Consider the following 69,420-nt stretch of genomic DNA (forward strand, 5'->3'; position numbering starts at 1 on the left):
AAATAGTTATCTCAACAAGTATACAATATCATCAAGAGCATAATTGCACATTGCATCAAAATCACCAACCACAACACTAGCTCACAAGTAGCATAAGGGAGTACACAAGATATATAGGAGAAGCTCATCTAGTGCAACATGATACAAAATGCAATATGATACAAAATGCATGGAAACTAAGCTAAAATGATACAGATGAACAACGTGCCATACCCAAATGTGAACTAAGGTAAAGCATGACATGATGTTCATATGTATCATCCACCACAATATATCACAAAAGATGGCATGATAAGATATACATTAAGAACTCAAAGCTATCATGAAGAAGTGGCTATCCTACCATGTTTTGTACAAAAATGATACAAGTATAATACAAGAGAAACTCCAAAAACCCAACTCAGAAAGGAAAGCAAACACCCAACTCCCCCCGCAAACGAGCAAAAGTGGCTTGATCCAGGGGTTTGGTGAAAATGTCCGCGAGTTGGTTTTGGGTAGCAACATAGCCAAGGTCAATATCCCCTTTCTCAACATGATCTCTCAGAAAATGATATCTCACATCAATGTGTTTAGTTTTTGAGTGGAGAACGGGGTTCTTGGCTACACTAATGGCACTCGTGCTGTCACAAAGAAGAGGTACACGAGTAAAATCCAAACCAAAGTCTCTCAAAGTGGAAATTATCCAAAGCAGCTGAGAACAACAGCTAGCAGCAGCAACATACTCAGCTTCGATGGTAGACTGAGCAACACTAGATTGTTTGCGAGAAGACCAAGAGACCAAAGACGAACCGAGAAACTGGCAAGTACCCAAGGTAGACTTGCGATCCAAGCGACACCCAGCAAAGTCCGCATCGGAATATCCCCGGAGCGTGAGTGTCGAGGAGGCAGAATACCACAAACCGAACTCAGGGGTAAAGCGGAGATACCTCATGATCCTCTTCACTGCATGATGGTGAGATGTCCTTGGTGAAGCCTGAAAACGAGCGCACAGACACACGGCGAAGTGTATGTCCGGCCTCATCGCCGTCAGGTACAAGAGGGAGCCGATCATACTTCTGTACTCCTTCTGGTCCACCGGTTCGCCATCTTCATCCGCATCTAGTGTCGTCGTCGTCCCCATGGGTGTGGAGAGTGGCTTAGCATCAGCCATGTCAAACTTCCTCAACACGTCCTTCGTGTACTTCCCTTGGTGCACGAAGGTTCCTTCCTTGCTTTGCTTGATCTGTAGTCCGAGGAAGAAGGTCAACTCACCCATCATCGACATCTCGAACTCCCTGCTCATGTCATCTGCAAACTTGGCAACCAAAGCATGAGAAGAACCACCAAAGATAATATCATTCACGTATATCTGAATAATTAATAAGTCATTGCCTTGCCTGAGAAGAAAGAGTGTTTTATCAACTGATCCCATTTCAAACCCATTCCCAAGCAAAAAGGATTTCAATCTAGCATACCATGCTCGGGGTGCTTGTTTTAGGCTATAGAGAGCTTTCTGGAGTTTGAAAACATGATCAGGATATTTAGGACTCTCAAAACTAGGGGGTTGTTTCACATACACTTCCTCCTCTATGAAACCATTTAGGAAGGCACTTTTCACATCCATTTGGAAGATCTCAAAACTTTTAGCCACAGACAAGGCTAGAAGGATTCTAATCGCTTCTAAACGAGCAATAGGGGCAAAGGTTTCCTCATAATCTATCCTCTCTTTTTGGCTAAAACCTTGGGCAACCAATCTTGCTTTGTTTCTCACAATCAACCCATCCTCACCTTGTTTGTTTTTGAAAACCCATTTTGTTCCTATAGGATGGCAATTTGGAGGTGGTTCAACTAAAACCCAAACCCTGTTTCGCTCAAAGTTCTCCAACTCCTCATGCATGGCATTAACCCAATTTGAATCAGATAAAGCATGTCCAATATCTCGAGGTTCGAAGGAGGCAACAAATGCAGAATGTGCAAAGTGTGAAATCTGCCTAGAGCTGTGCCTAGTGGTGCGTTCATGTAAGTTACCGATCATCTGTTGTGGAGGATGACGACGCTGAATGTGCCATGGAGCCTCTCGCTCTGAAGTCGCCTCCCCCTCAACAGCAGCTGGATCACTCTGATCTTCTTCTTCTTCATCCTGTAGTGGCACTGGTTGATGGCTTGGAGTAGTGGAAGTAGAGGTAGGGCCATCAACTCTCGTAGTCGAAGTAGAAGGTACAGGTGCAACAGCTGGAGCTCGGTCAATCTCATCATCCTCTTCCTCACCACCATCTACACGCTCTTCCCCTTCCTCAAATATGATTTGCCCCATTTCATGTTCACCTGCAACTTCAAAAACAGGAGTTGTGCAAGGCATAGTTTCATTGAATGTAATCTCACAAGTTTCCACAATCCGGTTAGTTTCAAGGTTAAGCACACGATAAGCATGACTATGAGAAGCATAACCAAGAAAAATCCCATTCGTAGAACGAGACTCAAATTTATCCAAATTTCCTTGCTTGAGAATGAAACACTTGCAGCCAAACACCCTCAGGTGACTCACTTTGGGGGAACGTCGATGCATCAGCTCATAGGAAGTTTTCTTCAGGAAAGCTCGCAAAAAGATTCGATTGGACACATAGCAAGCAGTGTTGACGGCTTCAGCCCAATATTTTCTAGGAGTCCTATGCTCATCAAGCATCGTCCTAGCCATTTCACAAAGGGTCCGATTCTTCCGTTCAACAACACCATTCTGAAAAGGGACATAAGGCGATGAAAACTGGTGTTTAAGACCAAGATCATTGCAAAAGATTTTAAAACGAGCGTTCTTGAATTCTGTACCATTGTCACTGCGGATAGCTCTCATGGCATCTTTTGGTCGCTCGTTTCTCAACCTTAAGATCAAATCTCGAACAAAAGGAAATGCCTCATCCTTAGATTCCATGAAGAAACCCCATGAATACCTCGAAAAATCATCAACGATCACAAGCACATACCACTTCCCACCAACTGAGCAAACACGAGCTGGACCAACAGTGTCCATATGTAACAGCTCGCATGGATGCTCAGTCATCACCTGATTCACAGGTGGATGAGAAGCGGCAACCATTTTCCCATGTCGACAGGGAGCACAAACAAGATCTTTCTCAAACTTTAATTTGGGCAAACCACGAATAAGGTCCAAAGTACTCAAGCGGGAAAGCAAATCAAAGCTCAAATGACCCAATCTCCTATGCCACTTCCAAAGCTCAGAAGATGAGCCAGCCACTAAACACTGAGAGAGACCAAATGACTTGGAAAAATCAACTCGAAACACTTAACACTCGGGGACGATCATACACACAAGATCGCCTCGAGAGTCTAAAATCCTTGAGATCCCTTGTTTAAAACGGACCTCAAAACCATCATCAAGCAGTTGCAACACAGAGAGCAAATTGAAACCAAGAGAATCAACAAGAGCAACTCGCTTGAGCATGAAATTCGCACTCACCTTGATAACACCTTCAGACAACACTTTACCTTTGATATTATCCTCGAAAGTGATGTACTCCTTGGTCATCACTGGGGTGAGGCTGGAGAACCATCTGTGATCACCGGTCATGTGTCGAGAGCAACCAGAATCAATAAGCCACGTGTTCTCCAGGACTCTGACCTGCTCAAACAAAGGGAGACCAAGGATGAGCAAATGACTCAACACTGGGGTTAGAAAAATTGGAATACCAGTGTCGAACCATTTGCTCAAGAGTGGGGTTAGCAAAATCAACCATCTCTCATCTCACAGGAGGACTACGGCCAATGCTAGGGGGAAAACGTGGTCCGTTGTAGCTCCGAGACTCAAAGCCACAGCCATGCTGTCCTGAGCCATATTGATCATGGCGAGGAGGATGGCTGCAAAAACACGCGAAGGAGCAAAACGCACACAATCCACACGACGAGGTGGAGGAGCTGCTCTAGGCGCATGTACACCATGAGAATGGTGGTACATGTCCCTATTGCCCCACTCACGCTCACGCCTCCTCAAAGCCTTCTTCTTGCGAAAGCAAAACTCCTCAAGGTGACCCCATCTCTTGCAATACTCAGTGGAATCTAGCAAGCTGTTTTGGCTGAGAATTCACTCTAGGTTGTGGCTTGTCTTGGAATTTTGGTGGAGGTTTCTTGAGAGCAATTTTCAGAAGTGTGTCAAGCTTGTTTTTGAGATGGTTTGGCTTTTCCACCCAAATGACTTTCTTGGATGCTTTGGGTGGTGTCTCAATGAAAAATCCATCTCTCACACACTCAGACAAGTTTTGCTCACAAGCTAGATTGGGTTGCTCTCTATTTTTAGTGGGTGACTCTCGAGGGGTGTAGTCAATTGGTGGCTCACACTGATTGTAGCTTGGTTTCTTTCTCTCACCACTGTTTTGACCTACCTTCTCACACAACCCATCAAAGAACTTGTGCAACCCATTAAAATAACAACCCTTCATAACCGACCCAAGCCCAAAACCATCAGCCCTTTTGAACTCCTGAATTATTATGCCTAGCTGAGGTTCCCTACTTGACACCCAACTAAGAATAGTGCGCAAGTAGGAGTTTTCATCCTTAACATGTTGCAAATTAAGCTTGAGTTCAGGATAAATAGTGCATTCAGAAAGTTTAGAACTAGCAATGAACTCAGACTTCTCTAAAGCACTAAGCTTAGCACATGCATCATCCAACTGAACTTGCAAAGCAGGGCAAGACTTACATGCACCAAGCAAAACAGGCCTAGTCTTGACCTCATCTAAAGCAACCCTAGTCAAATCCAATTCATCTACCAACAAAGCATGCTGAGATTGTAAAGATGCATGACTATCCATATGAACACCACATTCATCACACTCAACAAGATCAGAAACAATAGGAGTAGATTTAAGCATATCTATCTCAATCAAAGCACTTTCTAACTTAGCCTTAAGCTCAACTCGCTCTTTAGCAACCTTCTTAAGCAGTTTATCTTGATTGATTAGGCAATTATTAAGTTCTTCTACTTCTAGAGTAAGTTATTCAGGAGTAGGCTTTACCTCAGTTTCTGTGTCGGAGTCACTTTCCTTGTCATCCTTCTTGGAGTTGAGAGCCATGACACAGTACCCATCGCGGTTCTTGCCAGAGTAGAAGCAGAGGCCATTGAAGTTCTTGCTGTCCTTCTTCTTTGCCTTGCGGTCATCATCCTCCTCGCTTGAGCTTGAGTCGGTGTGGTCATCGGTGTCGGAGTCGACGTCGCTGAGGGAGGCGATGAAGGCACGCGCTTTGGCCTTCTTGCGATACTCCTTCTTCTCGCGGTCGGTGTACTTCTTCTTCTTATTGGTGCCGTCCTGGTTCTTGTGCTTGTTGTAGTCGTACTTGCTCTTGGATTTGTTCTTGTCAGGGCAGTCGGCGGCGAAGTGTCCTTGCTTCCCACAATCGAAGCAGTTGTTGTTGTTCCTTCGCTTGTTCTTGCGATTGTCGTTGAAGTGCATGAATCGCCTCGTGATCAAGGCGAGCTCATCATCATCAAGAACCTCCAGCTGCTCCTTTGAAATAGAAACCAAAGAAGACAAGGCAAACGACATAGAAGGAAAGTTACTCAAAGACTTAGGTTGTCCAGAGCCTGACATGAGAGCCATACTATTTGGATCAGTAGGGCCTCCTTGTTTTGCTTGGAGCCTTTTGTCAACTTCCGTGGATTTCAACTTGGCAAAGAGTTCATCAATGGAAAGTGTTTCATAATTGGATGACTCGATGATAGCATCAACCTTCGTACCCCACACTTCGTGATCCAAGGCATGCAGGAGCTTTAAAGCTCTATCATAATCAGTGTAGGATAAGACGGTGATATTTGCTTTCATCTTGTTCACAATAGCCAAGAAACGCTGAAACAAAGCATCGGCAGACTCACCAGGCAAATGAACAAAGTTTTCATACTCACGCCTATAAGTCTCAAAGAGTCTAGCCTTTACCTGACCGTTTCCCTCATGGAAACTCTGAAGTCGAGACCAAATCTCATGAGCAAGAGATAGATCTTCGACTCGATCAAACTCAGCACGACTCAGACTCGCAAATAGAATATCAACCGCCTTGCTGTTGGCGTGATACTTCTCCCTATCATCCGAAGTCACACGAGTAGTAGGAATCACATAAGTCACATCCTGAGTGATTTCCCAAACCCCTGCTCCTCTACTATTTAGATGGGCTCTCAATCGAGTTTTCCAATACCGATAGTCAGAGCCATCAAAGTAGGGTGCGGCGGTCGAGGAAGAACGCTCAGAGGTCGCCATAATAGGTTTCGAAACCGATTAGGGTATGGAGAAACCTTAACCGGCTCTGAAGGACCGAAAGAGCGACCAGAGGGGGGTGAATGAGAGCCTATAAAAATTCTCAACGAGAACAAGGCCTATGTCCCAAACGCAACCCCAAAGCACACCGTGCGTTTAATCGTCAAGATGACGCAAGTCAACTCGTGACAAGCTCACCCTAGGAACGATAAGAGACGCACAAGACATAGCGGAAGCAAGATATGAATTGACTCCAACAAGTTTTCTCAACACCCGGTTAACCAAGATTACTACTAGCTAATTATCTAACTAAGCATGCATAATCAAAGATTAATTTAAGTGCTAGGCATGACTAGCAAAGAGTGATAAAAAAAACTAACGCAAGTAGCACTGATTAGCAAGAGACACTAGAGATTAAAATGCTAAACAAAATAACAAAGATTCATTAGCAATGGCATGAATCAACTAACGACCCAACAGGAGGTGCTCACTGTGCTGGACGTTCGCATGGTCTACTGGTGGATTTTTTCTTGCGGTCTGGTGCTCCTGGTGACCTGCGCTGGCCCACTTGGCCTGGTGGCCGGCCTGAGCAGCAAGCAGGCTTGAACTTGGTCGCGTGCTGCTGCCACCTGGCCCGGGCCTGCTTGGCATACGCTGGGCCTCAAGCACCTGAGCACAGCTGGGCCACCTTTCACACGCGAGCTGGACCGCTGACCAGGCTGCTCGCTCCACGCACGTGAGCGCCTACTGCCTGCCCCTTCCCGGTGGAACGATTCCTACGAATGAACAGAGACGAACAGAACAAGAACACAAGAAGAACAAGAAGAGCAGCCAAGACTTCAAATCAGAAGATTTCCTCCCATACTTCACAGATCAAGATGAAACTTGAGACAAGGATGCAATACCCCAAGGGCAAATAGATCTATAAAGCAAATCCTGAAAAACTCAAGTATACATCACTAATCTTGGAGAAAACCGAAACCCTAACTCAAAAACACGATTTGGAAGAAATTCGAAATCCAAGCCGGATCCGTGAGAGATTTAGAAGGGGATCATATCAAAGATGCTCTCCAAGGTCTTAGCAACATTTCCCTTCAACCAATCTCACGAGATTCGGGCTCAAACGTGATGAACGAAAATTCCCCAAAAATAGTTCCGAAAATGGGGAAAAAGAAAAACACTCGGGAATCAAAGATTTAGCACAATTTGAGATAACAAATAAAGCTAAATCACGAGAACATCTTCTATAGGACTAGCCTCCTCCCTTCATCCACCCACTAAAGATGAAGAAATCAAGAGAAAAGAGTAATCACTCTCTAATCTCCCTCTCTCCTCTCACTTTAAGCACATGACTAGCCTCTAACCCAAAAGATAATGAGTTGCTAAGCAAAGAGATACTGAAATAACCATCCCTCCATCCATATTTATAGTCCAGGATGAAAGACTATACTACCCCTACAGCTACAACTAAGATAACTACCCACGCAGGGGCGTTTTGGTCCAAGTTTTTATCCACGCATCGGACGGACACGCGGCCTTCACGACTTTGCTTCGCCTGGACGTAAGCTTCGCGATGACGTCACGTGCCCTCCTTCTCGAAGCTCCGGCCGCACCGGGCTCGCTCCCGGTTTTGAGGCCCAAATCGGGAAACCTGCCTACGCGGTGGTTTAGAGGCCCAAACCATCCAAACCGTCCATCTTTGCTTGGCCACCACGCGACCTCCTCGATGTCGACGCGTGTCCAGCCTCCGCCAAGCCTCCCGCTTGACTCGACCGACGCCGTCTCCATCCTATCATGCCCTCTTGCCATTCCGTGCACCATGTGGACCGCCCGTGACTTCGCCCGGACTCCTCGGGTCCATCGGTCCAAGTCTACTCGCGTTCATCCTTCACCGCCCTTGGTCCATCGGCACGAACCTTTCGCTTGACCTTCACCGCACGCCGTCGACCGTCACGTCGCATCCTACACCTGCACATCACAAGCTAAGAGCAACATCAAACCACCACAACGTTGTCAATCACTCATCATCCAAGGGTGACCATCATTGGTCCTCACTGGATAAGTAGTCCCTCCCTCTATCCATAAATATATTATACGTTTAGAACAAGCTAATTAAGTTGAAAATCAATAGAAAACTGAACGAGAACAAAAAAAAGCCTAACAAAATATTATTCCAGCACTATGCACCGCGAAATCACAAATAAGCCCAACAATCATAGAAAACTGAATGAGAACAAAAAAAGAAAGACGGTCGCAACCGAACGGAGATAGCATTGTTCATTGAGACATCACAAAATCACAAAAAAAAACGGTCGTCAGCCAAGAGGCAGAACAACCAATTCATTAATGGACCGACGAGAGTCAACACGAATAAGCCCAACTAGTACCCTCGCAGCTCGACCTGTTCGCTTCAGTTTATCAGCCGGCTTATCAGCCACCGAACAGTATTTTTCTCTCACAACAAATCAGCCATTTTAGCTTTTCAGCCGGTTTATAAGTCTAGCCGAGAAGAACAAACAACGGAGAGACGATGGCAAGTCCATGGGCAGATGGACCCGTCTCTGGGCAACACACTGCCTGCCTAGCCCTAGCCCAGTCAACTATGCAGGTCCAACCGAACAGGACTGGGAGCAATGGCCTCCGCGGCACGGTGTTGCCACTTTTTTTCGTGACCGTATTTCATTAGGAGAGAAGAAGCAAAGTTTACAATGGGTGGTTTGTCATCTAGATAGGATGACATGCCCTTTACCACTTAGCACTCACTTTGCTAGCGACACGGTGACCACCGAACAAAGATGAAAATGATCGGAGATAATAATTTTTTTCTCAGATTGAATACAGATACGAATAGCATCAATATATATCAAATAATGATATTCGTCCTATTCGTATATTAAATATCCAACTTTAAGTATCCAGATCCGGATACGGTAATATCTATTTGAGTATTTGAACCCCTTCGGTTCATCCCGCCAAATAACAGGGTCGCTATGGACTACAGTATTTTTGCCATTTGTGCTCTGCTGGGAGGACACACCATACTGTGCGAGTTCAGAAGCCTGTCTGGCCCCAATCATGCTTCCGTGTAGTACTAGGTCTTGTTTAGTTGCCAAAGTTGGGAGGTGCCAAATTATTGTTACAGCATTGTAGCACACTGTAGCGTTTCGTTTGTATTTGTGAATTATTGTCCAAACATTGACTAATTAGGCTCAAAAGATTCGTCTCGCAAAGTACAACAAAACTGTGCAATTAGTTTTTAATTTTGTCTACATTTAGTACTCCATGCATGCACCGCAAGTTTGATGTGATGGGGAATCTTCTTTTTGCATAGTGCCAAAGTTGGGAGTTGGGGGTGAAGTAAACAAGAGCCTAGTTTTTGCATTTTCAGCCTAAGCAATCAATGAAATAAGTCTCAGGGCGTGTTTATTTCTTTAGCACCTCCTAAAATTCCTGTCACATCGAATGTTTAGATACTAATTAGGAGTATTAAACATAGGCTAATTACAAAACCAATTGCACAGATGGAGACTAATTTGCGAGACGAATCTATTAAGCCTAATTAGTCCATGATTTGACAATATGATGCTACAGTAAACATGTGCTAATGGTGGATTAATTAGGTTTAATAGATTCGTCTCGTGAATTAGCCTCCATTAGTGTAACTAGTTTTATAATTAGCTCATATTTAGTCTTCCTAATTAGCCTCCGAATATTCGATGTGACATATATATTTTAGTCAAGATTAAAGATCCAAACACCCCCAATTACCAATTACGCAAGCTGCAGTTGCTCTGTGAGACTATTATGCGAAGCAGAGTCGCCGTAGTTTCTCTCAAACAAGAATCGTCTTTGATTACTGTGAGTGGTGCAATACTGCAACGAAAATCTTCCGACAGAGAACAGTTTCTGTGGTTTTGTCCCAGAATGACAGATGTGACTAGCGAAACCATGGAGAAGACACCTGGAGGAAGCGTCGGAGAACCAACGTCCAGAGCAGCCTTTATCAGAGGTTTCTCCGAGTCGTCCGCCCACGGTCTTCGTCTTCACCAGCCAATTTCGCCACGTCTTAACCTCCGACTGTCCCAAGCATCAAGTGAGAGGTCACGGATTCGCGACAGCCATGGCGATTCTCGGCGCATCACCGGCAGCAGCGCCGCCGTGGAGCTTGCTCTGCGCGCTCGGGGCCCTGGCGGCTCTGTGGTGTGCCTGGCGGGCTCTGGGGCGGTTCTGGCTCCGCCCGCACAGGCTGGGCCGCGCCCTGCGGGCGCAGGGCTTACCTGTCACGGACTACAGCTTCCCCTCCGGCGACATGAAGGAGTTCGTCCGGCTCGCCGCGGCGGCGCGCTCCCAGCCCATGCCGCCGGCGTCGCACGCCATCGCTCCCCGAGCTCTTTCCTTCGAGCACAGCATCACCAGGCAGCACGGTACTAGTCTACTAGACTACTAGCAGTACTTCTTGTTCCCCTTCACAATTAATTTGGTGATTGTTGTCTCGTTTCCCCGGATACATTCATGGGATCTCGCCCAAATGGCAGGTAATGTTGCCGTGACATGGTTCGGGCCCGAGCCGAGAGTGATCGTGAACGATCCTAAGCTGATGCGAGAGATCCTGGCGAACAAGCACGGCCAGTTCGGGAAGCAAAGGTCTTTTCTTTGGATTGAGAGGCTGCTGGCCAACGGCCTGACGGTCCACCAAGGCGAGAAGTGGGTCACACACCGGAGGATTATCAACCATGCCTTCCATCTCGAAAAGCTCAAGGTCACTTCCTCTACTTGTGACCTTATATTGGTTCATTGAATTTGCAATTCAGGCTTTGTTCGGAATTGTCCAACTCATGCAAAACTGAATTTCGTGTGAAATTCCTGAAGCTTGTATGTGCTTGACAACAGGGTTCATGTTCGATATGTTTGCACCGTCGTAACGGGGAATTGATTGTTTTTTTTGCTTTTTTTTTGCAGAGGATGTTGCCGGCTTTCGCTGCCTGTTCCAGTGAGCTGATACGCAGATGGGAGGACTCTGTCGGGTCTGATGGTATGCAGGAGATAGATGTGTGGCCGGAGTTCCAAAATCTCACAGGCGACGTCATCTCCCGCGCGGCGTTCGGGAGCAGCTTCAGTGAAGGGAGAAGGATCTTCCAGTTGCAATCGGAGCAGGCACAAAATGCTTCACAGATGGCAAGCAAGATGCATATCCCAGCTTACAGGTGAGATCGTATAAATATTTATCTAAAATTGTGGCGCTAATCGGCTGATTGTTTAGAAAATGGAATTAAACAAACATAACGTGGCCGTTCTTGTTACAGTTCCAGCAAAAGATTTACCAAAACCGATCATCGCTATAATAATAAGGAAACTGTCCTCAAGAAAATGTACCACAAATTGCACGGAATTATCAAAACAATTTTACACTGTAGCAAATCTGAAAATAACATCCCAGCAGCTGCTGAATGAAAAAAAGAAGAAGAATAAGAATTGGGGAAGTTCTTCATTTATCTAACATAAACCTCAACAGATCTCAAAGGAGAAGATGTTCAATGTGTTGATTTCTTTATGCAGGTTCCTACCAACAAGGCTAAACAAAAGGATGCAGGCAAACGCGCGTGAAGTCGAGGAACTTCTGAAAGGCATAATCAAAAAGAGGGAGCGGGCAATGAAGGAGGGTCTCAACAATGACGATCTACTAGGATTGCTACTAGAGTCCAACACTAAAGAAAGCCATGAAATCGGGAGCGCCAAGCCAATTATGACCACAGAGGACATAATCGGGGAGCTAAAGCTATTCTACTTCGCAGGACAGGAGACTACCGCAGTGCTGCTCACATGGACAATGGTGGTTCTGAGCATCCATCCTGAGTGGCAAGATCGCGCAAGGGAGGAGGTTCTTCGCATCTTTGGGAAGAACCAGCTGGACTCTGAGGGCATTAATCAGCTCAAAATTGTGAGTACAAAATTACCAAGACATGGTATATGTTGTGCGATATTCTCATTTTTGTCACCACCCTAAAACTCTCTACCTTTTTTCTGTTGCAGGTTACAATGATATTACATGAGGTTTTGAGGCTGTACCCACCTCTACTGATACTTGCTCGGGAGACGTATCTAGAAACAGAGCTTGGAGGTGTCAAGTATCCACCTGGTGTTACATTTGCACTTCCAATTGCGTGCATCCACCACAATCCAGAGGTTTGGGGAGAAGATGTTGATGAGTTCAGGCCAGAGAGGTTCAAGGAGGGTGTCTCCAAGGCATCCAAGGACGCGCCGGCATTCTTTCCATTCGGTTGGGGGCCCCGGATATGTGTCGGTCAGAACTTCGCCTTACTGGAGGCCAAGATGGGCTTGACCATGATCCTGCAACACTTCTCGTTCGAGCTCTCACCGTCGTACACGCATGCACCATGCGCAATCTCCTCTCTGCAGCCACAGTATGGGGCGCAGATTAAGCTCAAGAAACTCTAATGTTTTTACCATAATGACCAGCGAACCATGAACTTAGTTTTTAGGTGGTGATCTTGGAAGATGTTGTGTATATGCTTGTAGATTTATGATTGTAACCCAATAAGGTATTAAATAAAGTTTTATATATGATCAACGAACTTAAACAGCAACGGTAGTATGGTCGCTACCACATGTATACCCTCTAGGTGTGATTGCACACAGAAGCGCTATTGAAACGGCATAGTGGTTTAAAATAAGAAACAAGAATATGCACATTAGTTATGTTCAAGCTGGATTCAAATTTCTGAAGAAACAAATATGATTATCATGTTTATGAATTGATATGCCATGTTCATTCCGTAGTATGAAAATACTAAGAAGACTTTTGTATACTATAGCTCAAAACTATGATACATACAAAATATTGATGTAGGAATGTAGTGTTATATGCTGTTGAAATTTCACTAGTAGACAAATAAAGAAAAGGACTGCATGTACATTATCAAAACTAACCCAAAACAAAACGGCACACTACCACAAAATGGAAATTTCACGAGAGGTGTTATTTTCTTGAGAGAATAAACGACTCCCATGAAAATGTTTACTTTCGTGAAGGTGAGAGAAGAACTCTCAAAAAAATTTATATGGATCGTCATGAAGTTAGAAACATGATGTGACATGTAAAAGAACGGAGGGAGTATAGTAAGACAGTCCTATCTCGTTAAGTTGGTCTCTGTCTCTTGCCAAATCAACAACGTCGAAGCTTCAAAATTTTCCGCAATATAAACCAGAAACCACCAAAATCGAACATCACATCAATAGTGTAAATCAATGGAGAAAAATAAGAAAAGTCACCGTCGAATATTTGGCGGTAGATTTCTCTTCAACTCGTAGAACAATCAAGTGAAACTATTCTTCCGTGGACGCATCTGTCAGAGTTCTCTCGGCGATTCTGACGTGCATGTAAGGATTCTGCGTTTGGATACGAGATGCTAAACTTTAGCAGGGTCACATCGGATATTCGAATGCTAATTAGAAGGACTAAATATGAGCTAATTACAAAACTAATTGCACAGATGGAGTCTAATTCGCGAGACGAATCTATTAAGACTAATTAATCCATCATTAGCAAATGATTATTGTAGCACCACATTATCAAATCATGGACTAATTAGGCTTAATAGATTCGTCTCGCGAATTAGACTCCATCTGTGCAATTAGTTTTATAATTAGACTATATTTAATACTTCTAATTAGTATCAAACTTCGTTGTGACAGGTGCTAAAGTTTAACACGGTGTTCCCAAACACCCCTATGTGTATGCGTTGATTAAGTCAGACAAGCTGCCTGCTGCCAGATCGGCGCTATTTCCTAGCTGTGACAGATAGGAGGAAAATGAGCGTGATAGAGGGATGGTTCATTCTACCATCTGGCGCGTTCGCTTTACAGCCTCGCCGCAGTTGCGCGCGCACGGGCAACGCCAACGCCGGCCGGCTGCGCCGCTGGTTTGGTTTGGTTTGTGGAGCAGCAAGCAGCAAAGGAAGAGTTGGAGGACGGCCTGGTTGACCTTTCGATAGCGCGAGCTACCTGCCCCTGCGTTTAGGTGTGTGCCGGGTCCTAACAGCCAAGCCCACTCGGTCGGTCTCGTCGAGCACGAGCACGACAGCAACTCGACACGACTAGCGTACGCAGTGATTTTTGCGTCTTACCTTTTATTTTCATCCTGTCTCTGTTCCGCTTCACGGATAAGGGACTTGCGGACAGAAACTAGCGAACACAGCATTTCCTTGGAATCTACGTGCTGCTAGCCTTCCTATTCACTATATCCCTACAGAAGAAGATCTGAACCGAAATATGGCCTTGTTTACTTCCCAAGCTGGGAGTTACAAAATTAGCATTTTACCATAAATGCGACACTGTAGCGTTTCGTTTGTATTTGTGAATTATTGTCCAAATATTGACTAATTAGGCTCAAAAGATTCGTCTCGCAAAGTACAACAAAACTGTGCAATTAGTTTTTGATTTCGTCTACATTTAGTACTCCATGCATGTACCGCAAATTTGATGTGATGGGGAATCTTCTTTTTGCATAGTGTCAAAGTTGGAAGTTTGGAGGGAAGTAAAGGCTATGCTTACTCTTCCGCGCCATCTGGGAAACTACGGCGACCAAACGATCCAAACCCCCATGGGAGGCAGCTTCCTTGCTGGCTAAGCTAGCCAAGAAAAATCAAGGCCACCGCTGCAGGGAGCCTCCTACAAATTGAGGCCATTGCTGTTCGTTGTGATCAGAACGTGCACCCAACAACAGCTTCATTCAAATGAAAGCGATGGCGATCGACGCATTGCTGGAGTTGTTCTACGTTCTTGGAGCCCTGGTTGCTCTGTGGCTCACCTGGCGGTCGCTGGAGTGGGCATGGCTCAGCCCCCGGAGGCTGGGCCGAGCACTACGCGCGCAGGGCCTCCGCGGCACCGCCTACCGCTTCCCCTCCGGCGACCTGGCGGAGGAGGCGCGTCTCCTCGCTGCGGAACGGACCAAGCCGATGCCTCTGCTGTCGCACGGCATCAGCAGCCGTGTGGATCCACTGGTCTACAACACCGTCAAGGAACACGGTATGTGCGCTACAGAAACTGCCTGCAAAGTGGCGATTAATTCTGAGCCCGTTCATGGTTGGACTCGGTTAATTTGATTCCTTGCACACGGAACGAAATTACTTAAATGACAGGTAAGGTTTCGATGTTATGGGGCGGCCCAACACCGAGAGTGATCCTCAGTGACCCCAAGCTTGTCCGGGAAGTGCTGTCCAACAAGTTTGGGCACTTCAGGAAACCAAGGCTGCCCGCCAATTTTATCAAGATGATTGGCGACGGGCTGTCGAACCACGAGGGCCAGAAATGGGCCGTTCATCGGAAGATAATCAACCATGCTTTCCAACTCGAGAAGTTGAAGGTGATGACTGATTTTACTCTAAAAATTACCATCGAAAAGGAAAATCCTTTTTTAATCTAAAGTCCTTCAAATTACCATCCAGTAAATCGTCTCTATCAGTGAAGTGTTGCGTAATGGGTGCGTGGCTAACTGTTTAACGCTGCAGAGAATGTTGCCGGCGTTTACTGCCTGCACGAGTGAGCTGATCAAGAGATGGGAGGGTAAGATGGGGTCCAGCAAGGTGCGGGAGATAGATGTCTGGCCGGAGTTGCAGGACCTCACCGGCGACGCCATCTCACGTGCGGCGTTCGGCAGCAGCATAAGTGAAGGGAGAAGGATCTTCAGGATACAATCAGAGCAAGCTCAACTCGCAAGTCACATGACAAACCTCTACATCCCGGGTTACACGTGAGCATATTACTCACTCAGCTCAGCACATGAAATTAGTTCTATAAGAAAACTCAATAGTTGATTCCTAGATTCTTTTAAAAAAATTAACTTCCACAATTGCCTTTCGTCTCTTGCGGATTTTTGCTAAGGAATTTTCACTTGTTCAGCGGGCAGTTCAGCAAGCGCTTTTGTTTATCTAATTTTCTCCGCACCTCTGATGTTTTTGCCTATTTGTCTCTATACCTTCAGCTACCTACCTACCAAGGTCAATAGAAGGATTAAAGCAAATGCACGAGAGGTCGAAGGGCTCCTAAAAGGCATCATCACAAAGAAGGAGAGGGCCATGAAGAACGGCCATGCCAATGACGATGACCTACTAGTCATGCTAATGCAGTCCAACATTAAAGAGAGCAAAGATGGCGGAAGCTCCAAACCAATGATGACCGTGGACGACATCATGGGCGAGCTGAAACTCTTCTACTTCGCTGGGATGGAAACAACTTCGGTGCTGCTCACATGGGCATTAGTTGTGCTGAGCATGTATCCTGAGTGGCAAGACCGCGCGAGGGAGGAGGTCCTGCGTGTTTTTGGGAAGAGAGAACCAGATCTTGACGGCACACATCAACTGAAAGTTGTAAGTATTTTCTACTACTGCTGATCGTATGTATTGGCCACTAATTGCTCATCTTTTGCTCTTTATGTGGCAGGTGACCATGGTACTATATGAGGTTCTTAGGCTATATCCACCGATCACATTGCTAGAACGGGAAACATACAAGGAGATGGAACTGGGAGGGATCAAGTACCCACCTGGAGTAAAACTTTTGTTGCCAGTAGTGACCATTCATCACGACCCAGATATATGGGGAGAAGATGTCGATGAGTTCAAGCCGGAGAGGTTTGCGGAGGGTATCTCCAAGGCATCTAAGGAAGCACCCGCTTTCTTCCCCTTTGGCTGGGGGCCACGGATCTGTAGTGGCCAGAACTTTGCACTACTTGAGGCCAAGATAGCACTGAGCATGATCCTGCAACACTTCTCGTTTGGGCTTTCGCCGTCTTACACACATGCACCGTTCCCTGTCTCTACTCTACAGCCGGATCATGGGGCGCAGCTCATGCTCAAGAAGATTTAACCATTTTATTACTTGGCAGATGTCAGACCATTACTACTAGACAAATAGAGCAAAAGACAACTATACATGGGTGAAGAAAAATACTAGTAGGGGATGTAATAATATACTTTACATGAGTCAAGACCTCTAGGGAAACTGTTGTGATACTCCGAAATAACTATGGATTGTTTGAATGAATAATATTAAAAAATGTCTGATAACAATTATTATATTTGTTTTATTATTTTTAAAAATAGAATAAATAGCCGGTAAGTCTACCTATTAGATTATATGTGACATCACGTGACAAACGTCCATGTAACTCTGGCAACTTGGCGAAATACGTGAATGGTCGTGAAAACTTTAAAGCAACTTGCCGAGTTGACAAAATTTCAAATAACTCCGCCAATTAGATATAATTCGTAGTACGTGATAAACTTAAAACTATACCTGACAGGTCTAATTTACGCAACATATAACGATCACACGGTGGGATGTTCAATTTTACCATTTAAGGAATGGTAGCTGCATTATGCTTAACATATTATGGAGACACGTGACAGGTTCAAACTTTTCAGAAGGAAATTATACTCGCATTACATATTCTGATAGCGTGACATGTTTATTTTTTTTCCTCGGTCCTAACGTTCTGGACCAATGCTGCCTTCAAGTTTTTCTTAAACATGGACGACCCCAGTTCGATCCGGTAATAGATAGGGTCCATGGGAGCAAAACTCATAGAGAATTAGAGCTAGATCATCTGCAAATGCGGACATAAAAGGTGAGATGATGCAGTGATGCTTACTCAACAGGATTCAGGCTGCCCGCACCGGGAACGTTACCCGTTCTTCCAGTACCGTGGTAGCGTAAAATGTGCTGCACCGCGGTACTGGGAGCAAGCGGACCGGCGCCCTTCTGCTATTTCCAGCGGATTCCCAGGGCATACGCTACCCTCCGCCGCCAGCCCCAACCACCGCGCCCTCGCGCCTCTGCTTGGAACCGCCTCCTGCAGAGGGGGAGAGAGAGGGAGAGGGATAGGGAGAGGGGGAACCGCATCAGGGCCGGATCTCGTCATCGTCGCTGCTGCCGCCAAAGGGAGATGAGGTAGTCAGGGGGAGGGAGGCGGCGGCGGCGATTGACAGGGATAGATCCCTAGTACCCGCAAGGAAGGAAGAAGTCGGACTCCTACTAGGATCCCCCTATAATCCGACTAGGACTCATATCGAGTACTCCTACTAGGACTCCTCCTTGTAATCCGACTAGTTCTCCTGCCCCCTGGAGTATATAAAGGAGGGCAGGATACCTAGGCAGCTCACCTAAGCTCACAACGCAACAAGTGCAACTTGACACAATTTCAATACAACCAACACACAGGACGTAGGGTATTACGCGATCTAGCGGTCCGAACCTGTCTAAATCGTGTTCCTTGCGTCACCATCGACTCCTTGATTCTTGACGATACCCGCCACACAAAAGACAACCTGGGGTACTCCCTAGGTGGGTTGCCAGTCTAAAACACCGATAGCTGGCACGCCAGGTAGGGGAAGTCGCTGAGTTTCTCCACGCGAGATCAATGGCACCGGTCATCATTAAGCCGGCGTTCGCTTTTCAAAGTGGGCGCAACCTTCGTCTTCGACTCCTGGCTTTGCATTGTTGACGATGTTGGATCCTTCCGACGCTGCATCATCAACAACCAGGAGAAGAAGCATCTCGACGAAAACTCTCTTCGACAAGAAGCAGAAGATCTCGTCAAGAAAATCAACAATTTCGATTTGTTCAAACACCGAGTTCGACTACAACTCGGACTCGACCACGGCTCGGATTAGTCCGCTGAGCTTGTTATCAAGTCACCGCGCAGACTGACTACAACTCCAAGTCGTGTTCCGTTCGGACTCCGCAATGCAACCGTAGTCCATCAAGCAATCCTTACTCGAAGTCCAATCCGGACTAGAGTTAGTTGACAACTCGGATACAACTATCCGGCGACAACTTCGACTAATCGTCTCGACTAGTAACTAGTCGAAGACGACAACTACAACAACGTCGCGACGCTCGCTGATGACTACTTCGACAGGCGACTCACCGGCGACTACTTTGACTACTCGTCTCGACTAGAAAACTAGTCGGGGCAGACTTCGCACCGTCGACAACTAGTCGGAATTGACTCCAACTAGCCGGCTTCACCAGCAACTGTCGCGGCTTCATCGACGACAACTTCGACTCCCCATCTCGACTAGAAAACTAGTCGAGGGCGGGTCTCGCACCCTCGACAACTAGTCGGAATCATCTTCGGCTAGTTGGCTTCATCAACGACTGCCACGGCTTCGTCAACAATCGTCCACGAAAGCTAAGTCTCTTTTCCAACTATTTTTCAGCTTGCTTTCTTCTCACGCACAACGTGCACTCTACTCGCTGGAGGGTAGGGGACCAAATAGTTCATTCTCGGAGATCGTATTTGGCACAAGCGCCATGCCACCTCGGACTCATCTGTCTCTTCGAGTTCGAGCCATTTCTTTCTCCTTGTTTCGACGATGCTGGCATCAGCAGTTACGTAAGGGATGATGGCAGTGGCAGAGCATGTCAGCAACCCAATCAGCGCGGCATGAAGCTTCGGTTGTTCCATCAAAACGCTACGCTCTAAACGGAAGCGTCCAATGCCTGCAGGCGCTGAGAAATTTCTCCTTCACCATTTCATATAAGTGTGTGCGGCCGCCACAGTGCAGCTCCCTCCTCCGAGGCTCCGACTATCCGTGGACCCATCATCAAAACCTTCACTCTCGCCGGCCATGGGGATCGGAGCAGTGCTACAGCCATGGAGCTTGCTCTGCTCTGCTGGGGCGCTGGTGGCCCTGTGGTGGGCGTGGCGGGTGCTGGAGTCGACCTGGATCGTCCCGAGGAGGCTCGGCCGGGCCCTGCAGTCCCAGGGCCTCCCCGGCACGGCCTACCGCTTCCCCTTCGGCGACCTGAAGGAGTTCGCGCGGCTGGCCGCAGCGGCCCGGGCCAAGCCCATGCCGCTGTCCCACGACATCACGCCGCGCGTGCACCGCCTCTACTACAACATCATCAGGGAACATGGTAAACCCACGGCGCCGACCGCCGATGCAACGCGTTTGCTATTTTGCAAGAGCAGGGTTCAATGTTCAGATATATTTCCAACGTGAGAGAAGCAAGAACAATAATAATATGAATTGCAGGTAAAATCTCCGTGACATGGCTCGGCCCGACGCCGAGAGTGATCGTGGACGACCCCAAGCTGGTGCGGGAGATCCTGGCCAACAAGTTCGGGCACTTCCGGAAACGCAAGCACAACGGCCTCGTCAAGCGGCTTGCGAACGGGCTAGTGAGCCACGACGGTGACAAGTGGGCCGCGCACCGCAAGATCATCAACCCCGCGTTTCACATGGAAAAGCTCAAGGTCAATTTAGTTAGAGCTTGTTTTTTCGTTCCAAATGTTCACGCCAATTTCTTAAAATTGGATGCTTTGTTGTTCTGCAGAAAATGCTGCCGGCTTTTGCAGCATGCGCAAACGAGCTGGTAACAAGGTGGGAGGGTTACGTGGAGTCTGACGGATCGAAGGAGATTGATGTCTGGCCGGAGTTCCAGAATCTCACCGGCGACGTGATCTCGCGCTCGGCCTTCGGCAGCAGCTTCAGCGAGGGGAGGAGAATTTTTCAGTTACAGTCAGAGCAAGCTCAAAATCTAGTGAAGATGATGAACACTTTGTACCTCCCAGGTTTCAGGTAAGAATATAGTTGATGGCAGCACATCATGTACGTGCCGAGGAAAATTACAGAACATTCAGTGTGCCTTTGTTCATATGGTAACTTCTGCAGATTCCTGCCGACACAGCTCAACAGAAGGATAAAGGCGAACGCGAGAGAGGTACAGGAGCTCCTTAGAGGCATCGTCGGCAAGAGGGAGAGGGCCATGAAGAAAGGCCACGCCAACAACGACGACCTACTCGGCGTGCTGATGGAGTCCAACATCGCGGAGACCAAGCAAGCCGGGAACTCGAAGCCGATCATGACTATGGACGACATCATCGGAGAGCTGAAGCTGTTCTACTTCGCCGGAATGGACACCACCGCCGTGCTGCTGACATGGACGATGGTCGCCCTCAGCATACACCCAGAGTGGCAGGACCGTGCGAGGGAAGAGGTTCTGCGCGTCTTCGGCAAGAACCAGCCGGACTTGGACGGCATAAACCAGCTGAAAACCGTGAGCACTCACCGGCACGAGCTCACGCGAATTTTCACCGAAATGTTAGTCTCACTGACACGGTGGTTCCTGAATCCGATGGCAATGATACTGTTTGGTCCTTTGCAGGTGACAATGATACTGTACGAGGTTCTCAGGCTGTACCCGCCTGTGGTGCAACTGGATCGGCAGACGTACAAGGAGATGGAGCTGGGCGGCGTCACGTACCCTCCTGGGGTGATACTCTCGCTGCCCATCGTGTTCATCCACCACGACAAGGACGTCTGGGGAGAGGACGCCGACGAGTTCAGGCCGGAGAGGTTCGCGGACGGCATCTCCAGGGCGTCCAGGGACTCGCCGGCGTTCTTCCCGTTCGGCTGGGGCCCGCGGATCTGCGTCGGCCAGAGCTTTGCGCTGGTCGAGGCCAAGATGGCGCTCAGCAGCATCCTGCAACACTTCTACTTCGGGCTCTCGCCGTCCTACACACACGCGCCATTCCCAGTCTCCACTCTGCAGCCAGACCATGGGGCACAGATCATGATAAAAAGACTCTAGGGCAGAATATGGGGGCGCCATCAGTCAAGAGTTGTGTGTGGGTGCGTCGTTTTCCTCTTTTACCCCCCTTGTCGTTTGTTCAACAGATTTCATCTAATACAGTGACTTGGTAGTTCTTTAACATGTTTAAAGAAAAAAAACTACTCCTACAAATTTATTTATGCAGTATTGCGCTCAATAGCAACATGCATTTATATATAGGAGCATGTATCTATGAACTGTTGCCGGCCGGTTCCAGAGTCCAAATTTAGATGTGTTATTGTTAGAAATAACAAAGTTTCTTTTGGGGTATTAGAAATAACAAAGTTGAAACACAGACGCTTTCACACACGACATAATCACACTTATGAACATCATTAAAAACTGGACGATGTTTAAGAAAATTGGACGAGTGGATCTTAGGATTGACAAAATCAACACATGTCCTCCTCTATCTGTAGGCAAGTCATTTTATTGTAGGATAAAATGTTGTGCTGAACTACCGGTCACATACTGATAATAAAAACAGGATCTATGATTCCTGGCATGGGACAAAAACCACCCGTACTAATCATCCAAGCAATTGTTCTCTTATATAAAAAATTGTTGGTGCCCACACCCAAGGAATAACCATCTAGATGAGATTTTTCTTAAACATAGGATTTACAGAAAAGATAGATTTTCTTGAGAAGTCTTTATAGTTCCCATATTTCAAATAGGATTACAACACATAGGCTATATGCAGTGCACTTGGGATGCTTGGTTCACAGCCACAACAAATTAGGAAAGTATTCGGTTGATTACTTGTTTTTGGCACGCACAACTCTCCATTGGTTCTGCAATTTTTTTTTCGCGCCACGACCGCTAAACCTTAAGCGTCGATTTTTGCCGCCATAGACTGTGGCGCGCAACTAGTTTGCGTGGCTTTCTATAGTTATCAATCAAGTAGCCTCTTAGTAATAATGTTGATGCATGTACTAAAAATTTTCAATTTTTCGTAATAGAAAAGATCCATGAACATTTGCTTCGAGACATCTTCTCTCATGTTTCTCAAACAACTCTTACACCTATCACCTATGCGTACCAGGGTCATTCTAGTCATATTTTACCAACAAAATAATTGCCTAGTTTTATCTTTCAAAAGGAGCGCATCGTTTTGTGCACTTTTGTTAGAAGAAGTGCCTTCCTTTTCCCTTTTTAAAGATTGCCGGTTAGAAATATCTATGGAAAAGCAAAGTGTACTTCTTTTCACTAGCATTCAGGCAAGGTTGAGGTTGACCAAGTGATTACAGCAGCTCCTCCATGGCCCTAACCCCTAACCCTTGTCACGATAGAAAAGCCCCGGACAAGAGTCAAGACCCGCAGTCCGGGTCGCACGTGCGCGCCGCGCCGTTGCTTCCGTTCCCCCGTCCTGTCGTCCGCGCGGACGGCAGACACGGCGGCGGCCGCACGCGCGGTAGGCTCTCCGGCCCGGGCCGACGTGCCACGCGGTGGCGAACCAGTGGATGCGGCCGCAGGCAGGGAGCAGAAGATCAAGCGCCGTCCCCTGGTCCACGTGTACCCCACAACTCCATCAATTGCATCATCCGCAAACATCCGCCTAGCTCCTATCACTGATCCTAGGGTCCCATGTGCGATTTCCCAGCATGTCAGTGAGATATCGCAGCGACGCGTAAGACTAGTATGCCGACCTGATAAAGTAGGACCAGGCGCTATAAATAAACGGATGGACTCCGCCCGGCATGATGAGCTACCGCATCCTTGCCGTCCACGTGTACCCATCGGCCCCGAGTAGCTTAAACCCACTAGATAGACAACCTAGTTGCGTGGCTGACGTATGGGGCCAAGTATTTCTGACCCCACAAGTCAGTAACGTGTTAGGTTCGTCTGCCGTAACGGAGGCGGAGGGGAAATGATGGCGGAGGGGCAAGAGCCGCAACCCACCCTGAAAATGCAAAGTCCACCTGAAATCCTACCCGTAGAGTCGCGCTAGAGTGGGCCCGAGGAGAAGTGCCCCACCTGTCGGTGGAATTTGCTATCAGGAGCTAGGACTGCTCTCAGCGGACGCGGATCGGTCGCATAGATTATGTGGTGCGGGATTAGCGAGCGATCGAGCTGTCCCCTACCTGTGCGCTTGCCTCTTGCGCGCTTGCTAGCTTGCTTCCCTTCTGCCTCCTTCCCCTTCCTCGGCTGCTCTCTCCGATTCTCACTGTTCTTGCCGGAGCAAGGTTAGGAGCGAGGAGAGCCTGTCGTGCTGCCGCAAGACTACAAGCAGCGAGGGGTCGGCGGCGCTGCGAGCTCGCTGCTGCCTGGGTACGTGTCTCTCCTCGCCTCTCTCGCTTTGTCTCGGTCCAAGGTTTCGTGTTCGTGGAGTTCTTGACTAATCTTTGGTGTAGTATCGGTGCGTTTAGCCGTTTACTCGGCTGTATCGTGTGTGATTGAGCTGGGGAGGGCTGCTTCTGCTGGTGAATTTAGTGGGGATTTTTGTTTTGGGGGGGGGGGGGGGGGGGGGGGGGGGGGGGGGGGTTAGCACGAACACGAGGAGATTTCGGCGAGCTGCCGAAAGCGGAACTTTGTGTGCGTGCGCGCGCGCGCGTATGAATTGAGTTACCCAAATACAGTACGATCGTGTGAGTTCAGACTCTGAGCTGAGAATAGATGTGCGGTGAAGGTTGTTGGACTGGTCTCCCGTCTCTGCACTTTTTTCCTCCACTCGTGACCCGTGAGCCTATTTCCTGCTCGATGATTTGCCGACGGCGAGGGGGTGAAGTGAGCGCCTCTTTATGCGATGTGATGTGGGGAATTTTATGGGGTTCGTTGCTGCTTTGACGTATGGTATATTTCGGCTCCGATTTTCCTTTTTCAGTCCTTGCAAGCAGATGGCAGCAAGATTTGTGCTGGCTCTTGAAAGGGGGTGGGGAAGGAGATGGCAGCGATAGAGTTGTTACTTGCTACCAAAGGATCCCAGAGTATTAGGGGCATGTTTTGCTTTCGCGAATTCACTTGCTAGATTGCTATATGCTTTAGGCGTGCGAGATGTGACAACTGCTTTCAAGTTTGAATTAGAGTTTTTTTTTGTTAATTAGTAGTGTTCAGTCAAAAAAGCATAGTTTCTTCCTGTTTCGTCGATAATCATTACACTTTACATGACTTGCTTTGTTCAGCCATGTGGCCTCACAAAATCTTTTTTTTTCTATGTAAAATCAATTCATGGCTCGCCCTCTAAAACAGACTGATTAGTGATTAAGTATGTTCTTTCACTACACTAGGCTGTATATAGTTTAACGTTTTCAATTTCCCCCCACTAATGTCTTTAGTGATATCAAATGTTTCAACAGTTGGCCTTTTCCTACTGGAACTGCAGTACTTTGAACATGCTTTTTGCAAATACTTGCATTAAGGATGAATAAAATGTTAAGCAACGACTGTTTAGGGACACAGGAGCTTCATACATTTTGCAAGACCACTGATACACTGGAACATTCACACCCTCAAGACACTACACTTGATAAAACAGCAGTGGGGTCAACTCTAATAAGTCATCAAAATGGTAAAGTCTGCACATTTTCCAGTCTCATCTACCCCACTAGATTCATTTTCATCTTTCGTGCTGCCAGTGAATTCTGCTTTTCCTGCTTGGAGTATATATCAGTCATGCTATTGCCTGCACCTGTGTAGCCTGTAACTGTGTGATAAATACATTACTGGAATGCATAAAAAACAGTTCTTGCCATATTATTGGAACTGACACTGTTCGGATTTTTACTTAGCAGTATTTTTAACATCAAAGGAACCATTCTCTTCATATTGTACTACAGAAAGAGCCTGATATCCATATATGATCAGTAACACCATCTCCAACTTAGACCCAAAAAAATTACTGCGCTAAGCTCACAGAAAGTTTCTCTAAGAAAGTTTTTGTCTTCTTCAAGCAATAATCTAGTTTTGGAGTTCTACGAGATTTTGTGTAAATATATTTTAGATCTTGTTGTTTGGATTGGGAGGAAATGTCAATTTGACTCAGCTAGCTGTAGCTTATAAGCTAGAACCAGAAGCATCTTTGTTGTGTCAAAATGCAAAAGGGCAAATTATAGTTAATGTGTTAAAATTAAGATACGTGAATGATGTCATGGGTAATCTAGTATAGGGGGTTTTTATTTTATCTAGTAGCTTATGGCTTGACTGCAAGAAGTGTATGTCTTACAACTTCCCCCCTGTTTACAGTGTGCTGCACTGCCGAAGTGTCAGGGGAAAACACCGAAATCATGGAAATCAGCTTATTGCAGGATGAATCGGATGCAGCAACCACCAGTTTGCTACCACTTCCATTGTTGTCATGCGGCCCTAGATCCATGGTAACTAGTCTTTATTTTCCTTTTGTAAAGTTCCACAAAACATTAGCGTAATTTTACTTCTCACCTTCTCTTTTCTTGTTTTTCGTTTGCTTATTGGCTTCTAATTCTCAGAAGCGAGTTAATTGAGTTCATACTTCATACTGTGATTTTACAAATACATGGAAGAATGGGATAAAAAGACACAAACCAGCCCATGACATGACACCATTCATAATTACAGCCAACCACAAAGCATCTTTTATGTGCTTCATAGTTCATACAGGTTAGATATAATACCAGAGCAGCTACCACTTAATCTTCAAGCAACTTCCTCAATTAAATCATTTTGGATTTAGTTCCCTTAACTTCTCTTTTGATTTCCTAGACTCTATATTTAAAAGCTTCAGTTAGTTTTGAGCAATTTCTTTTGCTAGTAGCGGTGTTGAATGCATATACATTTGACAGCTTTGATTTTGAATCTCCTTGTTGAACAAATGTTATATTTGAAATCGTAAAGGCGTTAGGCTGAAGTGGGACAAATCCAATTAAATGTTATGCACTTTTCCTAAATCATAATACCATGGCTGAGATTTGTTATAGGTATATTATCCAGTATTTGTGACTGTAAATCATGAACTATTCTCTATTACTGATGTTGTTTTGTGCAACTCATATTGCTGAATAATTAATAGGATGGTGCTAGTTCGTGATCAAGATTTGACCTGTCCTAATGCAGCTGCTAGTGCTCTCAATTTTTGAGCTCTGAGCACTCTGCTTAGAAACAAATTAATGGTGTATCAGTAAAAGTGAACTGGTTGATTGTTGTTAACAACATCATGTGAATTCCTACAGAAAAACTGCATCATTATTTTGTGTATTATATTTTTAGATGCTATGGAGTATGGAATATTAAAACTATTACTAAATATTTTTCAGGGTCCATCATCATCTGACCTTGAGAGTATCCTCTCCCCAGATCCAATCTACAGTGACCTTCAGTTGAAAGAGATAAACTACAATGCTGCAGGTAACACATTTGGCTTCCCATCTCTATCTGTTTTCCAGGTTTCACATTTAAGTTCCCGTGTTGGATATCTTGGCTGCATTGTGCTTTTTGGTTCATCCAATTATTGTCCGACTATATGACATTTGGTTGGCCCTGACCATTTCTTCTTTGTCTTTTCTTTTCTTTATCTGTCAATTTCAGCAATGGACGAAAGCACCGAGTTCCTTCACCTGATACTTAGTGGCAATGATGAAGGATACAACACTACAACTGAATTCCAAGTTTGGGATGTTCTGGACTTCTATGTCACAGAAAACTTTTCTTCTCTCCAGTTTGATAGTTTAATGGGTTTTACAAATGAAGTTAGTACTTCATACAACTACAATGACTGTATGAATTTAGTTGACATGGTAGAGCGACCTGTGGCTCGCTTGTCTCTAGATGACACACCGGAATCGAATAACACTAGCAATGAGGTTCCGGTAGACCACACTACACTGGATCCTGATGAAACATCCTTGTACCTTCAGACAAAACCAACAGACTCAGAAACTGAAAGTAGTAGTTCTGCCACTGGAGATGTGGTTGAAACTGAATATCTTGATCAAAAGCTACTTTCTAGAGGTCTGCCTGATTTAATGGATGTCGATTCGCCCAGTCGCTTAACAAAAACACCAGTGAGAACAAAACATGTGACTCTTGTGCTGGATTTGGATGGTGAGCAGGCACTCACTTCACATTATGCAATCTTACTTTTGACATTTTTTTTCTTTCTGGTACTTTTGAATATCTGTTCTCCTTCCATTTGTTCTGAGACCCATCTGATTTTTGTTTCGTCGATGCATTAATTACAGTGTTACTGTTTTGTACTGTATGCTTTTGCTGCTGCCATGCCATTGTTATTTTTTTAGTAAGTATTTGTATACTATTCATCTGTCATGATCAGAATTGTGAAATTCAGTTGTGGTATGATATTATTACTGCCATACTTTCTTTGTAAGATAGTCTAACCCATTTCTCATATGCAGAGACCCTTGTACATTCAACATTGGATCACTGCGACAATGCTGATTTTACTCTAGAAGTTTTCTTTAATATGAAAAATCATACAGTCTATGTGAGAAAAAGGCCTCACTTGAAGATGTTTCTTGAGAAGGTTGCTCAGATGTTTGAGGTTGTCATTTTCACAGCTAGTCAGAGAATCTACGCTGAGCAGCTTATAGATAGGCTTGATCCTGATGGGAAATATATTTCAAAACGTATTTACCGTGACTCCTGTTTATTTTCTGACGGATGTTATACAAAGGACTTGACAATTCTAGGGGTCGACTTGGCAAAAGTTGCAATAGTTGACAATACTCCACAGGTAGCATCCCTTCCAAGATATAAGATTTATGCTTTATCAGCACTGGTAGAAATGTTGCCCTTCTGGTATTTTGTTTTTGTCCTGATAGCTGGTAAATCTAGCACTATATACTGTAATATCTTGGCGTGTACTTACTTCTGAATTAGAGGTGGCAGACTAAAGTTTCTCTCTTCATCAGTTTTTTTCTGCTCTTATTCCTAAAGTATTTACACACAGCATACATTTATTATTTTTTATTGATTACTTGAACCATTTCTTCTTCCAGGTTTTCCAGTTGCAAGTGGATAACGGCATACCAATCAAGAGCTGGTTTGATGACCCCTCAGATCAGGAATTGGTCGAGTTACTCCCGTTCCTGGAGAGCCTTGTGGACGCAGAGGATGTTAGGCCAATGATCTCAAAGACCTTCCACGACAATCATGAACAGAATTAATCATTTCATCTGGTGATCGAACCTGCCCGTGATGTTAGGTTCGCTCCACATGGTGCAGGCCATTCTTGGGAAATTAGGTATAGGATCAGGATTCACCATTTATGTTATGTTAGCTGTTACAAGTAGCAAGCATAAACTGCAGTCGGCAATGAAAATGGCTTGTATATGTATGTTTCTTCGGTTTTCGGTGTCACAGATCATTGTACAGAAACGAACACTAGTGCTGAATAAGTGATCTGAGTGCAATTTTGCTTATGAGAGCTTATAACGTGAGTTTGTGTAGGTTCCATTCCGTATCCTGCTTTTAAAGCAGAGTCCAATATTGTGGCTTCTTGTGGTGGGGACTGGACTCGATTTCCCCGTTCTGTAGAATTTTCATGGTCTTATTTCTGTTTGATAACTGGTTCTTGATTCCAAATTCCCTGCCTTCCAACTAAGTCCTCAATTCGTTAATACTGAGCTGGATCTTCCCAGCAGCAGCCAGTAGTCCTAGCCGCCCCCATTTTATGCAATGCTTTCGTCTGTCAAGTGTTTTTGATCCTTTAATCTCAACGTGCGTGCATCAATACATCATCCAAGATGTCACAGGCACAAACAAAATACAAATTGTCACTAATGTTCAACAGTCTACTCTAAGTGTCATAAATATTGCGCCGGACCTTCACAGCAGCAGCCAGTAGCCCAGCAGTCGTCTCACCCGCCCCGTTCCAGTCAACGCTCACAACGCTGTCGCGCAACCACAGCCACAAACATGGCGTGGCTCCTTTCTCGCGTCGCCACCGCCGCTCTCCTCCTCGTCCTCGTCCTGACGGTGACCACGAGCACTAGCCCGGCGGCGGCTCAGAGGTTCCCGGCGAGGGCGCGCCCAACGAAGTCGGGCTACCTCAACGTCACCTCCACCAACTCCCTCTACTTCGCCTTCTACGAGGCCACTGACCCGGTCACCGCACCTCCGACCGCCGCACCGCTGCTCGTATGGTTACAAGGCGGGCCCGGGTGCTCCTCGCTCATCGGCAACTTCGCCGAGCTCGGCCCCTACCTCCTCCTCAACTCCACAGGGCTCTCGCGCAACCGGAACCGTTGGAATCGCCGCTTCGGCGTCATCTTCATCGACAACCCGCTCGGCTCCGGCTTCAGCGCGCCGGCGTCCGAGGCAGACATCCCCAGGGACGAGCCCACCATCGCCGCGCACCTCCTCGCGGCTCTCCAGTCGTTCATGGCGCTCGACCAGAGCTTCCGCGCGCGCCCGCTGTTCCTCGCCGGCGAGAGCTACGCCGGCAAGTACATCCCCGCGGCCGCCAAGCACATCCTCGACGCGAACGACAAGCTCCCCGCGGGCCGGAGAGTGAACCTGCAGGGCATCGCCATCGGCAACGGCATGACGCACCCCGTCGCGCAGGTTACCGTGCACGCCGACCAGGCCTACTTCGCCGGGCTGATCAACGCCAAGCAGAAGACCTCCGTCGAGGCGATGCAGAACAGGACGGCGAGCCTCGTGAGGGCCGGCAATTGGACGGGCGCCAGGAGGGAGAGGAACAGGATCATAAGCTTCCTCCGGAACGTCACCGGCGTGGCGACGCCCTTCAACTACGCGCGCGAGCGGCCGTACCCGACGCGCCCGCTCCTGAACCTCCTAAACACCGACGAGGCCAAGGCGGCGCTCGGCGCCCGGCGCGACGTGGTGTGGGTGCGGTGCAGCAAGGCCGTGTCCGAGGCGCTTGCCGAGGACATCATGAGGAGCGTCAAGGGCGACGTCGAGGCCGTCCTGGCGCGGGACGGCGGCGCCACGCGGGTGCTGCTGTTCCAGGGCGTGTTCGACCTGCACAGCGCGCCGGCGTCCGTGGAGGCGTGGGTGCGGGAGCTGGAGTGGCCGGGGCTGCCTGCGTTCCTGGACGCGGACCGCGCCGTGTGGCGGCTCGAGAGCGGCCGGCTCGCCGGTTACGTGCAGAGGTCGGGCACCCTAGCGAACGTGGTCATCGTCGGGGCGGGGCACATGGCGGCCGGCGACAACCGGCCGGCCGCGCAGGCGATGATCGAGGGCTGGGTGCTGCAGACGGGGCCGTTCGCCGGAGCGGGCGCGCAGTCGTCAACGTCCTGAACAATCCGCCGTAGAGCCAGTCCGACTTTGACTCGGTAGTTTAATGGTGTTTGGTGCTATGCTGCTGTTCGATCTTGTGAGCTTGGATGCAGCTTCTTTTGTTGTGTTCTGCTAACGTGTTCCCAGTCCCAGTAACACCATATATATTCAATATACTGTTGCTGTACTGGTATTACTTTGTCTACTAGGTAAGGAGTTACTGCGTAGCTACTGTACATTCTCACATTTGTTTAATAAATAAGGTAAATAAGATCGCAAACCTTACAAGATTTGGCAAACAATGACCAGGACAATCTTGACCAGATGACACGAACACCCCTAGTCAAAATTCACCGCCTCCTTCCAAAGTTTTGACTGCAAAATAAAAAAGTCAAAGCATGCAGAGTATACTAGTATTTATCGTATTTTTTTTCAAAATAGCATTCTGCAAATTTTCAAGTCTACGAAACAAAATAAGAGTAGACGCCAATCCTTCGAGATAGGAGGGAAACAAACATGATAGCATCTGACGCTGAAGCAACCGCAGACGCGGTGATAGTCCGTGACCTTTTATGTTGCTTGAAAGCAATACCGAGACTGAACTGGGCTTTGAAGTCTTGCAGATGACTCTAGCTGAGATGGACAGCTCAACTGAAACAAACGAATGCTCAATTTTTACCTACCGATAACTAGGACACCACACCTAATATAGTTCCAGATTAAAGGGTAACATATTCCTGAAGTTAGTTCAAGTCTTCAAGATCAGTCTGCAAAAATTGATAGTTAAGAAAACCTGGCAACGAATAGCAAATTAGCCACTTAAAACCAAGCAAATTTGCGCTGTATGTCGTATCTTTCTGAAGTCATTCTGATGTAGCACATTGATATATGATATATGAGAAATATGTCTATACAACATTTAAAAACGTTAGTGTTCCTTCCTTTCCCTTCTCTCTCCTCGCTCTAGAAAAGAAATTGGCGCCTAAATTGCCCAGAGTACAAGCCGCTGCACTACCCCCCTTCAGTGTGCAACCAAAGGGCACACTACTCAAAGCACAGGCAGATACAAGTTGATGGCCTAAACAGAAATGCTGATAAGCTTCAATACCGCCGATGGTGTTTCCCGACCAGACAGGTCAGTCAACCTTGGATTGCTCTGCACTCTAAACCTAGCGGCATCTGGCATCCCGCATCCAGCCAGGGTTTGAGTCCTGCTTCTTTCTCAATGTTCTGCCACCATTGGCCAGCAGAGTTTCATCAAGGCATGTAGGATTCACCATGATTCGACCGCTAATACATCCTTGACATGCCGAACGGAACTACACCCACCTTTCTGTGAGCACTTGCTGCCACTCCAGCAGCAGTAGCAGTGATGCCGTTGAGCGATCTCGTGTACAAGCTTGTATCTGCTGTTAACCTATCAGAAGAGTCGCTTTTCGGCCCTGCCGATAGATGGTGAAAAGGGGGTGCTCTCATGTCCAGAGCAACATCAGACACAGTTGTACTGTTAGCGCAAGCATAGGCCTGCTGATGCAGCGTGTACCTTTCAGCCTGCAATGGCTCAGAGCAAGCCGGCTTGCCAGGTGTCTGATAATAACCATATGTTTGTGGGATTTGTTGTTGGGGAGGATATCCTGAGTTCATTGCCAACCTCCGTGCATCATAGTGATCCTTGGTGTTTCCATTTTCGTAAGGCATTACTGGACCAACAACCCTTCCTGGTCTCGCTATAAACATAGAGGCATTACATGGTTAGACCAATACCAGACAACCATTTGTATGACATATTAACAAAATTTTACCTGTTGGCACTCTTTGTGGAGCCGTTCTCGAAACATTGCCAGAATATTTTTCCGTCTCCCTTGAATTTTTGTAAGACTCATCAGATGAAGGCTTTTCCCTAGATGGGCCGATACGAGGTTGTTCCTTGACAGGAATTGGAGCAGAGTGAACAATAGTAGACCTGCAAAAGGAAATGGTTAACCATTTAAAAAGTAAAGAGAAGAAGTGAATAGGGAAGGAAAAGGATGAATTAACTATGAATGCAAACAAGATTCACGCATGGTTATTCTAAATGTATACAAATCAACCATAACTTCAGTGTAAGAATTATAGCACTTTATTCTGCTGACAGTATAAAGTTCCAGTGCAACTGTTGATTGGTTGCTTCTGTGTCTCGGTTCCTGACATTTCAATCTGGGCCTAGTTGTTACTCATTTAGTACTGTGTTCGTTTAGTACTCCATCCATTCCAAATTATAAGTCACTAGATACATAGTTTTACTGTGTATCTAGACATCTAGGTGCATAGAAAGCTATGTACCTAGAAAATCCAAAGCGACCTATAATTTGGGACGGAGGGAGTACCACAACATAGCAGCAAGTATATTCATTGACATTCTAACTTCAGTAACTGAATTTTAATGTGTTCTGATTTCATGTCAGTGACTGGTTCACCTTTGCTGCCAAGGCTATATAAAACAGCATTGTCATTAGGTCTCTCTAGGTGTAGCAGATCAGCACATGTAGGTGTTTCGATGTGTGGTCCTTATCCATATAAATTCCGAAAACAATTATTTCACCGGTTAGTATAGGCCAAAACAAAGCACCCTAAAGATCCCATCATGAGTACTCAAAGTGTTTTCTTCTAGTGCCATGTAAGTATGCAATACAATGAAGAGTACAGAGTATAAAAATTCAAAGGTTACCTAGGAAGAGAAGTATGTTTTCTTTCCATTGGAATCACAGGGCCGTTTCCGCTATTTTCTTCGAGATGAGCAAATTGCTTCCTAAATTGGTCGACAGCACTGTATAAACAAGGACAGGTGAATAAGTGTTGCAGTTGGTAGCAATTGGTACAATTAATACAAAAAACAACACATGAATGTGCAAAAGCACCACGTGTATGTTCAACTATACAAGTGGTCCAACCTTGGGTACAGAAAGGTTGTCCTCTCCGTGCCATTGATGTAGTCTTTGAGTAATTGCGGATGATATTCCAATATCTCACGGAATATCAGCTCCCTTATGTCTTCTTTTGTCACTCTTCTACGCTCAAACTCGAACTCCATCTTTGTGATTGGTTGACAGGATGGCTCTCGCTCAACCTTGGCTAGACTTTTAAAGTATGGATGAGCTAGTGCCTGAAAAAAAAATAGTCATGATTCCAAAGAAATGTAACTGTTTACACACAACAAGCTGAAGATACAAGACTTAGTGATGAAGAGAGAAATAAACTGAGATGACGAGAGTTGTACATCCAGAACAACATAATTACCTGTTCTGCAGTTGGACGGTCTTTTGGATCAAATGCTAAAAGCCTTTGCAAAAGATCCAATGCTAAAGGATCTGCATTGGGAAACTTCTGCGAGAATGGGATTGGCTCTTTCTTCCTCATGCTGCTTAGATACCTTCTTGCTTTCTCATTCCGGACCTAGAAATAGAAAGGAACTATTTATAACAGACTTTGATGCCTTCAATTCATGCTCAAGAGAGAAGCTACATAAGGTTTGCTAATTTAATATGTACCATACCCGAGAAATGGTATCCATGGATGGCGTGCCTAGAAGATCAGTCATCAGATCTAACTGATGGACAACATTTTTACCAGGAAACAAAGGTTTTCCTGTTAACACCTCAGCAAAGATGCAACCAATGCTCCAAATGTCAATGGCTGGTGTATACTGCAATGGGAATAACTTGTTTGTATTAACAACATCAGAATTGGAAAAAAATAAAAAAAATTGAAAATATACATATCAATGGCATGGTTATTTACTGTTTTATCACTGTCTGTATGAGAGCTATTATCATCAAAAGGTTGATGAACCATAATCAAAATTGACCTTTATTTGTTTCAGCTTAATGAACGATCAAAGTTCCACCAAGAAGATATTGCGATGTGCCACAAAGATTACCTTTGAAAAGAAGGATCCACAGAGCTCTGGTGCTCTGTACCATCTTGTTGCAACATAATCCTGCAGGCAAATGAACAGACAACAGATAAACATCATTGAGACCAGCTCACATTCACAAGCCAAAACAAAAAAAGTGAACAAAACTAAGAGAGGGAAAATATTTCACAGAACATACCGTCCAGAAGATCGTTGTTGGGGTATCACTAAATGCAACTCGTGCTAGTCCAAAATCACAAATTTTCAGTTTGCAGTTAGAATTTGCTAATATATTCTTTGGCTTCAAGTCCCGATGATAAACATTAGCTGCAGTAACATCCACATACTGTCAGCAAAGACCGTAGGCAGAAAAAAGTAGCATCTACCCAGATTATTTATACCAATTGCTTACAGCAAAATAGAACACCTTCAAATGAGCCAGTGTTAGAACAATTAGAAATCTGATCTTCTTAGTTCTCTATATTAAAGATGAGTTAGAAAGAAGTCATCACAAGAGTGCCACATCAACCCATTTTTATAACTATTCTTTGGATCCAGACCTATGAATACCCTACTCGATATAGTTTCTCAAACCGAAAATTGGATTTGTAAGGAATTTAAAATATCTCTAGCCTACTATAGATTTACTAAGACAACACCATAGAGGGTGCAATAACGATCCATGTGACATTAGTTAATTACGCTACAATTTCTTCCTAAGCATTTCATTCAATTACTGACTGCACGAACTTTCTATACTAAACTACAAGACAAGATCTTCATAATGTAGTGAGTTAGTGGCTACTGAGCTTCCAAAAAGGCAAAATCATAGTTAATTAGTTATTCAATAAAAAATATACAAAATAACGAGGAAATAAAATATTTATGTTTTTAGTAAACCTGATTTATTGTTCTTTCCAACACATGAAAATGTGATAAAAACTAAAAAGAATAGTATACCTTTAATATCCTAGGGGCACTTGAAGCTACAAGCTTGTTGAAAGCACTATTTGAAAAATTGAAACCAATCTTTTTAGCTATAAACTAAAATTGGCAGTTATCATGTAAAATACTATATGGGAGATGACTGGATAATTGAATTATCAATTGCCTAATGCAGGTTACACCAACCATAAGCGAAAGGACGCACAGTAAAAATAGCTAATGGAAGGCAATGCCTCAGATGCAATTTTACTGCAAAGCACGCGATAACATTTCTGATGACATGTAACCTATTTTCCAAGCAAAACCATGTAGATCTGACTGAAACAATCTCCCTACCTGTGTGAATGTATTTCAGAGCACGGAGCAATTGGTAGAGAAAGAATTGATAATGTTCCTTCGTCAAGTCATCATTGGCCTTGATAACTTGGTGAAGATCAGACTCCATAAGTTCGAAAACAACATATATATCTTTGAAGTCCCTTCTTGATGGAGGCAACATAATATGCTTGATCTCAACAATGTCCGGATGTCTTAGGAGTCTCAGAAGCTTGATCTCGCGGAGAATCCGAGCAGCATCAGATATGTGCTCAAAGATGTCATGTATCTTCTTGATCGCTACTTTCTCTCCTGTGTGGACGTCTATTGCGGAGCATACTACCCCGTAGCTCCCCTTACCAATGACTTCCTGAATCTTGTATCGACTTGCGTCCCCATACTCTGTGAAAAAATCTGCCTCCGCAGAACTCTGCAATTTTTTAGCAAAATTGAATCACTAAAGTATGTATAATCAACCGTTTAAGCTCCCCACATCAAAGAGGCTTTAATTATCAATGGACCGTCAGCCCTCTCAATCATATGCAAAATGCGGCATAACCCGGACACTGGAAATGACACGATTGTTTGTTTATAAACACAATTGCAGGTATCCAGATGGTTGTAATGGCCGAAACTCAGAAGGGCAGTCATTGGGAATTTAGAACTAGCATCACGGAATGGTCGCAAAATTCAACTGTTTTGCATACCAAGACTGCCTTCACAAGCAAGATCTTTAAGCACTCGTTGACAAAAACTGAAATCCTACGCACACAAAATCTTGTAAAGTCAAATGTTCGTACACAGATCGGGGCAAACCCCACAAGAAAAAGCAATAGCTTTGCCCACCGACAAGGAAAAAAGCAACGGCCCCGGGGTTGCGTCTCGAGGCCACAGGACGCAGACAACTTTTTTGAATGTAAATTAATAGCTGCTGCAGCAAGAACGCAACAAATTTCACCTTCCTTTTCCCAAAATGGACAGAAGATTTCAGAACTCAACGTGGTACGGCGCGGATGCCGAAAACGCATTCCGTATGTAGAAGCAAGCAGTCTTGAAGGAGGACATAATCATAGCAAGCATTGAAAGTACGGAGGAGGGAAAAGATCGGCAACGGCTAGCGGTCAACAGAAACATGCCGAAAAATTGACCTTTCTCGAAAATAAGTAGCCACGGAAATTCAAACTCTGGAGTTGACACGGCACAGAAATGAGGGAGAACAGCATGTAAGGTCTCCAAATCAGTTAAAAAGACATTAGACCCTGAGAAACAACAAAATTATGGACCAAACATGGGGAGAAAGAAAAAAGACTAATTGTTCGGCGGACGGAGACCCAAATGAACCCAACGAAGCAGGCAGCTCAATCCCGGAGGAAACAAGCTCAACCGCGGCCCGAAACTCAGCTGCGAAATGCTCGAGACGGAGCGGGATCTCTCGATCCGAGACCCACCTTCTTGCGCTGATCGTGCTGCATCTCGCCGGCGGCCGGATCTCGCAGCAAACCTCCTGGGACGGGCCGTACCGGCAAGCTCGGCTGGCCAGCTCCGAACGGAACGAATCCCCAAACCGATGGTCAGGCACGCGGCATTGGCCGGCTGCTCCGCGCCGCGCCGTGGAGTCCGGATGGCACACGCGCCGCAGGGCGCCCCCGCGCTGTCGGGCGGGCGGATCGGCCAGAGCGGGGAGAGCCGGCGAAGGGATGGCGCAAGGAACCGCGGAGCGTGGGGGGAGACCCTAACCCTGGCGACGCCGGCGCGCAGGGCAGGGCTAGGGCTCCCTCTCTTTCCCTCTCTCCTCTTCTTCCTCCTCCTAATGGTCCGCGCGAGCGCTCCGGGAGGGGGAATAAGAGGGAGAGAGAGGAGCTGGTGGAGAGAGAGGGAGGGAGGGAGGGAGGACGGGTGGTGGGCTCCCGGCTCGTTTTCGTTTCTTTTTGGTTGCCATTAGCGGGGAGGGGTGGGTTTGGACGGGATTGCCCCGGTTGGCCGCCCGTCGTGGGTCGCGTGCGGTGGGTCGCCGGGGTTGGCCGCCGTCCGATCCGCATCGCCGGCAATTTCCGCGGCGCGGGTCTGACCCGACTCGACCCCATTTAATGCGCGGCATGAAAGGAGGGTTAAATGGTGGGCGGCCAGTAATGGTGTGCGCGTTATCTTATCCGCCTATTTCCGGTAGGTCAATCTTTTTTTTGGTAGCACTTATTCATTACTCTGTTATTAAGAGGTGTTTGGTTCCACCTTAACTAAAATCACAGCACTTTAGGGGGGTGTTTGGTTCCTCGACTTATTTTTAGCACCTGTCACATCGAATGTTTAGATACTAATTAGGAGTATTAAACGTAGACTATTTACAAAACCCATTACATAAGTGGAGGCTAAACGGCGAGACAAATCTATTAAGCCTAATTAGTCCATGATTTGACAATGTGATGCTACAGTAAACATTTGCTAATGATGGATTAATTAGGCTTAATAGATTCGTCTCGCCGTTTAGCCTCCACTTATGTAATGGGTTTTGTAAATAGTCTACGTTTAATACTTCTAACTAGTGTCTAAACATTCGATGTGACACGTGCTAAAAATAAGCAAAGAGAACCAAATGCCCCCTAGGTAAACTAAAGTCTCAAACACAAGGACTACTGGTCCACAAAACCCACCTAAAATGGACTAAAGGGTGCCCTGGTGCTCTGGACACCCATACCCCTCGTTTAATGCCGTCTCCCCTCGCGCCCGCCTGGTCTCGCCGCTCGGTCCCCTCCCGTCCGGCCCCTGCCGCCCTCTTGCCCGCCACCGTTGCCGCCGGCGTCCCTCCCGCCCGCCGCCATCGCCGCCCCCTTCCCTCCCGCCGCACTCCCACCCCCCGCCCCGCCGTCGACCTCCCGCCCAGCCCCCGCCGCCTTCCCGCCCATCACCGTCGACCTCCCACCCGACCCTCGCCACCTTCTCGCCTATCACCGTCGACCTCCCTCCCGCTGCACTGCCGCCTGGCTCCCGCCACCCGCTGCCCCCGTCGCCGGCCCGGGCCGTGCGCCGACAGCAGCAACCGCCCCAAGCCGCATAGCGCCGTCACAACCGGCCGTAGATGCGAGTGGGCGCGCTCCTGCTCCTCCACCGCCACCTCCACGATAGCGCCATGGATGCCCACGGCCACACCGGTGGCGGCTCCAAGGCCACGGCTTTCTCCTCCGTGAGGGGTTCCGCAGGGTTCCCATCGCCGGAGAAGCAGCTGGAACGGCGCTGGCGAGGAAGAGCGCAACCCAGGTCCGCCGCCGGCTCAGCACCCGCAGCAGGAGGGAGGTCCAAGGGGGCCACGCCGCCTCCGCCGCGTCTTGATCCGCCATGGACGGGCCGCAGATCCGGGGATGCGATCCTGCGATGATGCTTTTTTGCGCGTAGGGATACCAGGGGTAGGGGGAAGAAGGGTAAAAGTATCTTTGTTCAATAGCTTTTATGGACTTTAGTCTATTTTAGTGTATGGAACCAAACACCCTTTAGTCCATGGACTAAAGAAACCAACTTAATTTGTGTGAATCCGCTGCTGCAAATTTTAGATTCCGGATTCTGGATAATACTAGGGCTTTTATTATGTTTTTATCCTTTTTGTGAAAGAAAAACTCGAACCGCGCATAGAGCAGTTTGGTTGAGGTTTTGACCACGCGAAATTCAAATTTTCAAAAAAGGATCACCGGCCCAGCCTAATATTGTCCATTTGAGAGTGCACGTCTGCTCTGTTCAGAATTTACTCCTCCTGCAAGGATCATCTATCCGGCTTGGATAAAACCGGCACGATCCTCACGATCCAGCGATTCCGTGCCCTGGACAGAGAGTAGGAGAGGGGCTTTGAACTCGAGTTGGCGTTTTTTTGCCCGTTGCGCCGTCAGGAGCCCGACACCTGACTGACTGGATGGTCCCGTGCGGTTTCCTCGCCGTAGCCGTCTTGCCGAGCGGTGGCAGCACGGGTTAAAAGGAGAAGCCTCGCCGCGCACAAGTGGGGTCGACGGCGGCTGCCCGGCGCAGGGTCGGGTCGGATTCGGCAGCCGCTTTGCGTTGCCTGCTCCTGCTCTTTACCGTTGCATAATCCAAATTCGAGAGCTTATCTCAAACCTTCATTCCCTTGCTTCCTTCCGCTCCTCTTTTGTTTCTTCCTTCTTTCTACCTCGTTTCCATGTCTTATTTCTATCCCAGCTTTTTGGAAATTTAGCCGCCCCGTTTGTCTTTTCTTTTTTCTTCCTTTTGTTTTGTGGTTCATGCATGGTTGCGTATCTGATCTACCCGCACACCACTAGCTTTTCTTAATAAAGAGGCGTCTCCGATTGCGTTAGCCCATGACGCCTGCATGTGTTTTCCAACACATATAGGTTACGGCGCACTGGCTTTGCTTTTGGGCATGGGTGGTGCATTAGGTGGTGAGCATTAAGCTAGCTAGTGATGGAATTGAAATTTCAACTAGTAATTGGATGGAGTAGTAATAAGCTGCGTCGTCAAGGCTCCTGGAGTGCTGACTTCTTGCAAGAAAAAAAATTATTCGCCCTATGACCTTGAGCATTGTGTTAAGATTTTTCCTATTAAAGTTGTATATGCAAGAGGCTTGGGTAAATTGAGGACACGCGAAACACATGGCTAATGAACTTGAATGTGTTTAGTTGTGCATGTACTTGGACTCGGTTTCTTTTAATCTAAGCAGAGCCTCCTTCCCTCTGGAAAAAAGATGCTACCTCAATTTCACAATGTTTGTCCAATTCGCGTCAATCAAAGGCTAAAAATCTAAGTAAATTTTGTATGAAGCCGGGTCGTTCTTGATTTTGTTGGACAGACAAACTAAGAACTATCGATTTATCAAGTTTGTACAGTTTGGCCATACTTCAATTCTCAATAGGAGTATGCCACCTAAGTATGTGAACCAAGCAAACATTATGAAATCGATGCGATATTTTTTTGGGTGGAGGAATAGCAGGTGAACAATACAGTGCCACTGATTAAAGAAAGAGTTGTCTACCATCCCGAAGAAGATTCCAGGGTATCGCTGATTTATAACTAATAATTCTGGTACCTTGTGTCCCAAAACCAAATTAGCTCCTCACCTATTTACTTTATTCACTTAACCTCCTAAGCAAAATTTAGGCTCATTTTACTCTCCTGAACTATTTCATTTGATCCAATCTACCCCTAATTATATTTCTCTTTTTTTTTCTTCGCGTACAAGTTGAGTTTTAATTTCAAATTTTGTCGGTTGACTTATAACTAGGGGTGGTAATGGATCATGACCCTCATGCCTCCTTCACAATCCAACTTAGCCCTATCAATTTTTAGCTCAAAATTATATATTATTATCACCCAATCTTTATTGAGCCCGATTCTTAAATTTGTTAGGCTAAATTACAAGACCCTTTACCACCCCTACTTATAACATGATGCTCTACATTAGAAAAATACATTAGTTTTCATGATTACTTTTCATACAGTTTTGTATATCTAAGATCAATTTCATATTTAATATTCCTGACCTACGAAAATAACCTTGAAAAAATCTTAGTATAAATTTTTAACATAAGGCATCATGTTTTGTATCTACTCACAAAATTTGAACTCAAAATACTCATACATGGAGAAACAAAAAAGCGAAAGCTAATTAGGGATAGATTGGACCAAATGACATAGTTCAAGGGAGTAAAGTAAGCCTAAATTTTGTTCAGGGGGTTAAGTGGACAGATTGGATAGGTGAGTGTTGGTTCAGAGCAAGCTCTTCACCAAACACTTGAAGAAAGAACACACGAATGGGAAATAACACTCTCTTAGGGCTTGTATTTCTCCAAAAATGTGAACCCTTGTACAGTAGGGGTCCTCCCCTTTTATAGGGAGGCCAACCGACTTTTACATACCGAATTTACCCTTACTCAACCACTACATTCCAAGAATATGCTATGCATTTTGGTAAAGAAAGAGTTTTAAACTAACTTGTACACCCTAAACGGGTCACGCTATTCACGCTACTAGGGTCACGTTAACTTGGTCTTCCATAGCGGAGGTGTTAGGGACCTCCACTCCAATCTACGAAGGTGTCCTGAACCTTCGCGCCTTTTTCCTTGATCCCACAAAACGAAGCCGGACCTTCGCGCCTTCCTTTGCTCCGTCCAAACATCATTTCCTGCAATAAACTTAAGAAAACACTGCTTACATTCGCTGGCGGTTCAACGAGAGTGGCGTTTAGTATTCCCGATCCAGATCCCCAACAGTAGCCCCTTGTGGGCGAGGTCCTACTCCAGCGGGCTGAACTCCCAAAAAAATCATTTGATCTTGATCAAGGATAAAAAACGTCTCCCTCGCGCACTGGAGCGGAAATCGCCGCAAAGGTTGCTGAATTATCGCTTTTGCCCCTACTTTTTTACCGTTGAGCGCGGTTATCAAAATGGCACCTCTTCACGCCTATAAATAGAGGGGGGTGCGGTAACTTTTTCACATTCTCTTTTGCTCAGAGACCTTTGCTGCTTGCATTTGCACCGTGTCAGATTTAGTGACCGGCAGTCCACTAGGGGGTTACTCGGGTGGTAGATTTGTAGGCGGGAGAGATCGCAAGACCAAGAGCTCGAATGGTAACACAAGGGCACAAGGTTTAGACAGGTTTAGGTCTTCGGAGAGTAATACCCTATGTCCTGTGTTCTGGTGGATTGTATTGCTGGTATAGGATACGAAGAGTTGATGTACCTTGGGGGGCGTCCCTGGCCACCTTATATAGACTGACGACCTAGAGTTACAATCAGGTAGGATCTAATCCTAGTCAATTGTTACATGGAAAGCAATCCGAGTCGGACTACAACATATATCCCGCAATATTCGAGCGGATTCTGGTCACCCAATCTCCTAGCTTGTCCACATGTCTTCATGCCTTGCCCCACACGCCATGGTCGGACGGGGCCCACTTGTCAGACCGGCTAGTATCCTGGTCGGTGGGGACCCATGGGTACCCTTATCCCTTAAGCCTCCAAGCGATGTGGAGTTGAACAGGAACCTGATGGATGCGCAACGAAGCTTGTAATGTACTCGGCTGAAGTTGCGGTGTCATCACAGTGATGGACAGGCTGCGCAGTTCTCAAAAAAAGAAGAAAAATTGAAGCTTCTACAAGCCTATGACCATATGCGCATGGCTATGTGACTGCCGAGCTCCGGGATGTCTTGCACCCTGTAGATTGAAGGGAAGCACATGGAGGGTATCGCAATATGCACTCCATATGGAGTAGCCCTTGAGCATTGAAGCAATTAAAGTAATCGGTCCAATGTCCAAGAATCTGATGTATTGTTTCCGTCATAAAAGGGATCCAAATATAGCGTCCAGCCCTTAAGCGCAAGGACTGGCGGAGCCACGAAGGCACGCCAACCTGAGATATGTGCCAAGCCCTCGAGCGCGAGGACTGGCAGAGCCACGAAGGCAGCCGACCTGAGATAGGCGCCCAGCCCCCAAGCATGAGGACTGGCAGAGCCATGGAGGCATGCTGACCTGAAATAGGTGCCCAGCTCCCAAGCGTAACGACCGGCAGAGCCACAGAGACACATCGACCAGAAATAGGCACCCAGCCCTCGAGCACGAGGACTGGCAGAGCCACAGAGGCACGCAGACCTGAAATAGGCGCCCAGTCCCCGAGCCTAGGAGCCAGCTGAGTCGCAAAAGTACGCTGAGTCGCCTCTCGCCCCAAGCCAGAGAGGTCATCCGGGAAACGGGAGGCACGCCGAGTCATCTGTAGTGCCTAGTCCCCAAGCCTAGGAGCTGGACGAGCCGCGGTAGCACGCCAAGTCTCCTCCCGCACCCATCCCTCGAGTCTGAGAGGTCGGCCGGGTGGCAGGAAGCACGCCGAGTTGTTTCTGAGCTATAAAAGTAGAATGCAAACATTATGTAGCATACTGTAGAACATTTAATAATTGAATAACTCGGAGTTTTATTCGGCGTAAAAATAAATCCTTGCGCGTCCTGCTCTTATGGGCCATGTAATTTCCTTGGGTAGTTAGCCTGTTATGTTTAAGCACCTAACCTTGCTTAGCCAGCAGTCTGCTGAGAGCGGATCTCGAGCTTGTAGACTAGGACTCACAAGATGAGTCGAGATTTCATGGATTAAAGCGTGTGCTACCCAAGTACTTTAGCAATCGTTAAGAGAGATGGACAAGCCGCAAAGCAGTCGGAACTGTGTGGAAAAGCAAAGAGCGTGCGCTGGGCACGCATAGGGCGCAACCCCTGACTACCCATGTAGTGGACGGACCAAGCTGTATATACAGTCGGAGGTGTGACCAGGGTGGTCGGCGAAAGTCACGGAGACATAGGAGAATTGAGTCATGTGGAGATATACGGAAGCCGTAAAATATTTAAATGAATATATGACTTAGCTTGGTTTGTGGCCAAGTCGAAGAATGCGCCAAGTCAGCTGAAGGCCTTAATGAAGGAGCCACCATGGAGTGCGCCAAGAATGTCATAGCGCTTCTGAAGATGCACTTCCCCCCGCTGGCCATGGAGCACGTCGGAACGGGCGTTGCCGAGGACTTTGATGCTGGTAACCTCTCGGAGTTGACTAGGCAATATCAACAAGCTGCGGAGGACATAGTTAAGGAATTGGACCTATAATGAAAAAACTATAAAATGTATCAATCTGTGCCATGGGGTAAGGAAAACTTGTTGATTAACTTATGTAAAGGCAAAACTCCTTCCCTCCCTTGGTATGTTTGACAGGACACCGTGTGGCCTAGACCTGTAGCTGCTAAGCCCCTAGCCCTACCTGGCCAGCACTCTGTTGAGAGCAGATCTCGAGCTTGTAGAGGGGGCGAACGCAAGGTTGTCTAGGTTTCGCATGCTAGGACGTCGTCCACACGAGTTAGTCGAACAACTTAAGAGGGGTAGGAGAAAATTTGGGGCCTGGAGGTTGGCACGTAGCGGGGGAAGTCCCCGAGCATAAATGCGAGAGTGTGGTTTGTTGAACAGGTTAGATAGCCCCCGAGCATGATTAAGAGCTTGGATAAGAAAGCGAAAAGGTAGTAGGTACGCAAAGAACCTCTAAGGTTTTATTTATTCAATATAAAAATGTAAAGAGAGTACGGAGCATTTAGGTCCTAAGGGTAGAAGCACCGCAAGTGTTGGATGTTCGCCATAGTCCGAAAACTGGGTGGGTTTGGGTGGGTCGCCAGATTGGATCTGGAAATACTGCATGAATTTTTTGGAAAACATGGCAGCCGAGTTCGTGAGGCCAAAAGAGGCATGGGGAACCCCTGCACCGACCTTCTAGGGTGTAGTGCCGCCTCTGAGAGGTTGATGCACTCAGCAATGGTGTTGCTGATGTGATCTAGCCCTACGATTAGATCGGAGGGCATGGACGGGCGGGTTGCTGCGAGGATGTGTGGGATCCTCTCTGAGAGAGAGAGAGAGAGAGAGAGAGAGAGAGAGAGAGAGAGATTACCGACCTGCTGGGAAAGCGGCGTGATGATCCTCGGGTGAAGACCTTTCTCCATCGGTGCAGATCCGATGAATGCTGAGCTAGCAGCGGATGCCAAGTCAGCAAAGGAGACGGTGGATTCGGAGTCCACCAGCATGCTCCCGAAGCGGAGCTGGATCGGTTTGGCGAGAAAGTCCTTCATGCTCTCGGGGAAGATGACGCACGGGGTGGGATGCCATCGAGCTCGCTGTGGAGGATCACACGATCACCCCTACTTGGCATGCCAACTGTCGGATTTAGTGATCGGCAGTCCACCAGGGTGGTAGATTTGTAGGCGAGGGAGATCGCAAGACCAAGAGCTCGAATGGTAACACAAATGCGTAAGGTTTAGACAGGTTTGGCGTCCAGAGAGTAATACCCTACATCTTGTGTTCTAGTGGATTGTATTGCTGGTATAGGATGCGAAGAGTTGATGTACCCTCGGGGAGCATCCCTGGCCACCTTATATAGGCTGACGACCTAGGATTACAATCGAGCAGGATCTAATCCCAGTCAGTTGTTACATGGAAAGCAATCCGAGTTGGACTACAACATATATCCCACAATATCCAGGCGAATTCTGGTCGCCCGATCTTCTGGCTTGTGCTCCATGTGTCTTCATGCCTTGCCCCGCACACCATGGTCGGACGGGGCCCACTTGTCAGACCGGCTAGTATCCTGGTCGGTGGGGACCCATGGGTACCCTTATCCCTCACACTGCTTTGAGATTAGTGTTTTCCTTGCCATTGCTTGTTGAGTTGTTGCAAAGGTGTCTGTGCTGATTATTTTTCTTTCTTCCATAAGTTTTACTGAATTTCTTTTTATTAAGATTTTTCCTTGTCTTTCTTCATTATAGGAATTTCATTGTGGCTTGCATGAAACAAACTGCTAGACTCATGAGCTCCGAGGAGTTAGGCGCTGCTGGGCTGGGGGATGCCGCACAAGATGCGAGTGTGGCTGATGGTGATTTGGGTGGTTCTCGACGCGCTTGCAAGGGTGATGACGCGTCTGGCACAGAATCTTTTGATAGGAAATTGGGGAATACTGGTGATGATGAAGAGGATGAGGTGGGGTAGAATAAGACCCTGAGAATGTTGAAGCTAATGTTGATGAGCTTGTCCCTGAGTGCCCCAAGATCTGCTTCTTTGGTCACTCGTTAGTGACCCAGCGAGACATTGATTTTTATGTGGAGAAAGGGTATTTTGCCACTGGAGATTGCAGATCCTCGGATGATGAAGAAATTCGTATTCCAAAAACCAATGAAACTGTAGTGTTTCACAACTTTGTTGTTGCTGGTTTGAGGTTTCCTCTTGAAAAGGTTATTACAGACATTCTTAACTCCTTCAAGGTTCAGTTGCACCAGTTAACACCCAACTCCATTCCTCATCTCTTGAATTATATTTGGAGTTGTTGTTTGTTCGGAGGTGAAGTCGAAGCTGATTCCTTCTGCCAACGCTTTGAATTACAGCATTAGAAGAAACACATATTGGTGGGCGAGGAAGAGATGGAGACTCAACACAGGTGCTGTACTTTTTGAACGCATCGAATCAGCGCCGGTTTGGTTCCCGTTGCCTTAACACCTGCTCAGAAAAACTGATGGGCTGACAAATGGGATTCGTACTGGTTTTATGCGACGATTCCCATTGTCATTGGTTATGACAATGAAGGCAAACCCATTGTGGAGTATCCACTTGCGAGCAAGATTGAGGACATAGCTAAGGATTAGGATCATTCTAAAAAAAGAGTCGCAATTCTTCCGGTAGCAATACTTACCTTGCTAGCTAGATTATTACTACACAAGATGCAGTTGAAGAATTTTTGGTTGCCAAAATCTAGCCTTCACGTCATGGTTGGAGTCCTAAGAGCTTTTATGACAAAAATGTTCCTGGGATGACGGTCTCTATTAAGTTTCCTAAGTTTGGTGTGAAAAAACCTGAGGGGGATGACCGATGAACAGATTGTTAAGGAGGTTGAGAGGAAAGTTGTTGCTTTGATCGGTAATTATTTACATAAAGAGCATGTACAGGCTCGAAAAAATTTGAGGCACAACAGTAGAATTAATCATGTCTTCGATGAAATGGGAGTTGCATATGGCCCTCATGCTTGTCCCAACACAGCCAACAAGAAAATGGTTCTAGCCAGAAACACTAGTTCTGAAGGCCCAAAGCTTAAGGAAAAAACATCTAGGAGGAGGAAATCGTCCAAGAAGCCCACCAATGTTCCTAAGCAATCGAGCTCGAAAGCCAGTGGCTCCTTCGTTGTTTTGAGATCTGCGAAGGTGACTGCAGCACTGAAGAAAAGGAAGCGCGAAGTTGATACTGTTGGCAAACAACGCAAGGTTGTGCCCAAGCTATCAGTTGTTGCTAAAGAATCTCTCTCTTCTAAACTTGCTAAATCATCCAGTGCTAAAGTTGGTCAGCAAGAAACTTTCCAAATGAAAATTGAGTCCCAACAATGCTAGGCTGAAGAATACTACCAACGCATGGAAGAGAACAATTTTTCTCTTGACATTGAGCTGCTCGGAGCTTCTACCAATGTTCATGCTGGCATGGTAGATGTTTTAGATGAAAATGACAGTTTAATCTATTTGGATGAAGATGTTGCCGATGTGGACCAAGGCGTTGTTGTTTCAAATCCATCTTTGACGCTAGAGTCAGGCGGGGCTAAGCCTGTTGTTGAGTCTTTGGAGAAACTTCCATTGCCGTTATCTCCGATCACTGGGGGTTGTTCAATTGAGAATGATGGATTGTCTCCCCCGCAAGAAGAAAGCCCAGAGGTAGCTGTCTCTGCGTCCTTTCAAGAAGACCTTTCTTTCCCCCAAGTTTACGAGATTCCTGTGTCTGCTAAAGGAAAAGATGTCTTGTCTCCCTCTATAGGTGATTTGTGTTCTTGAAGTGTTTCCTGCTTTTGGTACTAATTTATTTTGTTTCATGTTTTTAAAGTTTTGTTATCTTATAATACTCGCAGATGGTGATGCAGCTGCTCAGACTGTACTTTCAATGAGTCGCCTTAGCTCTGATGAGCTGAAATTGATTGGGGATGTTCGAGGATTTGAGGGGAGCTTGGAAGATTAGCCTACTTTCAAGAGAGTTCCTGAGGTGGATCCTGGTGAGGCTAACCATGACATCCTGCCTTACCAATATTTCGATCCCGAAGGTTTAAAAAATTTTAATGCAGAGAATTATTAACTCGGGTCCTTGTTGGTTTTATACTGACACGAGTTTTTGTTGTTTCTTGTAGAATTTGAAGCTAGCATTCAGGGCTTCAGTGGACTTGAACTCTGCACTTTAATGACTACCTTTGCAATGAAAGTTGTTATTGCTAGGAAACTTGGTTGCTAGAAGGACTTTGATAAGATGGGCATTGAAAATGAAGATCTGAAAGCTGAGGTTCAGAAACTCAGAGATCAAGTGGCCCAGATGGAATCCAATAATAATGATCTTCCCGCTGAGGTCAAGACTTTGGTGAATCGGAACCAACAGCAAGAAGAAGCTCTAATGAACCTCCGTTTCAAAATTGAAAAGGATGCGGAATGCTATCACAATGTTTGCACAGAGCTTGAAACGATTAAGATGACCACAACCGCACAGGCCAAGGACTTAGTTGATAAATAGAAAACTATTTCCAAACTGAGGCAAGTTAATCTTTCTCAGGAGAAAATTTTGGAGGAAAATGAGTCTAAGTTCTGGCAATGGAGCTTGGGTGTTAATCGCCAATATCGCAATGCTTTGAATCTGATTGGTGCTGAACCGCAGCCTTTCTCCGAAACTGGGGATCCTGAAAAATTCTTTTGGTGGCTTCAAGATGAATTGAAATTCTTACATGAGATTTTATCTAAGGTTGGCGATTACGGTGCAGCTATGAGTGTTGAAACTCTGATCCATCTGATGGAACGCAAGGGCTGTGATCACTTCAAGAGGCTAGGCTCCCGCAATTATGAATTTTTGAGTCACTCGAATATTCCAGCCTGTAGACGAAATGTTGGTGTTGTGTCTAAGATCTTTGTTAAAGAATATTGGATGCAGAGCGGATGCAAAGGTGCTCGCAGAAAGCCTGCTGACCGTCTTGCACAGGTATTCTCCTTTCCTTTACTACGTACTTATTGGCAATATTGGGATTGATTGGAATACTTGTTGATGCTATGAGGTTATTTCCTCACAGTTCTATCTTGGCCAGGCAGAACAGACCATGGAGACTCGCAAGTTTCAAGCACTTCATGGGGAATCAGATACACAAAGGCCCGTACGGTCCTCCACGTCAGTGGCCGGCTCCATAATCCTGCCGTCAATTGCCACAGAAGTGGCCCCATCGGCATCTGCTGTCGGTGTTTTATACCGGCAACCCACCTAGGGAGTACCCGAGGCAGTAGATTAGTCGGTTGGGGATCGCCAGACCTGGAACTCGAAGGTAAAAGCGAGGACACAAGACACAGATTTATACAGGTTCGGGCCGCTAGAGTAGTGTAATACCTTACGTCCTGTGGGGTATTGTATATTGCACCATGCGGTTGAATGTCTAGGTACCCTCATCCTCCTATATATACTTGTAACGACCGACCCCAAATCTTTCAAGTTAATCTAATCCGAGCTCCTGATCCCCCTATCTCAGCTTCCCCTGAGCCTAAGTGCTCAACCTCCCGTTCCGGTCCCGACCCCTGAGAACCCAACCCCTCCCCGCCGGTTCCCAGCTCCGACCCCTGCCGACCCCCAACCCACCCCACCGGTTCCTTCTAAGTCTCCCCACAGTGTCTCCTTTCAATCTGAGCAGAGGGCCAACCGCAGCTGACCGGTGGACCCGCAAAATCTTTCCCCGATCTCCTGGTGCAGACGCACTCGAGTGGCATGCCCGCTCCAGAGTTTCTCCGCCGCGTGGCTCAACTTCTCCGACCCCCGCCGCTCCGCCCCGTTGCCGGCCACGACCAGATGGTTTCCCGTGCCCTCCTCCCCAATCGCAGCGGAAGCCCCTCTGCTACCCTTTCTACAGCGTCTCGCGGCTCGCGCCCATCATCACCTCGTCGGACCCCCGGCTGCAAGGCCCGATGCCTCCCGGCTTTTCCGCCGCCTCTTCACAGTCGCGCCGCCCCAGATGCGCTACGCGACGATTCCTCCTCCGCCAACCCGACCCCGGCCGCGACAGCTCCTTTTCCGCCTTGCCAGACCTGCGCCCCGACAGACCGCTGCTTCGTGCTCGCCCGCGCAGTCGCAGCCCGCCTGTCTTCTCACCTGTGCGACCTCGCTTCTAGCACCGTTCCCCCCATCACACCCATCAGATCCGCTGCACGACGACGCCCACCTCCGCCAAATCTCAACCACCGGCAAAACCGCGCCTGCGCCGCCCTATCTCTGGTGCCCAATGGTCGAAGGTGTCATCCCCGAAGTCCTGTTCCGCCGCCCCGCTGCTCAATCGCCGCCATGGCAGCGCACTCCATTGCTTCTTCCCAGTCTTCGTGCTGCTCCAGCTCTCTCTCTTCCCGCGCAGCTATTAAAGGGAATGCCAGAGTCCCACCGGAGTCCCCTTCGCCATCGCTGCCTTACCGCCGCTCCTCTGTTGTGTGCTCAAGCGCTGCCACCTAAGTTCCTGAGGAACTCTCATCTCCGCTCAACACCCACCTTTCCCAATCCACCCAGCCGCCTGCTCCTCCGCGCTGTGCTAGAGCTTGCTTGTTGTCCACAAGAAGCACCGCCACTACCGGAGCACCGCCGGACCTCACCGCTGCCCAAGTCTTAGTGCTTCCATCCTTCCGCCCAAGTCTGCTCCTTCCTGACCCAAGCTTCACCTGTAAACCGAAGGTAAGCTGCCGACCCTTTTCCGCCTCGGCCGACCCTGTCTATCCGCTCGACCCCTTTTCCGCCTCGCCCGACCCTGTCTGTCCGTCCGACCCCTTTTCCGTCTCGGCCGACCCTGTCTGTCCGCCCGACCCCTTTTCCGCCTCGCCCGACCCTATCCGTTCATCCGACCCCTTTCTCTGTCCTGCCCGACCCCGTCTGTTTCGCCGACCCTTTTTCCGCCTCGCCCGAGGGCTCGGCTGTATCTTTTTCCTTGACCTGAGGGTACATGTGTAAAATCAGGGACTTCTCTGCGTTAAGTCTGAGGACCCCCAGCACAACTATTCCTCTAGCCTAAGGGTCAGACCATAAGTTTTCTTCCCATCCGACCCTTTTACCTTGCTCTCCACCAACTCAAGTGAACTTCCCCACTTTTTCCGTAGCTTTGCTACAAGTTTCTGGGCTAAAACTTTCAAGTGTTGCTGTTGAAATAACCGTCTAAGTGCTAACTCCTGCATTTGCATTTCGTGTAGAGTTGCATCTCGCCGACGGCGTCTACGAGCTGTACCCGGCGCCAGAATACGGAGTTGTAGCCGAGCTCCCGCTTCCAGAAGCCGAAGCCGCCCCAGCAGAAGACCCGTTCCCTTCCTCCTCGCTTGAAGGCAAGCCCCGGAGCATGAACCCTAGTTTCCCAAACTTGCGCATGCCTTCCTTCTTATGAATGTGCATTTACGTATAGGAGTTGTTTGCAACCATAGATGCATGACTTAGTTCCCTTGTTTTGAACACTAGTCTGTTGGGTTCGAGTAGTGGCAATGCTTAAAATAGGACTCGGTAAAAGTCGAGTGATTTCCTGTCACTCGCGAGTTGTAGGAGTTGGTTGTTCTCCTTCTATCACAACTATAAGGACGATGGACGGGGCAGGGTTCTGGTTAACTTTTGGTGGTCGGCTGATCGCCCCGTCTGTCTATGGAATCTTTTAAGGCCCGACAGTGGTGGTGTTCGTGATCAAGTGTTTGAAGGTACTAACCTCATACTCAGTATGGGATGAGGAAGCCTAGTACCGGATTGACCCTAGACGTGAGCGGTCGCCCCATTGTCCTTAAGAACGGAGTTTCCCCTACGGCCGCACGTGGTGGCAAGTGTGGTCACAGAACGGCAGAGGCCGGGTCTGTGGAACCTTGCACCAAAAGAAATGGGCCCGACACGGGTTAGGGAATTGATGGGGAAGGCTGACACAGGAAGCAACCTCGGTGGTGCGCGGATGTCGTGAGGTTAGGTTCACCATGCATGGTTAAAGAACTCGAATCGATTCATCTGCCTCTCACAGTTTGAGACTGCTTGATCGCTATGCTACACTGAGTAATAATGAAATCTGATGATGACATGGTCTTGATGATGCTTATATACCCCTCTTTGTTGGATCTATGTTTTCTTAGAGTAAGTTGCCAACTTAGACTGGTTAATGAACTTAGAATCTGAGCTAAAACTTTGATCATAAGGACATACATAGTGCTTTTGGCAAACAAACCCCCAGCCAAAGAGCCTTGCATGTCCAGAAGTGGTGGAGTAGTTTACTCCCGGTCAGTTAAGTCTTGTTGAGCTTAGTAGCTCAGCCTTGTTGTGGCTTTTCTTTTTCAGGTGAAGTCGCAGCTCCTGAGTCCGCTCCTGTTGGCACTTGGCCGCCCCAACTCCCTCCGGGTTGGACGGTCGAGTGGGATCCCTCCTCGGACGGCGAGGAAAGGGATCACTGATGTCTTGGCTGGCCTCACCAAGGATGTCCGACCCCTACGTTTAGCTTCCTCTTGTTTTACCTTCTGTTGTTTTCTTTAGAACTTGTTAAACTCTGATTTTTACCAAGTGTGTAACAACTTGTAATCTACTGTTGGACCTGTTGTATTCTCTGGAACCACTCACCTTCGTGTGGGTTTTGCTAAATTCGGTCCTGTAAAAGTGGTTAAATCGGATGAAATCCGACGGCATCTCGAGTTAGCACGATTAAGGCCGAGTGTCGCATGTTAGGCGACTTAACCGTGCCTTAATTAGGCTAATCCGAGGTGGATCTGCCACAATACTTTAGGGGGCGGGAGTCCTAGTCAGATTACAAGGAGGAGTCCTAGTAGGAGTATACGGTGTGAGTCCTAGTCAGACTATAAGGGAATCCTAGTAGGAGTCCAACTTATTCCTTTCCTTGCGGGTACTAGGAATCTATCCCCGATAAGCCGCCGAGCGCTTCATAGTTGAATGCAGTAGTCTTCGAGTACTTTTAAGATACTTGCCGAGTAGTCTTGGTGCTCTTTATCTGACTGAATCTTCAAAGTTTCTCAAAGCTACCATGAGGCTATGGTGTTCTCAAAGCCTTAATCATCTTGATATTGTAGTCTTCATATATGGAGGGCGGCGAAAGTCGCACTCCATATGGAGTAGCCCCCGAGCTTTAGGTTGAATCGTAGAATCAGGTTGATTGTCAAAATCTTGAATCTTCTTCTTTCGGCATGAAAAATTCTTGGTTGTAGCTTATCAGCCCCCGAGCCTTGAATTGATTGAATAATCAACTCAAGGATCTTAAATCTTCACTCCAGTCATCATTCGAGTAGTCTTGCGGCGTTTAGCCCCCGAGCTTATGTGCCAGGTGAGCCGTAGGAGCCATGTCGAGTAGTGTTTGGCGCTTAGCCCCCATGCTTGGAAGCCAGCTGAACCACTGGAAGTATTTCCGAGTACTGATTGGTGCTTAGCCCCCGAGTTTGGGAACTAGTCTGCGCCTTTGGACATACGCTTAGCGTCGTCGTTAAAGCTTGATCTGAAAGAAAAGATGCATACATTATGTAGCATTTTTGTAGGATATTGAAACTGCTAAAATTTATTCAGTGATCAATATAAGAGTTGTGTCATGCTCTCGTTTCGGTCATATTCTTCTGGAGTAGTTAGCCTGTTATGCTTAGGCTTTCAGTCTCCGGGTAGCTGTTGCCATTGCGTGTGTGAGATCTTTATCTCGTATACGCGTATGGGCTTAGGCGTGACAGATGCGCCTGAGGCTTCAACGAGTTAAGGTGTATTCTGCTCGAGAAGAGTAGTGACCTTAAGAGAAGACAAAAGTGAGAGTAGTCGCTGCTGCGACAAGAAAGAGACTACGCGATTGCACAAGAGTTTGCTGCCCTCCGGCGAGTAGAGCGCGTGTTGTGCGCGAGAGTTTGCTGCCCTCCGGCGAGTAGAGTGCGTGTTGCACACATGCGGAAAATAAGTCGGAAAATAATTAGAAAAGTGACTTAGCTTGATTCATGGACGATTGTCGACGAAGCGGTGGCGGTCGTCGATGAAACCGCGACAGCCGTTGACAAAGCCAACTAGTCGGAGTTGATTCCGACTAATTGTTGATCGCGTGGAACCCGCCTTCGACTAGTTGTCTAGTCAAGTCGAAGTAGTCTGCCCTCGACTAATTTTCTAATCGAGATGGGGAGTCAAGGTAGCCATCAACGACTTGATGCAGCCGGATGTCGTGGTAGCAGTGCTCGCCCGCCGAGTAGTCGAGATGAGTAGTCAAAGTAGATCATCATCGACTAGTTTTCTAGCGGGACGAGTAGTTGAGGTTGTCGTAGGTGAAGCCGCAACGGTTGTTGGTGAAGCCGATTAGTTGAGTCGATTCCGATTAGTTGTTGTTGGTGCGAAGTTTTCCCCGACTAATTTAATCAAGACGAGTAGTGAAAGTAGTTGTCGACGAGCGTCACGGCGTAGTCGAAGTAGTTGTTGGTGAGCCGCCCGTCGAAGTAGTCGTGAAGAGTAGTCATAGTAGTCATCCTCGACTAGTAACTTGTCGAGACGAGTAGTTGACGAGTTGCCCTCAGGAAGTTGTAGTAGTCATTGACAAGGTATTTTGCGGTCGGATGTCAATGCAGTGGTGGACCGCGAGCTCATTGCTTGTAGCAATGAGATATTAGGAGCCTCTTGATAGCTTGGTTATGTGCGCATAGCACAAATCCACAAAATTGATTTGTTTTGGACAGAACAGTCACACTCCAGATTATTTTTGTCTCTCACACCGATCCACGCGTAGGTCGCTGAAATTCTTATGGTAGCTTTTTTGATGCGTACGTAGCAACATTCTGCAATTTCCTTAGTAGCTCTTTGTGTGTATGTGACGGGTGGACACAAAAAATCGTTTTGCTCAGAGATTCCAGCAGAGCCCTTTGCCTTGATCTTTGTGCGACATCAATAATCTTCTTTTGTTGGTCAACATGCAGCAAACTACGGCTTGATTTCCCTACTTATTTTTAGCACCCGTCACATCGAATGTTTAGATACTAATTAGAATTATTAAACGTAGACTATTTACCAAACCCATTACATAAGTGGAGGTTAAACGGCGAGACGAATCTATTAAGCCTAATTAGCCCATGATTTGACAATGTGTTGCTATAGTAAATATTTGCTACTGATAGATTAATTAGGCTTAATTAGGCCTAATAGATTCATCTCGCCGTTTAACCTCCACTTATGTAATGGGTTTTTTAAATAATTTACGTTTAATACTCTTAATTAGTATCTAAACATTCAATGTGACACGTGCTAAAAATAAGCAAAAGTAACTAAGGGGGTGTTTTCTTCCACTAACTTATTTTTAGCACCCGTCATATCGAATGTTTAGATACTAATTAGGAGTATTAAACGTAGACTATTTACAAAACCCATTACATAAGACGAATCTAAACGGCGAGACGAATCTATTAAGCCTAATTAAGCCTAATTAATCCATCATTAGCAAATATTTACTGTAGCAACACATTGTCAAATCATGGACTAATTAGGCTTAATAGATTCGTCTCGCCATTTAGATTCGTCTTATGTAATGGGTTTTGTAAATAGTCTACGTTTAATACTCCTAATTAGTATCTAAACATTCGATGTGATGGGTGCTAAAAATAAGTCAGTGGAAGAAAACGGGACCTAAACGTGAGTACTTGTTCGCAGATGCGGACAGAACATTCAATTCGACTTGATATCGGACTAGAACTCAGCGATCCAAGATAATTTTTTGCTGAATTTATTTTCCGGCCGTATAGGGAGCGGCAGCAACCGTGAATTTTTCTTGATGTCCAGCCTGTTTCGGACTCAACGCATGGCAACGCGGCAGCCTTAATCCCTTCCGATTTGATGGACAGCATGGCGTTGATTGTTGTACAGGAGCCCGATGCTCTGCTGTCCTGATCTTGTGCAGGTACTCGACAAGTGAAGCTCTGATCGGTAGCTATCTGTTCGACTTGGATTCGAACTCGGCCCTTGTTGGAAGAGGAAGCCCATCGATTTCTCGGAATGAGCTGCCGCGCGCCACAATACGCGAAATTGACTCCAATTTGGATAGCGGTAGAACATGAAATCCAGCGCAATTCGAAGCGATTGATCTATGCTGTTGAGTAGATTGATCTCACGAAATTGACTCCAATTTGGATAGTGGCAGAACATGAAATCCAACGCAATTCGAAGCGATTGATCTACGCTGTTGAGTAGATTGATCTTGGAGATTGATGATGAGGTCCTTCAAGCTCGCCCGATGATCTCGACGATCATCCCTACCTAGCACGCCAGCTGTCAGTGTTTTATACCGACAACCCGCCTAGGGAGTACCCGAGGCAGTAGATTAGTCGATTGGGGATCGCCGGACCTGGAACTCGAAGGTAAAGGTGAGGACACAAGACACAGATTTGTACAAGTTTGGGCCGCTAGAGTAGCGTAATACCCTACGTCCTGTTTGGGGGAGTTGATCCTCTGGTCTGGTTCTGCCGATCTAGGTACCCTCGCCCTCCTTTATATACTCCAGGAGGCGGGAGTCCTAGTCGGATTACAAGGAGGAGTCCTCGTAGGAGTACACGGTATGAGTCCTAGTCGGATTACAGGGGAATCCTAGTAGGAGTCCAACTTGTTCCTTTCCTTGCGAGTACTGGGAATCTATCCCCGACATCTGCTGCCTCTGCGTTTGCTAAATCGTCAACATTGTATTCCCCTGAAGCACCTCAAGATTCGTGACCTCAAGAACCGAAGCCCCACAACTCATAGTCACAAGATTCCTTGACACACGAGGACCATCCCCAAGATCCGCCTTTGACGAAGAAGAGCTGAAGGTGTAAAGAATAATTATGCCCGATAGACTTGTTGTTGAATGGAAAAACTGTAACTTAATTTGTTGTAAATATTAAATGTGACGCAGGTTCCATGTGATGGAACTGTGTGCGATGTAGTTCCTGAAACATTTTGCCGAGAAGACTTATGTGTCAGTGGTCACTCTTGGACGGTTTATCATGCTAAGTTTCCTGAATGAACTTTTGAAGATTTCTGGCAATTTTGCTGTTTTTATTATCCATCACGAAGCTATGCGCTTCGTCACTTGCTTGATTATAGTGGTGGTGATCGGGTTAGTCAATCCCAGGTTGCGGATCTTGAATCTTATGTTGCGGAGATCAAGGTTGAGAATGATTGCTCTAAGAATAAAGAATATTGCTTTGTGTACAATGCTTATGATCCCGTCACAGCCTCTGGTCGTGTAGGTTGTGTAATTGAACTTCTTTTTTGAATTGTAAACTTTGATTTTTCTTCCAATCTCAATCACTTTCGGACCCCCCCTCTTTCAGGAAGTGATTGAGATGCAGATGAAAATATTCTTTTGTAAGTGTTGATGATTTAAAGATAGCCTGTGATGGATTTTTATTGAGAAAAACCCTCGCACGTCTGATTCCTTGGTATCGAATTGGCAACTTTCTAAGTTGCTTTCGACTTTAATTTTCTCTACTTGTTTGCTTTTGACCTCTTAAGATATCTTTGGTCAACACCTTTTCTTACTCTTACTGCAAGATGCTAAGACGTGTCACAAGCGCATTGTTTGAACACCCTGTGTGACGGTGTTTTCTTATCTTTTTGTGTTATAGAAAGATGATAAGAAGCGTCACAGACGCGTTCTTTTACGCCTTGCAGGAAGGTGTTTTCTTACCTCTTTCTCTTATAGAAAGATGCTAAGATGTATCACAGGCGCATTCTTTTAACACCTTGTGCGAAGGTGTTCTCAGACATAAAAGTAAAGTTATCACGTCACATGCGCGTTCTTTTTGACACGCCATGCGAAGGTGTTCTCAGACATAAAAGTAAAGTTATCACATCACAGGCACGTTCTTTTTGACACCCCATGCGAAGGTGTTCTCAGACATAAAAGTAAAGTTATCGTGTCACAGGCGTGTTCTTTTTGACACCCCATGCGAAGCTGTTCTCAGTCATAAAAGTAAAGTTATCACGCCACAGGCGCGTTCTCAAATCATGGTTTCATGAGGAATTTCTTTACTTCATAATGTAAATGATTACATCGGGATCTCCTCATTAAAAACCTCACCTCCGATTTGGAGCCCCCCTAGTGAGAAAAAGAGTATGACCCATTTTGCAAAAATATAAATTTTTGAGAATGTTAAATTGCGCTGCCCAAGGATCCGATTGCGTTTATAATGCCACACTACTGACCCTGCACTTACATTTTGAGGTAAAGTAAATTGCAAGAAAGTAAAACTATGCTACTTTTAGGATCCGACTGCGCTTATAATTCCTCGCAACTGACCCCAAACTTTACTTTTGCTCAAGGATAGAACTTGCGGAGGTTGTCCAAATTCCATGAATGCGGCAGCTCCTCCCCCTCTTCATCAGCCAAACGATAAGCCCCTGGTCCTTCCCAAGCTACTTGCAATTTGCCTACAGTTTTCGTGTTCTCTTTCCTCTTAAGGATAAAATCTCCCACTTTGATGTCTTTTCTGACGACCTTTTTGTCTCTCCACTTTCTCGTTTGTTCTTGATATTTTGCCAACTTCTCGGCTGCCTCGAGCCTATCAATCTCAACGATATCTTTGTCTATTGCCTCATTTTCCTCATTTTGCTCAGCTATTACACTCGCACTCTGGTGTGCTATTTCCTCCGGGCACATTGCCTCAACCCCGTAGAGCAATCTGAAAGGAGTGAACTTAATTGTTCTAGACTCGGTTGTGTTGTGAGACCATACTACCCTCGGCAACTCTTCTGCCCACTTTCCCTATTTCTGATCGAAAAGGCGTTTCTTGATTGCGATGAAAATCTCACCGTTCGCTCTTTCTACAGTCCCGTAGGATTGTGGGTGGTATATTGATGCGAAGTTTAGCTTGGTTCCAATCATCCCACAATAGTGCTTGAACTCATAGCAATCAAACTGCTTGCCATTATCGATGGTTAGTTCCCTTGGGACTCTGAACCTGCATAGGATTTGCTGCCAGAAAAACTTTCTCATGGTTCCAAAGGTGATTGTTGTCAAAGGCCTTGCCTCAATCCATTTGGTAAAATATTCGACTGCTACGGCTACATATTTGTAATTTCCTTAAGGTGTTCGCAATGGACCCACTATATCCAATCCCCATCTCTATAACGACCAAGTAGGAGCAATTAACTACGAAGGTAATCCCAGTACTTGTTGATGTTTGGCTGCAAATTGGCACACCTTGCATGTTTTGACAATCTGCTCAACATCTTTGATTGCCATTGGCCAATAGAATCCCTACCTGAAGGCCTTTCCAACTAATGCTCTGACCCTGATATGAGATCTGCAATATCCACTGTGGATGTCTTTCCACAATTCGATTCCCTCTTGTTATGAGATGCACTTTAGCAACGGTGCACTCACTCCCAACTTGTACAAATATTCGCCTTTCATGATGTAGCCTCCCGCTCTTTGCTTCATGCGCTTGAGTTCGTGCTCCTTTACTGGTTCATAATTGTTGTGAAGGTAAGCAATGATTGGGGATCTCCAATCCATGCTGCTGATTGCATTTACTAAACTCATTGGTTGCTTGTCCCTTTTTATCGATGGAATTGTAATAACTTCAAAGAATACATTCGGTGGTAATTGCTCATTTCTGGAGGCTTTCTTCGCTAAATCATCAGCCTCGCCATTCCCCTTTCTTGGTAAATGCTCAATAGTGAAACCCCTAAAATGTCTTTCCATTCTCCTAACCTCCGCTAAGTATTTTATTAATTCCGGCTCTCTGGCCTCGCATTCTTTTTTGATTTGCTCTTTGATTACTTTTGCATCTGATTTCACCAAGAAATTCCTTGCCCCTAATGCTTTAACTTTGTGTAGCCCAAGTAATAGTTCCTCATACTCTGTAGTGTTGTTTGTGCACTTGTCTGCTGGATCCGAGTATTGCAGTCTTGCAGCGTATCTGAATTTCACTCCTGATGGTGACGTTATGATTGCAGCGATTCCAGCTTCTTTGCGACCCCAGGCACCATTGTAGGTGATCTCCCAAATTGGACTGACCTTTTCATCTTCACATCTATGATTTGGAGCAATCCAATCTATGACAAAGTCTGCCAGCACTTGTGATTTTATGGCTCCCCTCTTCTCAAAATCTATTACATGCTCGGACGATTCAGTTGCCCATTTTGAAATTCTACTAGAAGCTTCTCTGTTTGCAAACAAGTCATTGAGCGATTGATCAGATAGCATGGTAACTTTGTGAGCCTCAAAGTAATGCATTAGCTTTCTCGATGCCATGATCGTTGCATAAGCAATCTTTTCTTATTCAGAATATAATAACTTGGAACTTGATAGTGCCTCTGACACATAATATATGGACATTTGTTTCTTTGCACTTTCACTTTCAACTTCTCGCACTAGGGCGGCGCTCACTGCTGATTGAGATGCGACAGTGTACATCAAGAGAGGTTCCCCCAATTGCAGAGGTGACAGAATAGCCATTTTCTCAAGGTAATCTTTCAATTCTGCGAATGCTTCGCTCTGCTCAGGACCCCATTCTAGCTTTCCAGCCCCTCTTAGCACCTTGAAAAAGGGCAAACTTCTTTTAGCTGATTTTGATATGAATATGTTAAGTGCCGCAATTCTTCCGGTGAGCTTTTGAACATCCTTTCTGGACTTGGGTTCTTCCATAACTCTAATTGCTTTTATCTTATCTGGGTTTGCCTCTACCCCCTTGGTTAACACAAGACAGCCCAACACTTTTCCTTTCTAGACTCTGAAAACATATTTTTCCGGATTTAGCTTCAAGTTCGCTTCGCAGAGCCTAGCGAAGGTCTCTACGAGATCTTCTCTTTGATCACTTTTCACAATGATGTCATCAACATATGCTAGTATGTTTCTATCAATTTGAGGTTTGAACACTTCACCGGTCATACGAGTGAAAGTTGGCCCGGCATTCTTGAGTCCCTCTGGCATTCGAATGAAACAATATGTTCCGAATGGGGTAATGAAACTTGTTTTTTCGTCATCTTCCTTTCTCATCCAAACTTGATGATATCCTGAGAAACAATCAAGGAGAGACATGATTGCTACTCTAGCCGCCACGTCTATTACTTTGTCGACTCTGGGCAAAGGATAATTATTTTTTGGGCAAGCCTTGTTCAGATCAGTGAAATCAATGCACATTCTCCATTTTCCATTCTTCTTCTTAACAGGAACAATATTAGCTAGCCATTGAGGATATTCAACCTGTCTAATGACCTTCACATCGAGCAACCTCGGAACTGCAAATTTTACTGCCTCTACTTTATCATCTAACATCTTTCTCAGTTTCTGTCTCTTAGGTCTTATTGCTTTTTCAATGCTCAGTTTATATTCAATGATATTTCTATTGAACCCCGCAAGGTCATTTGTGGACCAGGCAAATACGTCTTTATTTTTGCGAAGGAATTCGACCAATCTTATTTCCTCCTCTAGTTCAAGATTAGTTCCAATGATAATTTCTTGGCCAAAAACCATGTCATCTAGCAACACTCTTTCGGTATCGCAGTTTTCCTCAATGTTAACTTTTTCTTTGGCTCGCTTGGGTTCTTTGATAACCTTCTTTACTTGATTTTCCGCTTCAAGAGCATTTACATTCCTTTGACCCGGAGTTCTCCCTCTTTCTAAGTTTCTTCCATCACCTTGATTTCCAAAGATGGTGATGACACCATGCAGCGCAGGCATCTTCATAGACAGGTAGGCCTGATGTATTGCAACTTCAAATTTATTCAAAAATCCTTTGCCAAAAATTCTGAAATATGGATAATACATTTCTACCATATCAAATGATATGTACTCTGTTCTTGCATTTTGGACTGTCCCGAACAAGACTGGTAGAGAAATCTTGCCTAGTGCATGGATTACTTTTCCTCTGAAACCATACAATGGCGTGTCTGGGGGTTGCAAGAGATTCATGTTCAGCTCCATCTTGTCAAAGGTGCTGGCAAACATGATGTCCGCGGAAGAACCATTGTCTACCAAAATTTTTCCAATTGCCCAATTTGCAATATTTGCATTGATTACCAAGGCATCGTTGCGAGGATAGCTTTTCAGCTGCATCTCATCTTTCATGAAAGTTATTGGGACATGAGACAATTTGGTTTTCTTCACTGCTGAGGGGGTAGGCCTCTACCTCTGCCCCTTCCTCTTCCTCCACTTCTTCCACCTCTGAATGCTCCCTAGGACTAAGTGTTTGAGTTGTTTGTGGATTGGTTATTTGGGTCAACAGAATTCTTCTCATTCTGCTCTTGTTGATTACTCCCCTCAACACCAAATATTGTTCTTGTTGGTTGTGTAGGAATGATTCTAGGATTGACCTAGCCCTTGTTGTTGTTAGTGTTCTGCCTTGCGGCCTGCTTTTGTTGAGATTCCTCCTTTATGCACATGCGATAGTCATTGTCGGACTTGCAATATTTCTCAAATTCTTCATACAACGCTTGAATTGTCTTTGGCATTTCTCGCATGAGATAGGATCGATATTGCCCCATCTTTAGGCCAATGATGGCCACTCCAATAACTACTGAATCCAACACATTCGGAGCTTGCGCTCTCAAGTGCACAAATCTCCTGAAATAGCCTTGCAACGGTTCCTTATCTTTCTGCTTGTAACAAAAGAGATCATTTTCTGTCAATTCTAGCCTCTGGAAACCCTAGAAATTTGCCAGTATTCTTAGCTTCAGATCTTCCCATGAATGAATTACCCCTGGGTTCAACAATGAATACCACATAGAGGCTGCATCTTCTACTGCAATGATAAAAGACTTTGCAAGAACTGACTTATCATCTCCAGCTGATAATATTGCAGCCTTATAACTCATCAAGGATTGCTTTGGATCAGAGTGTCCTGAGTACTTTGGCAAATGTCCTGGCCTATAAGTTTGAGGCCAAGGAGTTAGCTGGAGCTCTTATGACAATGGTGACTTTCGGTCCCATGTTCTGGTATGCAAGACTCTCAGTTCTTGAGATGAGGGACCCGATTCAAACTGATTGGCCATGATTCTTCCCCCAAACCCTATGCTTGTACTTGCGAAGGTGTTCATCTGGTTGAACTGCCTTTCTGGATTAGGATTAGCAAAGGTGTTTTGATGATGATCTTATCTCTTTGAATTGGGAGGAACGAAGGTGTTTTGCTAACAAACTTCCTTTTTTTTTTGAGCTGCTCTAGCTCTAATCGCAATCTTTTGATTTCTTCTTTTGCCATCTGCACTTCATTAGCCGCCTGCACTGCTCTTTTCTGAGCTGCCACTTGATCTAGTAATCTTTGCTTGGCTTGGCTCAATTCCTCTGCCTCTTGTCTTAGTCTTGCCATCTCAATTTCATGCACAGTCAAGTTGACATGGGCTCTTCTCTCTTGCTGCCCTGTAGTAGTCTCTTGCTGTGGAGGATTCTCACTATTTTCCCTTTGGACTTCCTGACTTATATTTGCATTTGGATCTCTAGGGTTCGCTTCTTCAGTCGGGATTGATTTACTCAAATTTGCCGTCGTTCTCTTCTTCCTGGCAGGAGCCATCATGAATTTCTTCTCAAGCACAAACGGTAGGCGCCAAAATGTTGGTTCAGAGCAAGCTCTTCACCAAACACTTGAAGAAAGAATACACGAATAGGAAATAACACTCTCTTAGGGTTTGTATTTCTCCAAAAATGTAAACCCTTGTGCAGTAGGGGTGCCTCCCCTTTTATAGGGAGGCCAACCGACTTTTACATACTGAATTTACCCTTACTCAACCACTACATTACAAGAATATGCTGTACATTTTGGTAAAGAAAGTATCCTAAACCAACTTGTACACCCTAAATGGGTCACTCTATTCATGCTACTAGGATCACGTTCGCAACGTGACCCCAATCTTCCACACCTTCGCTTGAGAAACTTGGGTTGGCTGCCGGATTCTTCATTGAGGAAGTTCACGTGACCTTCGCACTTCCCAACTTGATCTTCCATAGCGGAGGTGTTTGGGACCTCCGCTCCTGGGCCTGTTCGCTTCAGCTTATGAGCCGGCTGAAAAGCTGAAACGGCTGATTTGTTGTGAGAGAAAAATACTGTTTGGTGGCTGATAAGCCGGCTGAATAAGCTGAAGCGAACAGGCTGCCTATCTGCGAAGGTGCGCTGAACCTTCGCGCTTTTTTCCTTGATCCCACAAAATAAAGCCAGACCTTCGCGCCTTCCTTTGCTCCGTCCAAACATCATTTCCTGCAATCACGCTTAAGAAAATGCTACTTACCTTCGCTGGCGGTTCAGCGAGGGTGGCATTTAGTATTCCCGATCCGGATCCCTAACAACAAGGGGAGTACCAAATTATAATGTTCATTACTTTCAGAGTATTTCTCTTCATTCTAGGAAAAATACTGATTTTATTTAGCTCTAAAGCAACTCCAATTTAGAAATAGCTTTTCTACATGCTCTGTCTTGTCCACACAATGCAATTTAGAAAAAAGATTAGTAAAGGCTTCGACAAGCCTTTAATAAAGATTGTCCCAAAATAAAGTTGCAGCCCGGGCTAGAAACTGAATCATCCAGCACGACAGTAGACGGTTAAATCCACAGCGCTGCCCCGGGCTTAACTTGTGTAACAGATAAGCAAGAAATTGCACGCGCATATGCTTTAGCGAGCCTGGAACAAACAAGGAAAAGAACCTGGCACCCACTAACCATACAAGGCAACAGATGGAGGCATCCAAAACAATCAATGCTACTGTTGACTATCTTTTCTTTATGCGCCACTGAAGCGCTTTCACACTCAATTAGCAGTAGGAGTACGCTGACAGGACTGCTAAACTGCAGTTCTAGAAGCCCTTCCCGCATGTCTTTTTCTATCCAAAGGAGAAGATTTTCTCACAGGACTGTCCACCTGTAAAAATACCCACCTAACTCTACAGCTACTGCCTGTTCCCCCCCCCCCCCCCCCCCCTTCATTTTGCCATATACCCCCCTGCCGGCTGCCGGCTCATTCGCATGATCGCATCCCACTCCGGCTTGCTTCGGCCGATCGGGTATGCAGTCGGACCCCTGTCGCTGTCTCCTGCCTGGGTAGTATAACTTGCAGTAGTACGCATCTCACCAATTCAATTCAAGTATTCGCCAACAAATATAGGGTCTTGTTTAGTTGCCTAATTTTGGGGTGTCCAAATTACTGTAGCAACACTGTAGCGTTTCGTTTGTATTTGTAAATTATTGTTCAAATATTGACTAATTAGGCTCAAAAGATTCGTCTCGCAAAGTACAACAAAACTGTGCAATTAGTTTTTGATTTCGTCTACATTCAGTACTCCATGCATGTACCGCAAGTTTGATATGATGGAGAATCTTCTTCTTGCATAATGTCAAAGTTGGAATTTAGGGGTGAAGTAAATAAGACCCCTACTGACGACCGTTGGTGAATACCTCAATTGGCAGCGGCAGCAGCAGGACTGCAGGAGCCTATTGTAGCGCTCGAGTCGTGTGGCAGCACCTGCGCAAGAATTCCGTTCGAAGGTCGCCGTCCCGCCCCCACGCGTTCGGCAAAAACCACCCTTTCTCTATGCGTTCCGACGGCGTCCTTTCGCTTTTCTACGCGGTGACTGCGATGGCGTCGTTCGGTACACCTGACCGCGCCCGCGAGTGTCGGTGACGGCACCGCTTGCTATTGTTGCTGGGCGCACGGGTCATCCCCTCGCTCTCGTCGGTCGGCGTCACCACCGGATGCACGGCGGCCGTCCCCATCGGAGGCCGCGCCCGCGCTACGTGTCGCGCGGCCCGTGGCCGGCTGGCTGGCTGGGCTGCCGCCGCGGGCGCGAGGTGACTGTTGCTTCGGATAAAATCGGCTGGCTGCCTGGTGGTGTCAGGGGAATCATAGGTGGGTGCTTGTGCTTCCTTTCGTACGCAGGCGTCCTTCCACGCCGCCTCTTTCTTTCCTTGCGGCGGTGAAAGCCCGCGGTTTCCTTTCCTTTGTTTGGAAGCCGCCGCGCCCGCGGAGGTTGCGCCGCATGACTAGCAGCGCTGATCGAATCACCGACCGCGATCACGGTTCGTCCAATCCCCCTCCTCCTCGCGTGCCGCCCCGGCGCCTCGGCTGTGATCCTGCTTTCAAGCGACGGCAGCCAACGACCTGGATGGGCGGATGCCTTGCTTGCCCGGCTACTATCGCCCTGCTGCATCATGCACCGCTGCATGTGCCCGGTCCCGTGTGCGCAGCAGCTTTACCGCCCGAATGATCCCGTCGTTTTTTTTTCTACCCGACTGAAGTCCAATCCTGTTCCTTGAAAAAAAAAGGGTCCAAACCTGCGCCTCAATGTTCCACGTAGGACGCTGACATGCAAGCTGACGTGGTTTGCTCTCTGCGATGGCATTGACAACCGGCGTCTGTATATGTTCACCGTAGTATAGATGCTACCTATATCAATCGCTTGGCACGTTTGTGTGTCTTGAAAAGGACACTCCGCATATTTATCGAATTTCGTCCCGCCGAAGTCCTCGTCCTCTCTCGCCTGGTGAACATCAACTCTTCCTTCTGGACTGAGAAACGTAACACCTGTAAAGCGGACTGAGATCATCAAAGAAAAACTGGTTCAACAATAGTAACAAACACCAAGGCGATCCACCCGGAGTGAAAGGCACGTACCGACGTACACGAGGAACATGCACGCGAAACCATCCTGGAACGCGGAAAGGGCCGGCGGCCGGCCCACGGCGATGCCACGTCGCTGCTGCCATAGCTGTCTCTCACGTGATCTATGAAAGGGTTGTTGGTGCTCGAGCGATCATGTATACGTTTCCCGCAGCCATCGTAGAAAAACGACTTTCAATCTTCAATAAGAAATCTAGCGAAGCTGTGGATAAGGCTGGCTAATGGGATGGTCATCTTTAAAATCTCGATTATTTTTTTGAAACCGGGACTAAAGGTGATCCTCAATAAAAAAATTCATCCGTGGAGAGACACCTTTAATTCCGGTTGTTAAAGGTGATCCTTTATCCCGGTTGGTATTACAAGTCCGGACTAAAGCCTTCGAGGGGTGGTAATACCAACCGGGACTAAAGGATTCCCACGAGTTACTACAGAAGGATTGCATCCCCTACTTAGTTTGATATGCTGTGTAGGTGAGATGGTAATAAAGCTACGCGCAAGGTTTGAGGTCGTGGGTTGGGAAAACCGAGATATATGAAATTTTCCAACCGGGACTAATGCTCATTTCACTACCAGTGTTATTAGTTTCGTACATGCATGAGTCGATACTAAAGAATTGTTGGGGGAAGCACTCGATCATTGGCGCATCATGCATAGCGGTATCTCGGGCTCCTTTGTCCTCGCGTACATTTTGGTTGGTGGATTAATTAAAAAGGTGCCAAAGCTGCTATGTTATAATTGAGCGCACACATGACACTTGGTGCAATTTATATGCTGCAAACATACAATATGAAGAAAAAGCACTCCTAAATAATAATCCATGTGCTCAACTAACTAGTGACGACCTCTATACAATATACAAGTAGCCCACTTGAGCAGATGATGGGTCCTGCGTGCTCCCTTATTGATGTGCCTGTGTCAACTGCCGAAGATCACCTAGTTTTGCTCGGAAGTCTTTCCAAATACCTAAAAAGAGACCTGCGGCCTGTTCGCTTCAGCTTATTCAGCTAGCTTATCAGCCACCAAACACTATTTTCCTCTCACAACAAACCAGCCATTTCAGCTTTTCAGTCGATTTATAAGCTAAAGCGAATAGGCCCCTGTTCTGTCGATCCATGGAGCTTGGGAGTTGGGAACTTGCAAACACTATTAAAAAAACGATTCGTAGGTGCGTTCTGTTTTTTTCTAAGAGCGAGCCAAATTGCCACCCGCACCTACAAAACGGGAGCGGTATTGTAGCATGTGGCCCGCCCCTGAAAAACCATTTACAGGGGCGGGCGATGGCTGTGGCAGAACTACCCAAGTTAATTCGGCTAAAGTATACTCAACTTCACCTCAAATGCGAATGGTCACTTTAATCGAATTAAAATGGTAGTCTGTGGGATTCCACCCGATAAACTACTTATCTCAGATCGAAACAAAGCATACTCACACGAAAGCGAGTCCAGAGATTACAACAATCCAGGTCCCAAATTCAGTTATTACAACTCAGAAGGTCAAAAGCATAAAAGTAGAGTTTTAGAGTTCAAAGCAGCGGAAATAAAACGGAAGTCTATCGTCGATACAAGATACCATGGTAAAGCCTGCCATGATATCAATCACCGCGATCCTCGCCGATCGAGGATGGGTCCCACTCGATCATCCAACCCGGAGGGAGCTGGATCGACCAAGTCAAACTAGCAGCCAACTCATTAACATCCATTCCTGAAAACATAGCCACAAGCAAGGCTGAGTATACTAATACTCAACCAGACTTATCCGTCAGGTGGTATCTAATCCACCAACTCCTAGACATGCAAGGATTTTTAACTTGAGGGGTTTGTTTTGCCAAAAGCGTCTAAAGTGGATCTTTACTTTCAAGTTTTAGCAGCAAATTCTAGTTGATTACCCATTCTAAGTAAGCACTTATTCTAAGCAAGCATGGTAGAATAAGCAATTTAATCAAGCATCAGTATTAATCATCATCCTTTGTTTCACCTCTTACTTAGTGAAGCATAGTGATCAAGCAGTCCCAAACTGTGAGAGGCAGACGATTTGAATCGAGTTTCTTGACCTTGCAAGGTGAAGCTAAACCCACGACAGATGCGTACCACCCCGGGTCCACATATGTCAGCCGTCCCCATCAATCCCCA

General features: G+C 46.4%; 6 protein-coding genes across 9 annotated transcripts; 5 read left to right on the top strand and 1 right to left on the bottom strand.

Annotated features, from left to right (window-relative positions):
- The first annotated feature begins 10,227 nt into the window (after window positions 1-10,227).
- On the top strand, window positions 10,228-12,838 carry LOC117854949 (cytochrome P450 CYP72A616). Its single transcript, XM_034737212.2, has 5 exons — window positions 10,228-10,657; window positions 10,769-10,992; window positions 11,193-11,437; window positions 11,790-12,171; window positions 12,264-12,838. Exons 1-5 carry the CDS (start codon window positions 10,354-10,356, stop codon window positions 12,687-12,689), a joined length of 1,581 nt encoding a protein of 526 aa, XP_034593103.1. The 5' UTR covers window positions 10,228-10,353; the 3' UTR covers window positions 12,690-12,838.
- A 2,008-nt stretch (window positions 12,839-14,846) lies between these two features.
- Window positions 14,847-17,320, top strand: LOC117854627 (cytochrome P450 CYP72A616). The gene is made up of 5 exons (XM_034736857.2): window positions 14,847-15,278; window positions 15,392-15,615; window positions 15,761-16,002; window positions 16,234-16,618; window positions 16,692-17,320. The coding sequence occupies exons 1-5, from the start codon at window positions 14,987-14,989 to the stop codon at window positions 17,115-17,117; spliced, it is 1,569 nt and encodes a 522-aa protein (XP_034592748.1). The 5' UTR covers window positions 14,847-14,986; the 3' UTR covers window positions 17,118-17,320.
- A 2,449-nt stretch (window positions 17,321-19,769) lies between these two features.
- On the top strand, window positions 19,770-21,969 carry LOC117855439 (cytochrome P450 CYP72A616). The gene is made up of 5 exons (XM_034737793.2): window positions 19,770-20,171; window positions 20,291-20,511; window positions 20,592-20,836; window positions 20,930-21,314; window positions 21,423-21,969. The coding sequence occupies exons 1-5, from the start codon at window positions 19,883-19,885 to the stop codon at window positions 21,846-21,848; spliced, it is 1,566 nt and encodes a 521-aa protein (XP_034593684.1). The 5' UTR covers window positions 19,770-19,882; the 3' UTR covers window positions 21,849-21,969.
- Window positions 21,970-23,940: 1,971 nt separating this feature from the next.
- Window positions 23,941-29,221, top strand: LOC117858592 (uncharacterized). 4 transcript variants are annotated; one of them, XM_034741691.2, is made up of 7 exons: window positions 23,941-24,140; window positions 25,269-25,377; window positions 26,052-26,182; window positions 27,098-27,188; window positions 27,369-27,884; window positions 28,196-28,533; window positions 28,799-29,221. In XM_034741691.2, exons 3-7 carry the CDS (start codon window positions 26,093-26,095, stop codon window positions 28,964-28,966), a joined length of 1,203 nt encoding a protein of 400 aa, XP_034597582.1. In that variant the 5' UTR covers window positions 23,941-24,140; window positions 25,269-25,377; window positions 26,052-26,092; the 3' UTR covers window positions 28,967-29,221. The 4 variants fall into 4 exon arrangements, with proteins under 4 accessions (XP_034597582.1, XP_034597579.1, XP_034597583.1 ...); XM_034741688.2 differs by having other exon boundaries at window positions 23,980-24,140; window positions 25,166-25,377; XM_034741689.2 differs by having other exon boundaries at window positions 23,984-24,140; window positions 25,261-25,377.
- A 141-nt stretch (window positions 29,222-29,362) lies between these two features.
- LOC117858593 (serine carboxypeptidase-like 50) lies at window positions 29,363-31,323 on the top strand. The gene has a single exon (XM_034741693.2). It carries the CDS (start codon window positions 29,718-29,720, stop codon window positions 31,062-31,064), a length of 1,347 nt encoding a protein of 448 aa, XP_034597584.1. The 5' UTR covers window positions 29,363-29,717; the 3' UTR covers window positions 31,065-31,323.
- A 594-nt stretch (window positions 31,324-31,917) lies between these two features.
- LOC117858591 (mitogen-activated protein kinase 10) lies at window positions 31,918-38,090 on the bottom strand. The gene is made up of 10 exons (XM_034741687.2): window positions 37,644-38,090; window positions 36,217-36,625; window positions 35,135-35,262; window positions 34,960-35,019; window positions 34,576-34,725; window positions 34,320-34,475; window positions 33,974-34,185; window positions 33,751-33,849; window positions 32,846-33,006; window positions 31,918-32,770 (listed from the first exon to the last, which is right to left on the bottom strand). The coding sequence occupies exons 1-10, from the start codon at window positions 37,665-37,667 to the stop codon at window positions 32,334-32,336; spliced, it is 1,836 nt and encodes a 611-aa protein (XP_034597578.1). The 5' UTR covers window positions 37,668-38,090; the 3' UTR covers window positions 31,918-32,333.
- Between the last annotated feature and the right edge of the window lie 31,330 nt (window positions 38,091-69,420).

The sequence above is a fragment of the Setaria viridis genome, chromosome 5 (genome assembly GCF_005286985.2).
Source record: "Setaria viridis chromosome 5, Setaria_viridis_v4.0, whole genome shotgun sequence".
In the NCBI taxonomy this organism is placed as follows: domain Eukaryota; kingdom Viridiplantae; phylum Streptophyta; class Magnoliopsida; order Poales; family Poaceae; genus Setaria; species Setaria viridis.

Excerpts from the sequence above, each read along its gene's own strand:
- LOC117854949 (XM_034737212.2), top strand. The coding sequence starts at position 10,354 with ATGGCGATTCTCGGCGCATCACCGGCAGCAGCGCCGCCGTGGAGCTTG. Across the intron at positions 10,658-10,768 it reads CAGCATCACCAGGCAGCACG|GTAATGTTGCCGTGACATGG; the intron begins GTACTAGTCTAC and ends CCCAAATGGCAG. Across the intron at positions 10,993-11,192 it reads TCCATCTCGAAAAGCTCAAG|AGGATGTTGCCGGCTTTCGC; the intron begins GTCACTTCCTCT and ends TTTTTTTTGCAG.
- LOC117854627 (XM_034736857.2), top strand. The coding sequence starts at position 14,987 with ATGAAAGCGATGGCGATCGACGCATTGCTGGAGTTGTTCTACGTTCTT. Across the intron at positions 15,616-15,760 it reads TCCAACTCGAGAAGTTGAAG|AGAATGTTGCCGGCGTTTAC; the intron begins GTGATGACTGAT and ends TTAACGCTGCAG. Across the intron at positions 16,003-16,233 it reads CTCTACATCCCGGGTTACAC|CTACCTACCTACCAAGGTCA; the intron begins GTGAGCATATTA and ends CTATACCTTCAG.
- LOC117855439 (XM_034737793.2), top strand. The coding sequence starts at position 19,883 with ATGGGGATCGGAGCAGTGCTACAGCCATGGAGCTTGCTCTGCTCTGCT. Across the intron at positions 20,837-20,929 it reads TTGTACCTCCCAGGTTTCAG|ATTCCTGCCGACACAGCTCA; the intron begins GTAAGAATATAG and ends TAACTTCTGCAG. Across the intron at positions 21,315-21,422 it reads GCATAAACCAGCTGAAAACC|GTGACAATGATACTGTACGA; the intron begins GTGAGCACTCAC and ends GGTCCTTTGCAG.
- LOC117858592 (XM_034741688.2), top strand. The coding sequence starts at position 25,230 with ATGAATAAAATGTTAAGCAACGACTGTTTAGGGACACAGGAGCTTCAT. Across the intron at positions 26,183-27,097 it reads CATGCGGCCCTAGATCCATG|GGTCCATCATCATCTGACCT; the intron begins GTAACTAGTCTT and ends AATATTTTTCAG. Across the intron at positions 28,534-28,798 it reads TAGTTGACAATACTCCACAG|GTTTTCCAGTTGCAAGTGGA; the intron begins GTAGCATCCCTT and ends TTCTTCTTCCAG.
- LOC117858593 (XM_034741693.2), top strand. The coding sequence starts at position 29,718 with ATGGCGTGGCTCCTTTCTCGCGTCGCCACCGCCGCTCTCCTCCTCGTC.
- LOC117858591 (XM_034741687.2), bottom strand. The coding sequence starts at position 37,667 with ATGCAGCACGATCAGCGCAAGAAG. Across the intron at positions 35,263-36,216 it reads TCTGAAATACATTCACACAG|CTAATGTTTATCATCGGGAC; the intron begins GTAGGGAGATTG and ends ATGTTACTGCAG. Across the intron at positions 33,007-33,750 it reads AAACATACTTCTCTTCCTAG|GTCTACTATTGTTCACTCTG; the intron begins GTAACCTTTGAA and ends TTCCTTTTGCAG.